At 47.8% G+C, this 54,291-nt stretch overlaps 3 protein-coding genes and 1 long non-coding RNA gene across 6 annotated transcripts; 1 reads left to right on the top strand and 3 right to left on the bottom strand.

Moving 5' to 3' along the window:
* Positions 1-1,214: 1,214 nt before the first annotated feature.
* Positions 1,215-15,193, bottom strand: PMF1 (polyamine modulated factor 1). Of its 3 annotated transcripts, none has more exons than XM_016221512.2 (5): positions 15,006-15,193; positions 4,684-4,789; positions 3,729-3,829; positions 2,063-2,258; positions 1,215-1,718 (listed from the first exon to the last, which is right to left on the bottom strand). In XM_016221512.2, exons 1-5 carry the CDS (start codon positions 15,164-15,166, stop codon positions 1,665-1,667), a joined length of 618 nt encoding a protein of 205 aa, XP_016076998.1. In that variant the 5' UTR covers positions 15,167-15,193; the 3' UTR covers positions 1,215-1,664. The 3 variants fall into 3 exon arrangements, with proteins under 3 accessions (XP_016076998.1, XP_087684360.1, XP_016076997.1); XM_087828234.1 differs by having other exon boundaries at positions 2,063-2,197; XM_016221511.2 differs by having other exon boundaries at positions 1,215-2,258.
* Positions 15,194-15,401: 208 nt separating this feature from the next.
* On the bottom strand, positions 15,402-32,475 carry SLC25A44 (solute carrier family 25 member 44). Its single transcript, XM_016221509.2, has 4 exons — positions 32,345-32,475; positions 25,836-26,473; positions 21,166-21,293; positions 15,402-18,256 (listed from the first exon to the last, which is right to left on the bottom strand). Exons 2-4 carry the CDS (start codon positions 26,458-26,460, stop codon positions 18,065-18,067), a joined length of 945 nt encoding a protein of 314 aa, XP_016076995.2. The 5' UTR covers positions 26,461-26,473; positions 32,345-32,475; the 3' UTR covers positions 15,402-18,064.
* Positions 32,476-33,266: 791 nt separating this feature from the next.
* On the top strand, positions 33,267-51,662 carry LOC148090895 (uncharacterized). The gene is made up of 3 exons (XR_015716134.1): positions 33,267-33,662; positions 33,940-34,044; positions 51,604-51,662. It is a non-coding gene; the product is annotated as an uncharacterized LOC148090895 (long non-coding RNA).
* SEMA4A (semaphorin 4A) lies at positions 34,910-54,015 on the bottom strand. Its single transcript, XM_087828233.1, has 15 exons — positions 53,754-54,015; positions 52,831-52,998; positions 50,936-51,096; positions 49,064-49,126; positions 48,710-48,808; positions 48,378-48,483; positions 47,477-47,593; positions 46,979-47,103; positions 46,647-46,819; positions 45,607-45,760; positions 39,257-39,437; positions 37,481-37,599; positions 37,230-37,387; positions 36,839-36,939; positions 34,910-36,207 (listed from the first exon to the last, which is right to left on the bottom strand). Exons 1-15 carry the CDS (start codon positions 53,809-53,811, stop codon positions 35,615-35,617), a joined length of 2,376 nt encoding a protein of 791 aa, XP_087684359.1. The 5' UTR covers positions 53,812-54,015; the 3' UTR covers positions 34,910-35,614.
* Positions 54,016-54,291: the final 276 nt, after the last annotated feature.

The following is a 54,291-nucleotide window of genomic DNA, read 5'->3' as shown; positions in this document are numbered from 1 at the left end:
AGAGGTGTGGGGGGACACAGAGAGGAAGGGGCCCAGAGGTCCAAAATAGAAGGGCGCAGAGCTGGGCTATAGCTCTCTCACAGATTGTGATTTCCACTGTCAGCCATGGGCAGGAGCCAAACCCCAGGGAGGGAGTGCCCGGCGATGGCCTCATTCACCCTTTGAGACACCAAAGGCAGGGCTGGTGTGGGGGCGGCTTGACTGGTCAGGCCCTGTGCGGCAGGACAGGAGAAATGGTCAGGTGGCACAGGGCCACAAGCCAAGAGCCAACACAACCAGGGCTGGGCATGAGATTAAGTATAGCTCTCTGTCTGGGGCAGGCCAGGTGGTCAGTGTGGCAGGGACCACCTTCCCTGTGCCCCTCACAGGGCCTTTGAGGAACAGGGAGATGGAGAACACATCTGGGCTCCTGACCCTCTGATTCTCTTCCTGTCCTTGCAGCTCCCCAGTATGAAAAACCTTGAGGACATACCCTCCAGGGGACAGAACATCCAGCCTGAAAAACCTCATCCCACACCTGAGCTCTGCTTCTGCCTCAGCTCAACCTGGAGAGGAGGAGCATGTGCCCCCCCCCCCCGGGCCTGTGGCTGGGCAGATGGGGACAAGGGGACATCTGGATGGCTGAATGCTGCAGCTCCAGGGGGAGAGAAGAGCCATGGGCTCAAATTAGGGGGTCGGAGTGGGGGTGGCAAGCAGGAGCCACCTGATATCTTCCTGAGTGTCCCAGTGCTCCTACACAGATCCAACCAAGCCTCTCTCCAGTGTTAGGCTGAGACCCTCACCAGGGAAAACAGTTTGCCCCACCCACCCTCTCCCCTCCACCCTCTGGTCTCTCCTGCCTTTGCTGCGCCCCTCCTGATGCCCTGTGAGGCGTGAGAAACTAGGACAAAGCGTGCAGCCGTGTGCGCTCATCAGACCGGACACTGAGGCCCACCGTGCAGCCTTTCTCAGAATTAACCCAAGCCGGCAAAGAGAAGAGTGGGCTGGGCTGGTTAGAGTGACACTCCCCTGAAAGCTTGTCCTGGCCTCAAGGAACCCAGGGTCCTGGTTTCTGTGACAAGAGGCTTCACTGCCGGTCTGCACACCCCTGCCAACCCACTTGAGACCGGAGGCTCTCAGTGAACTGCAACTAAGGCTTTGAGGAGCCAAAACTCAGGAGCCAAGGAGGGGGTCTTGGCCCACAAGTGCCCCAGACAGAGGAAGCATCCTCAAGATTACAGTGTAGTAGAGGAAGTTTATTTAAGGATGTGGAGAGAACATGGCATAGGCCCTCGGCTGGCCAGCAAAGGGGCAATCAGTGGAGATTGAAAACAGATCCCCCAGCCAGGACCTAGGGAGGGATAAGGAACTGGAAGGCGAGTGTGGAGTGGGGTGGAGGTGTTGGTCAGAACCCAGAGGAGAGAAGGCACGGTGCCTGATTCCCAGGTGGGACCTGGGCTAAGAATCCTCAAGTTAGAAGGAAACAGGGAGGAATCAGGGTAGTGTGTGTGTGACCTCAAGGAAGCCCCAAGGCACAGTGGCAGTGGGGACTGCTCAGGCCTCACCCCCAGCAAATTCCATCACTGCTTAGGGACTGGGCAACATTTTAGCTGTTCTCAAAAGGCAGCTTGCCACAGGCCCTTGACCTTGACCACCTTCTGCTCCTGGGCCTGGCCATCTTCCCTTTACTCAGGCTCCCTCAGCATGGCCACCAGCTCCTTCTGTCCTCTGTGTAGAGCCTGCCATCAATGGGAGAGAAGAGACAAACTGGGAGAGGAGAAAATCCAAACCCTTTCCGTCTACTGTCCTTGCCCCCAGGCCTAGATTCCCCAGAATGGTATGAGTCTGTGGCTCATTTCACAGGCACAGCGGGGCATGTAAGGAGGTCCCTTCCCCCTACACTCAGCAGGTATTTATGGCAGGCTGGGTGCCTTGGCCACTTAGGCTGGGCCTCCCCAGAGCAGAGTCCATCTTCGAAAAGGGCCCCCAAAGTGACCCCCTCATCGTCTGACCTCTCTTGGTCTGTTTTCTCCTCTGCTGCAGCAGGGGACCAGGTGCCTGAGGGCAGGGCCAAGGCACTCACCTGCCAGGCCTGCCACTGGGCCTGGCCCTGCAGCTGCAGCTCCTCCACCTGCCTGCGCCCAGCCAGGACGGCATCTGCCAGCTGCCTGTTCTCAGCCTCCTGTTTCTGCACACGGCGCTGCAGGGCATCCCGCTGCTGCAGGAAGTAGGGCACCATGGTGCTGCGCAGGTCCTTCTCTGGGATCCCACTAGGGCGCCTGGAGAGTGGCAAGCAGCACAGGATGGGGAGGGGGAAGACGTGTGTGGGATGAGGGTTCTAATTCCAGTTCTAATCAGTGATATTCCCACTTCCAATCTCAAATTGGACTAGCTTTCAAGGTTTCTCCTGGGGTCCCTCTCACCTCCTGAGACCCAACCACATGGCTCCTGCTCCTGATGGAAACGCTAACCTGTCCCTCTGTTTCAGTGCCCAGGAATCCACCTCTCCCCCTTCTCACATAGCCCGTATCTTAGCCTTCCCAGCCATACCCCAGTCTCCTCCTCTTATCTACACACACTCCCCCATCTCTAACACTCCAGGGCTAGAGGTGACTTTCTAGCCTTTGCCTCTGTCCTTCTGAACATGTGCCCTGATGGTGCACTCACTCTAGACTGAGCTGGAGAGGTGTGCAGATGGTGGTGGCAGGGCGAGCCCTCCCAGATGGAGTGGCTGCCTGAGAGGGGGCCCAGACCTGGAGAGGTCCTGGTATTAGCTAACAAGGGAAGATAAGGAAAGACAGGTCCGGGCAGGCAAGATTATAGGGAGTTCTGGATGCCCAGAGTGAGGAGATGCATCAATTCTAATAGACACTGAGGTGGAAGCCACTACAGATTCTTTTAAATTTTCTTTTTCAGTTATAAAACTTAATTATTTTAAGTGGTCTTGGTGACCTCAATTCTCCACTCCTCATCACAGGCCCCCTTCTCCATCCTGCACAGGATGTACCAGGCAGCAGGGTTGCCCACTGACATGTGAGCTCCAGGGGAAGCAGGTCTTTTGTGTCTTAGTCACTGCTGAATATCTGGCATCTAAAACACTACTGAGTGTACAGTCCATGATCCCTAAATGTTTGCTGAATGAACAAATGAATAAAAACCAGATGCAAACCTACGATTCTGCCTTCTCCCACTCCCCCATCCCTTCTCCCATAGGCTAGATTCTGAAATGAGCTCCCAGGAAGGTTTCCCTCTGTCAGCCTCAAACCTCTGGACAGCATGCACTTGCCCGGGGCTCTCTTCCCCCAGAGGGAGCCATACATTTCACTGTTTTGGGTTACTGTTTGGTGTCTGTCCTCTCCACCTGTCCCTGTCACAGGGTCCTCTCCCTGAGAGCCCACAGTCTCATGCATATGGGTCCATCATAAGAGCTCCTTCAAGCCCTGTCTGGTGTGACTAAGTGGTTAGAGCATCGGCAGCACCAAAGGGTTGTGGGTTCGATTCTGGTCAAGGGCACATACCTGGGTTGCAGGTTCGATCCCTGATGCGTGTGGGAGGCAACCAATTGATGTGTCTCTCGCACATCAATGTTGCTCTATTTCTCTCCTCCTCTCTCCCTTCCACTCTGTCTAAAAAATATCAATGGAAAAAATATCCTTGGGTGAAGATTAACAAAACAAACAAATAAAAGCTCCTTCAAGATTCTGAAATGCTGCCTCTTTCTCCACGAGCCCTCCCATGGTCCTTCTCACCAGGCGGGCTCCTTTCGGTCTTTGCCTTCTTCCACAATTTTATCCAAGGCATTCAAGACAGCTTCCAGGTTTCCCTCTGCTTTGATTTCAGAGATTTCCTCCTGAAGAGAAAGGAAGAAAGAGCTATAATGATACTAGACAAGCCTATAGTACAAACATGCTAAACTAACAGCATTTAGTAAGATTTGGGCTAAATTCTGTTGTGTCTTTATATGAACATTCCAGTTTTCCTAGATGTGACTTTTACATTAAGAAAACGAGGGCTAGGCCCCGACAGGTAGATCAGTCGGTCAGGGTGTTGTCCCCACACACCAAGGTTGTGGGCGGTGAGTAAGTGGAACAACAAATCAATGTTTCTCTCAAATCAATAAATAAAAAAGAATAGGATGAAGTAGAAAACATTTAAAAAGAGCCCGCAGCAAGCCTCTCCTTCTGCCCATCATTTGAGCGCTGCAGGCCTCGCTGTTATCCCCACGCTCTTGCTGATGCCACACGCACGTGGATGCTGAAGGGGCTCATCCTGAAGTGTAACCACATGACAACTGAATTCTCTAGAGAGATCATGAGTGGAACCCTGTCCTTTTCTCTGTTCCCTCTTGTATGCAGTTCCACTGATTCAATAATTTGGTAAGTGCCGCCTCTGTGCCAGGCATTGCACCGGGTGCTGGAGATACAAAGAAGAGTAAGACCCGGGCACGCCCTCGCTGAACTCCCAGGTCTAGTGGGCAGACAACATATAAACACACAATTACAATACCGGACAATGCCAGAAGGGGCATTTAAGATACCCATGTCATTTGAAGGGAGGGACAACTGCCACTGCAGCCTGATGGGCACAAAGGATATTACAGGGAATGAGGAGAGAAGGTGGAGGTTTGCGTCCTGCCTCCAGGCAGGTGACAGTCTGGAGGCAGGACCCAAGCCAACAGTAGCTGCTGGGCTTCTTGCCACTCACCCAGATAGACGTCTGCAACTGAGTTATAAACTTGTCATAGATTCGCTGTGTCATCTCAGGTTGCAACTGGTAGAAGCGTTTGTAACAGTCAGTGAATCTCTGGTAGCTGGTGGGAAAGAGAGAAGGCAAAGGTGGGGCGGGTCAAACACACAGGCAGTCATCGGTCATCGGCTTTTGCCTGGGCACCCCCGCCTGTTACCACAGGGCTCTAGGCCTTGTCTTCATTGCCCTGGTTAGAAGCAGTGGATGCAAAACGTTTCATCTGCAACCCCGGACAAGGATTGATGGCTCAGCCTCACCAGTCCCCACCAGTCTCCCCTTTTCCAAGTCTCAGCTGAGTTCAGGTGTTTTCCCCCTTAAGGATGAGTCACAATTGGGTCCTGGAGGCAGGACCCAAGCCAATAGTAGCTGCTGGGCTTCTTGCCACTCACCCAGATAGATGTCTGCAACAGGTTAGTGTTTTCAGCAGCTTCAGTGTCTTCGGAGACCCCAGAACGTTTTTTGGTTCTTAAACTTTACTAAACATCAAATCACTAGGAGGGCTTTTTAAAACTCAGATTGCAGGCCCTGAGTGCCTGCTATGTGCTGGTCACCCCCCGGGCACTGGGTGGTGTGGCCCCTGGAGCTTCCAGTGGAGATGGCAGCAAACACAGAAACCCACGTGAATGTGATGACCACTTGTAGAGAGTGCTTCTGGGATTCCAGGGCTGAGAGAGTATATCATGGGGATCATCTTTAAGTTGCGGGGCACAGCGAAGGCCTCTCGAATGAAGAAATGTTCAAGTGACCTGCAGAAAGCAGCAGTCTTTGAAGGCACGAAAGCTCATGTTTATGCTTTACTGTGGGTCCAGATGCTCCTCAGCAGTGTGGGTCAGGTAGGTGGACCAGTGGACAAACAGGGATAGGTACCTGGAACCCAATGCATAGCCCCCACCTCCTTCCCCACCCAAGAGATTACTGCTGGGTCTTCCCTTTCCCATGGCTCTCTAGGCCTCTCCATCCTACACAAAAATTCCTTCCCATACACACCCCAACTGGGGATAGAACCTGCAACCTGAGTTTGTGCCCTGACTGGGAATCGAACCCGCGACCTTTCAGTGTACAAGATGACGCTCTAACCAGCTGAGCCACACCAGCCAGGGCAACATCTTGGTGTTTTGCTGCTGGCCCCACTAGCCACGCAGTCTGTGGCTACATGGAGGAATGTGAAAGGACATATGATGCCCAGCCAAGTGGGGCTGGACTTGAAACCAGGTAATTGTGGCTTGAACCGGGTTTGGCTTAGACATGGGAGATCCTGTTCCTCCTCCCAGTCCACTCGACAGACAGGGTCTGAGCTGGACGCCTCTCTCCTCAGTTCAGGGAGCTGGCGGAGGAAGAGAGGGCCCAGAGAAGGGGTGAGGCAAATTCTGCCCACCATTGCTGCTCATGAACTCTTCTAGTGTCCTCCTTGGGGTCCGAGAATTCAGTGATAGTGAAGGACCGCAGAAAGATGCGCATTCATCTAAGATGGGGAATATACGCTGCCAACACAAGGAGGCAAGGCAGCCAAATTGGAGGCTAGTGTCAGTAAGTACAGGAGGAAAGTGGTTCCTTTCTGTTTTCCAGCTTTACTGAGCTATAACTGACACACAGCACTGTGTAAGTTTAAGGTGTACAGCACAATGATGACTTAAATGTAGCATGAAACGATTACCACAATAAGTTTCGTTAACACACACTGTCTTTTGTTGATACAAAAAAAGATTTTGACCACCATTCAATTTCCCTCCTCCTATCCCACCAGTGATTCCTTTTTTAAGAGCCAATTCAGACTTGGGAATGGGGTGAATGCCCTTGTGAAGTTCCTGAAAAAATATACGTAGAGAGGAGCAAGAAAAGTGACATTCATGACCATCCACCCACCCTGGTATCTCAAGGGTGCCCAGAACAGTGTTGGATACATAGCAGCAAACAAGACCCTGCAGACCAGGTGACAGGAACTGAGGTGAGGCCTGGGCTGCCTGGCCCCAGGCTGGTCCCACTCCTGGCAATCTCCCCCACCCTGAATCCCAGGGTACCAAGGCCTGGGTTAATATGGGTAGAGGAATTCTCCCATAAGAGCATCCGCAGAGGACTGTTAGCTACAATTACTATTATTAGTCTCAAAAGAACAGTCCTCACCAAGCTCTCCTTGGAAGTGCAGAAGACAGTAACTTGGCTTCCCAGAGTTGAGAAGCCTCGTCCCCTGCAGAAGGCAAGTGCTTAGTAAAATGCAACTTGATTACAATTGCATGTACAGAAACAAACCCAGCTGCAGGAAGAACAGATTTGCTCCCACTAGAGAGAAGAGGTTAAATTGTGGCCCCGTAAAAGTGCTACATTTATTGTCAATGAAAGTAACTTTAAAAAAAAAATTCTTTATTGTTGAAAATATTACAGATCCCCTGCCCCCCATCGATCCCTTCTGCCCTGCATGAAAGTGACTTTTTAAAACAGTATTTACTGCCCTGGCCAGGGTTTCTCAGTGATTAGAGCTCTGCCTGCACACTGGAGGGTCTTGAGTTCCATTCCCAGTCAAGGGCACCTACGTGGGTTGCAGGGTGCGTGTCGGAGGCAACCGATCAATGTGTCTCTCTCACATCAGCGCTTCTCTCTCTCCCTTCCTCTCTCTGTAAAAATCAATGGAAAAAATATCCTCTCCTTGGGTGAAGATTTAAAAAACAAAACACAAAAACAGTATTAGCCAAGTTTTAAAACAGAAATGACTATATTAACTGATTTTAACCTTTTTTATTTTTTCTCTCAAATACTTATTGTGTAATATTTTAGACACCTTCATTGTTTTTTAACTCACTTTGTCAGCATTTTATTTACTGCACTTTTTAAAAACTTACTATAAATTGAGTTTTCACATAAGTTTAACTTAAAAAAAAATTTTGACTTCAAAATATTTAAGCCCAGAATCAAACCCTAGTAATTTGTCTATCTGTCAGTTTATCTATGCAGATAGATGGTGCAGGAATAGAAGGATGAGAGGCACAGGCACAGACGCATAAACCGCTCCTGTCCAGCTCAGGGAGCCCTGGCCTGCCTGCCTTCGCCATAGTCACTTGCTTGTTGCCCAACTGAAGGCCTATTTCACAGACTGTCCACCAGAGGGCAGGCAGGGATCGGAGCATCAGTGAGATCAAGACAGAAGCTGGGGATGGATAGAAGCCAGGGATCGTTATGACAGAAATTCATGCTCTCCACCCCCTACCCACCACCTACACAGCTGCCCTTTTCTTTTTCTTTTTTAAAAATATCTTTATTGATTTCACAAAGAGGAAGGGAGAGACAGAGATAGAAACATCAATGATGAGAGAGTATTATGCTGAGTGAAATAAGCCAGTCAGAGAAGGACAAGTACCAAATGATCTCACTTATATGTGGAATATAATAAACAAAATAAACTGATGAACAAAGTGGACCTAGTAACATAGAAGCTTGGAACAAACTGAGGGATCTCAGAGGGAAGGCGGGGAGGGGGGTGTGGGTGGGGGGAGATTAATCAGGGAACTTGTATGTTTATGGGCATGGCCCATGGCCAGGGACAATGGTGTGGGGAGGGCCTGGGGGTGGGATGGATGCGGGGTGGAGGGGATCAGTGGGGTTATAAAGGGGACATCTGTCATGGTCTCAACAATAGATAGGCTGCCTCTGGCACGCCCCCGACTAGGGATCAAGCCCGCAACCCAGGCATGTGCCCTGACTGGGAATCGAACCTCGATCTCCTGGATCCTAGGTTAATGCTCAACTGCTGAGCCACGCCCAGCCAGGCACAGCTGCCCTTTTCATTAAGAAATGTTTCTCTGGTCTTCTTCCCTTCTCTCCTTTCCCATTCTGTGTACACTAGGCAGTCCCAGAACTGAGGAAGGGGGGGAGGGAACAACAACAAATGTCTCCTGATGAAAATAAGAGGTCAGTGATTTATGATGAAGACTGTATTTAAAAATGCCTTTTAAAAATTAATCTCAATTATATCATTAGGTTATTAGGTCTCTTGGGCTAATTTAACCTTTTATTGCTTGGATTCTTTGGAAACTGCTAGAAACTTACTGAGAGTTTGAAATTAGGATACTTTTTCTGAAAAAGAAGAAAAAAACTTCTGATTTGATAAATATGAGCATGAAGATAAAAATACCATCATGATAATTGTATTCATTTATTCATTTGACAAACACTAAGCACTGACCTAGCTCAGTGGTATAAACTCAAAGATGAGAAAGTCAAATCCCTGCCCTCAAAGGGGGTACAGTTTACAAGGAAAGACATCAATCGCCAGGAAAGTTAGGATGGAATAGCACAGGGGACAGGGCCCTAGCTGGGGGCTCAGGAAGAAGTAGGAGTCAACCAGAGGACAGGAGAGGCCCAGGCTGTGTAACTGAAGAGTAGTGGACATATGCACCGTGTGAAGAAGTACAAACAGGAAATAGTTATTGAGCACCGACTAGAGCCAGGCACTATTCTAAGGACTCTACATGGAATAACTTTTTAAAAAAATAATATTTCCCTTCTTTTAAAAATTTTTATTTATTTATTTATTTATTTATTTATTTATTTATTTATTTATTTATTTATATTGATCTTAGAGAGAGGGGAAGGGAGAGGGAGGGAGGGAGGGAGGGGCATCAATGTGAGAGAGAAACATCGCATCGATTGGGTGCCTCCCACATGCACCCCAACCAGAATCAAGCCTGCAACCTGGGCATGCCCTGGCCAGGAATTAAACCGGCGACCTTTCAGGGCACAGGACAACACTAAACAGAGCCACACCGGCCAGGGCTGGAGTAACTCATTTAATCCTCACAACAACTCTATGACGTAGTTTCTATTACCATTATCCCCATTTTCAGAAGAGAAAGCTGAGCAGAGAGAAGCTTGCCCAAGGTCACACAGCTGGGACACGGTAGAGCCATCTGGCTCTGGATCAGGGGCCCTTGGCCTCCATGGCACATAGCCTACAGGCTGGCGAGGCAAGCAGGGAAGGGCCAGACACATAGAGTCTGGACTGTATCATGCCAGAAGAAGCTAGAAAAGGGTTCTAAGTAGGGATGGAACTTCAGATGCGTACTTGAGAAAGCTCCCTCAGGCTGCTGTGTGAGGATGGACTCGAGAGGCACAGCTGGGATGATGGCAGACTCAAGCAAAGCAGACACAGTGGGGACAGACAGAGGGGATGGACTGGAAATATAAGAACAGAATAAACATGATGGGGCTGAAGCCGCAAATCACAGTCTGATGAATCATGCCCACACTTCAGAAACAAATCACTGACAGTACGTGCACCACCTGCACATTCAAAGAGGGTGAGATATTTCTGAGGCATTTACGGAGAATAACCTATATATTAAACCACTCTTTTTCCTGTGAAAAACCGTTTCCTGTGAACACCAATAGTCTTTGCCACCAGTTTAAAACTCTACCAGTTCACGTACAAGTGCAGTTAGCTCTCTTTCCTTGGTTGCTGTCAGACATAGACTTTAATCAATTTATTATACAAATCATACCCTGCACAGCACATCCCAGGCTGGAATTCAGGACCAGGACAGGCACTGGACACAGCCTGGCATCGAAGAACGTAAGAACTGTCAATCACCTCTCGCTCCCTCAGCCCCACGGACTGACACCGCTTATGGCACAGCTGCTGAGGTGCCATGGGTACCTGTAGCAGACCCAGCTTTCCTCTGAACAGTGCTCACGGGTTTTCAACCAGGGCCCCACCAATACCACCTCTAACCAACGGCCTCTCTTGGAGGGTCCTGATTTGTAACAAAACATAGCTTTAGCTAAACAGAAGAATGGCTGTTTCTCAGAAGGTCCAGGAGGCTGCGAGGACAGAAAAGAACCCTTCATTTTTGCAGAACAAGGCAGAGGTCACAAATGGTAAGCTCCAATAGGGGAGTCTTTGCTTAGCTGGTCCAATGAAAGGAAGATGCCCTAACTGAAGTCAGTAAGGTATGAGGTCTGTGGGATCTGAGAGCCTAGCGAGGTCAACCATCTTCCAGTCACTCTTAGGTGCATCATATACTTTGCCTTCCTAGTCAAGCTAATATTTACATGAAAAATATGCTAAGTTATGGACAAAGTCAATCTAGGGTTTAAACTATCCCCTTGGATCACTGACATGTGAATAAATTAGCTTTTATTACATATAGACTTCTGTCCAAGTACTTTATTACATATAAGTACTTGGTCTTTGAGAACTTTTAACTTAATGACTTGGGAGAGGGTCAAGTATTTGCATATATCTTAGAAGTCTGTAGTCATACATGTCATGTATTGAGCCCTTTCTACATGGAAACCAGTTCTAGCAAGGAAACGCAGGTAAGTGGAAGAAGCAGGTGGCAAGGACAGGGGGATAGTGGCAGCATTCAATGCAGAGGAGCTTATGTGCATGTGTGTGCTTGCAGTGCATGCAAGTGTGCATGTGTTGTATGCCCATGGCCCTGACCACAGCTGGAGAGATACGGAGGAGCCAAGGAACGAATGGCCTTGTATTCTGAGCTAAGGAGCTTACATTTGATTTTTAGAAGCAACTCTGAACCAATTAAACATTTTAAGCAGAAGGGCCTGCTCAAATTTGAGCTTAGATTAGAGGGAGGGGGCAAGACTGAGGCTGGGCGGTCTGTCTAGAGGCTGGTGCAACAATCCAGTGAGAGATGGTGAGTCTATGAACTAAAGCACTGGCAGAAGGGTGGAAAGGAGGAGATTGAGGGGAACGGCTGGAACCAACAGGCTTGGTGGTTGACTGGAAGTGAGAGGGAAGGAGGGGTCAATGAGGATTCCCAAATCTCTGGCCTAGAGAATGGGTAGATAGTGGTCTTTTCAACTAAGTTACGGATCACAGAGGGAGGAGAAATCCTGCTTCCGCCACACTGAGCTTGATGGTTCTGTAGGATACCACATGGAGGTTTCTAGTTTCTGTTTACAATCCCAACCACAACTGCAGCTGAATGTTTTGAGGAACCAGAAAAATTCACTTTAAAGTTTACAAGGGAAAATCAAGGTCCCCAAATAGCTGGCCAATTTTAAAGAGAAGAGAAGTGAGGGGGATTCATTTGCACCAGACTTAAGGTTTCTACAAAGGCCTGGTGTTAAGAACCCATATGCACTGGCACTAAGATAAGCAAATAAATCAGTGGTGCAGAAGAGAGACCCAGGAGCACAGTAGGCAGAGGGACTTGCAACATGATAAAGGGAGCTCCATAAAACAATGGGGACAGCTAAACTGTTTTGTTGACAATGACTGGGAAAACTAGAAAAATGAGACTGGCTAAGACCACCACCTTATACCTTAATCCAGACAGATTAAAGATTTTAAGTAGAGAGTAAAATGATAAAATAGCTAACAGAAAAAAACATTGGAGATTATCTTTGTGACCTAGGTATGAGTATAGCCTCTACAAACAAGACTCCAAAAGCAAAAAACCATAGGGGGGAAATGTAATCACATGAAAATAAGGGTTTAAAAAATAGATTAAACAATACTTAATTTATTATGACTGTTTAGGGATGCTGAGTTAGTCTGGGGCTGAGAAAGGCGAGTCATGAGGATCCATACAGCTTGTGAGGGGGTCATCTGGGATTACTGCATTTCTCTTTCTGCGTCATCCTCCTGAGTAAAGTCTAAACTATGATCTGTGGGGGTTTTTATTTGATTAAAGATTCCTGTCCCTCAAAGGACATTATAGACAAAGTTAGCATCTAACAGAGAAAAACATTTCCGTCTTCAGTCTAAAATTGACAAGAGTGATTTCAATGCTATACCAGGAAATCAAGATAAAAACCCCAATTTAAAATTAAAAGAAGGTTCTGAAAAAAAAAGCTGGAGGAAATGAGTAGGCAGTTTGCAGAAGAGGAAGCCAAATGACTAACAAGTATATGAGGAAATGCCCAAACCGATGAGGAAATCAATGATATGCAAATTCAAATAATAGTAAGATATCACTTGCACAGTTTTGGAATAGCAAATGTTAGAATGGTGGACACCCAACGATGGTAAGGATGTAGGAAATAGGAACAATATTTCGGGAAAGCAATTTGACAAAACACAGGTAGGTGTAAACCCTTACACCCAGTGATCCCTCTGGAATTCTGGCACTACTCCATGAGGGACATTCACCCTGGCATAATTTGTGGAGGCAGGAGTTCGAGGCAAGGTGGTGTCCATGAGAGGCAACGGGTAAGAGCTGGATGCTTATCATGGAATGACAAACAGCACTGAAAAGCTCTGAACCATATGCACCTAAAGGACATGGTTAGGTCATTTAAAAAATGGTGTTGACACTACAGTGTCTTTCAAACTAGATGTGTGTTCACTGTGTGTTATATAACTTGTGGTTCCTTTACCCAGCATGCCTAGTCCAACTTTTTTCTCCAATCAATCACATCCTGGGATCCAATGTATAAATCCAATATTGCATGTCTTGTGCATAATTATTCTAAAGGATCTTATTTTGTGTACTATATGCATCAGAATAGTGTACATTGTCATATAACGTAAAAAGAAAAGTCCACATATGAATAATGCAGCCAATTATCCAAATGCCATACCAACTAAAACACCAAATAAATCTTGAACAGTGAAAAAAAATGGTGTTTAGTGAAAAAGATATGTAGCACAATTATCATTTAACTTAAAACAACTTATTTTAAGAGAAAACAAACATATTCAAGTGTTACTTCCTTGTACTCACACTAACCCAGACCCCTTTCCCCACTGCTCTCTATTCTTTTGCATGGATTCATTTTTCTTTATGGCACTAGAATGTCTACTCCATGAGAGCAGCAACCTTTCTGTTTGATCACTGTTATCTCTCCAGCTTCTAGAAGAGCCTGGGACATTGCAGGTGGTTGATAAATATTTGTACCTGAATAAATGAATAAATGGAGGACCAACAGAAAGCAGGGCCTATGGAGAGGGGAGAAGAGGGCAAAAATGAGTAGGTGAAAAAAAACAATCAAAGGAAGGACCTTGCCTGGACATATAACGGTATGTCATGAATGGTCCATAAAAGTAACTACAATTATTTTATCAAATTCATTACTGTATGATAAGGCTATCACCTGCCTGTCCAGCCTCCTCTGATTTTACTCTCCCTCTGATCACTATGCTATAGCCAAGCAGGCCTCTCCCAGTTCCTAGTATGCCCTGGCCATCTCAGGGCCTTTGCATAGCTGTCCCCTTTGCCTAAATGCCTTTTCTCTAGTTCTTCCTCTCATTCTTCCAGTTTCAGTTTAAGGTCACTTCCTCAGAGTGGGCTCCCCTAACCATCCTAGCTAGTCTTTTTCTTTCCCCTAAGTTGCTCTTATCACATCACCTGTTCATTATCTTACCAAGCTCTGTGATTACTTTGTTTACTGAAAGTCTCTACCCACTGAATGTAAGCTCCAAGACGGGGGCCTTGTCTGCTTTACCAGCACTGACACAATGCCTGGCAGAACAGGCACTCAAATATTTGCTGAATCAATGTGTGAAGAGGTGGATCATAAGGCCTGCGTAGGAGAGGAGGGAGGGAAAAACGAGAGGGAAAGAGGTTGGGAGAAGATGGGAGTATTTTCGATGTGGTCAAAGAGCAGGTTTGGAGACAGACATGGCTGGATGGAGAACAGGCTTTGGTCAAACCCCTTTAAATTCTCATAACAGTGTTTCAGCATTAATATGCTGGGTAGTGGGATCATGAGCAAAACTCTTCCTTTAGAGTGGCCGATATTGTTACACTGTTCATATAAAATATAAATCAAGACAGGAAAAGTGTTTCTATGGCAATACATTTAGTCCTCACAACCACGCAGTGGAGGTAATATTATTCCCGTAACAACTAAAATTCTAATGCTTTCTATGTGGCAGGCACTGTCTAAGCGCCTTTCGTGTATCTACTCATTTAAATAATTCTCAAGGTCCTATTGTTGCCATTTTACTGATGAGAAACCGAGGCACCGAGTGGTTTAAGTCTTGCTCACTGTACGTTGGGCCATGATTTGAACCCTGACCTAATTCCAAAGCCTGTATCTTTCCCCTCAGCCACCAGAAGTTTTGGTAAAACTAAACTGGCTGGAGGACACGACCGGGTCAGCCAGGTAACCGGGGTTAGCACGCACCACGTGAGCCGCTGTGCCCCTTTAGACTGGCTCAATAAACCCGGACCCACGTGACTGACCGTCCAAGCCCGGGACCACGTGATACCCCCCACCCCCGCCTCGCGGGATTTACATTCTGGCGGGCGAAACTCTCTTCTCAGCCTCTCACGCCTCAACCTACTGCGAGATTTGTCCTCAGCGCACTTCCTCCACCTTACCTCCCAGCGGCGACCAGCTTCTGTAGAAAAGTGTCCACTGTGGTGTCGAGGAGCTTGATCCTCGAAATGGTAGTGCCATGGGGCGCGGATTCGGGGGACGGCCCCTCAGGCCCTTTTTCCTCACAGCCGCTGCCATCATTGGCGTTGCTTGCTTCGGCCATGTTGAAGTGGAACCGCCAAATCTAACTGCCCCGGGTGCCCCGCCCACCGAAGTCCCCGATTGGCCGCTCCCGGCGTTGGGCGCCTCCGATTGGAAGCAGCGGAATGTCTATCACCGAGCTGCCGACTGGGGAGGGGAAACTGCTGGAGGCTGAGCGCGGCACACAGGTAAGAGTAGTGGTGTAATGCACTTCCGTCCTTTCTCCGCTAGCCTGCAGAAGAAGCGCCAGCCAAAGCTCAGGGGCTCAATACAAACTTTTAATTACAGTTCAGAGACTTTGTATAGTTCAACAGTGAATGAATGTTCGCAGTTAGTATTCACAAGAGTCCGCTTAACCAAATGTTAACCGCATCATTTTCATCCCATCCCTCAATAATCCCCGCCCATCAGGTTTCCCGTCTTGCCCGGTCTCCCAAGTTTCTTCCAGTTTTGGCTATGGGCCAGTACATCAGACTTCAGCTGGTCCAGTCTATGGTCCTGGGAAAACGGAAGCCCACTGTCCCATTCCCACCAAGACATATTTTAATCGAACCCAATTAGATGGGAAAGTAGGGGCTGGGGGTTTTCATTATTAAAAAAAAAAAAAGCTCATCATCCTTTGAAACTCGTGTATGCAGGGGGCAGCACACAAAATGGGTGAATGGCTATGAAATACTGTACAAGAAAATAAGAGGGAAAGGAGTCTGGGAAGGAGAAACATCCTAAGGCATGAGAGGCAGGAGACTATACCTCCTGTCTATGACACTTAACCCACTTTGCCATTGTGGGGACAAGTTTCGAGGGAGGGGAAGGTGTGGGGCTGGAAAACAATCTCCAAAGGTGTCACTAGAATGAGTTTAAAGAGAGAAGGCTGGCTTCCATTATGTTGGTAGTTCTTTGTTTTTTTAATCCTCACCAGATGATGTGTATTTTTTCCATTGCTTTTCAGAGTGGGAGAGAAACATGGATGTGAGAGACACCTTGATTGGTTGCCTCCCACATGCACCCTAACTGGTGCCGGGAATAGAGCCTGCGACGTAGGTACCTGTCCTTGGCTGAAATTGAGCCGGGGACTCTTCGGTCCTTAGGCTGATGCTCTAACCACTGAGAAAACTGGCTAGGCCATATTATGTTGGTGGTTCTTAGGGTAAAGGGGTAACTGAGGGGCAGGAAGACTCAGAATGATCTGTGGGCCCAACCCTTTGGATGACCATTTGTGGGTAGAAATTGAAGGACTCTAGACAAAGTGCAAGAAAAGGCAAACCAAAATAAAGATTAAAAGTTAAAGGGAAAACAACTCTCAAAGATAAAAAACCAAGATGGGCAGTGGCAGTGGTGAAGGTAGAAAAATGTTTTCAGATTCTGATTTGGCCTCGGTGATAGAATGTGGGGCAGCCATAAGAAACAGCAAGGCTTCAGAAGGTAGCTAGCACCTTTCAAACTGGCACCATGGCCCTTCCCAGGGGGTGGGACCAATAAGAAGGTCTGAAGGATCATCCTGGCTGTGTCTCAAGTTGAAGTGTGGGGTTTGATATGCCTTCTTTTCATCCTGTTCGCTGCACCTCTCTTCACCTGCAACACAGGCTTGGTAGACAAAGTAGGGAGGATGAAGCAGGGAAGGAACACTCATCATCTAGCTCCTGAGAGCATCGACATAATCTCGGCAGTATCAGGCTGGTATGCAGTGGTCCTGGTATTGGGTGACTTCCTGACCCACTCTTTACTCTCTTCCAGACATCCCTCTAGAGAGGGTACTGTGACTGGTATGACTTCACATTGGGGAGAAGAAAACAACAAACAGTTCCACATAATCAGAGATTTCCATTGTGAGACAACATCCGTTTCCATGAGTATAAGTGACTGGGATGTGTATGTGTTATAACTGCCTGGGGCTGAGAACCTACATTGCCCTCTCCTAGGCTTGGCTCAGCTGGACTGGGGAGATGGGCTAGGGCACACATATCCTCTTGTTACTTTCCAAACCCACTACTCTCTAAATCTGACTTTTCAGGGTAGTGCTCCAAGTCCTATGTGCCTCAGACAGCCTGATCTACTTAAAACTGTGCCTACCACTGTAGTCATCTGGGCCAGGGGAAGCCAACAGCTTATATATCCTGAGGTGGCAGGGACTAAAGGGACATGGAAGGGATAGGGAACTGAGATTGAGGGAAAAGCTACATTACATTTTTCTGAGGAAGGGGTGGGCTCTGACTGCAGGACTGGATTGGTGCTTTAGCAGGACAAAGACAGTAACCTGGTTCACAGACGTTAAAAAAATATAAACACACAAAATAAAGTATTAACATTTCTCCCCAACCTAATAACTCCAAAGAGAGGATGAGTGCTCTGAAGTTTCTGCTGTACCTACTCCCTGTGCAAAAGTGCCTGGCACCTTGCCCCTAGAGGCAGAAAAAAGCATAGTAGTCTAGTGGGCAAATTAGTCCCAGAATAAAAATAAACCTAAGAGCTGAAGCAGGAAAGGACTGATGGCAGCTGCTTGGAATCTGGGCTGAAGGCCCAAGTGGAAGAACCAGTGGTAGTAAGCAAGCTCTTTGTACAGCTCTTATCAGGATCTTAAGAGACGTAGATGAAAAAGGAAACCAGAAGAAGGGTTAGCAGGGGAGGGGTAGAGTGGCATTAGTGGGGAGGATGGGTTTCTTTAGGGCAGGACTGAGTACAGGAACTGAGTGAGGAAGCCCAGTTTGGCAAGAAAACTAAAAAATAATGGGGGCAGGGGATGCAGGTGTGGAGCCTCTTCAGCAAGAGCAGTTCAAAGTCTCTGTTCCTGTCCCAGACCGGGCACCTGGCCCAGGGCAGGGCTAGGTATGTGGTAGGGGCACTTGGAGAGGGTGCTATCCTCCCTACTCTGCCCCTAACCCAGAGTAGTGTGGGAAACAGCAGTCTTCTCTTCCACCACTGGTTACCAGTGTCTCGAGTCCACCAGCTCAGGTCGGAGGCTGAGTTTCTTGAGGCTCTCATAGCCCACCACAATGACAATGGTAGAGGGCGTGGCTGAGATGATTCTGGCTGAGAGGCCCTTCATGAGGCCCCAAGGCCCCTCCTCTGCCATCAGCTGTCTGAAGGTCAGGATAATGGAGTTCTTGCCCTCAACCTGTCAAAGTCAACACAGTGAAGGGTCATGGTCTGCAGTCAAAACTTCTCTGCTCATTCTCTGCCTTAGGCAAAAGTGAATTTGAATTCTGCCCTGCAATGTACTAATAGCATAACCTCAGTAATTTACTTAACTCTTTGCATTTCAGTTACCTTGAATATAAAACAGTGAGAGGAGTTCCTATGCCATGTGGTTGTTCTGAGTGGTAAACAAAAGAATACTTGTAAATGTTGAGAACATGGCCTAGTAGACAGTAAGTAAGCATTAGTCATTCATATCATTAGATAAGCTACACAGCTATGAGTCTTTGGATTGGGTGCTTCTCTCCAGTCTCAGGGAGTCCAGATTAAATCACCTCTAAGGTCCTCTGCAGCTCCGCCAGTCTGATTTTGACTGTGGTCATCTCAGTCCCTCCCCTCTGACTCTGTTATCTCCCAGGCCTATCTTCCCTATCACATTGGAAGCCTGGCTAAGGCAGGAATCTCTTTCTTTCTCAACAGTTCTGCCCCCTCCCCCCACACTCATACCCTGGCACCAAACTACACCTTTAGAGACCTCCCACTCATACCCTCAGTCACGGCAGGACAGATGCACTCCCTGTTATATCTCCTCCTGTCCTGTATGACTTCACAAGGTGATCCCATCTATGGCTAAAAACATCTCCCCACTCGACCTGCCTCCTTTAGCACCCTCCTCCGCACTCCCTTCGTCCTTAGTCCTCTCATCTGACCACCTCTGCTCCCCTAACCCTCGCACTTGCCACAGCCATGTCAAGGGCTTTTTAGCTATACCTCTGGGCCTCATATGCACTTTATCTCCTCTGGCTTGGAAGCACCTCAAAGTAGAGACCTATCCTTTCCCTGGATCTCCTTGTGGAACAAGGCTCAGGAGAGAATGAAGGTGAATCCTATGTAATTTATTATTTACAAACCTATTAGATGCCAATTAACTCATTTTCATATGTGTGTGGTAAGCAGAGGACATTCTTTCTTGAGACAAAAATACCTAGATGTTCCCAGACAAGAAAAAGTTAAAGGAGTTCATCACAAAGGCTGTAACAAGAGACAAAGAAGGGCCCAGCAATGCCACTTCTGGGTATTTATTGGAAGAAACCCAAACACTAATTTGAAAAGACATATGCATCCCTACGTTAACTGCAGCATTATTTACAATAGCCAAGATATGGAAGCAACCTAAGTGTCCACCGACAGAGGAATGGATAAAGATTTGGTACATACATACAATGGAATGTTACTCAACTATAAAAAAGATTGGAATCTTGCCACTTGCAACAACATGGATGGACCAAGAGGGAATTAAGCTAAATGAAATAAGTCAGACAGAGAAAGACAAATGCCATATGATTTCACTTATATGTGGAATCTAAAACACAAAATAAATGAACAAAACAGAAACAGACTCATAGATACAGAGAACATTTTGATGGTTGCCAGATGAGAGGGGATTTGGGGGGGGCAGGTGGTAAAAAGGGGGAAAGGATTAAGATGTGCAAATTGCCAGTTAGAAAAACAGTGCCAGGATGTAAAGTACAGCAAGGGAATATAGTTATAACTATGAATGGTGTCAAATGGGTACTAGACTTATTGGGGTAATCATTTTGTAATTTATATAAATGTCTAATCATTATGCTATACACCTGAAACTAATACAATATTGTATGTCAAGTGTAATTGAATAAAAAATTATTTAAAAAAAAAATCTAGATTTACCAGCCACCTCCATCCTAACATCCTGGTATCAGGGAAGCTGACTGCACCCCCAACCTAGTAAGGTTATTTTTCTTTCCTCCCCTCCTCAGCTTTCCTCTTAAGCTAACCAAATCAGACATTAACCGCCCCCCCCCCCCAATCTCTTGACTTAAAGTTTTATAAAGCAAAATCAGCCATATATATATTATATCTCATCATCCAAATTCTATTTCCTTGGACTAGGTAGTATGAAATTGTTTTTGAGCTGACTGAAGACAGGAACTATAACTTCTGGACAGTACCACCTAGGGCTTTGTCAGTGTTTTTGCTGAGTCCACACAGTACAATCTGTAAAACCTATTCAAGAACAGTCACTCTCTTGCCCTGGCCGGTGTGGCTCAGTTAGTTGGGCGTCATCCTGTGCACTGAAAGGCTGCCCATTCTCAGTCAGGGCACATGCCCATACTGCAGGCTTGATTCTTGGTAGGGGGCATGCAAGAGGCAGCCAATTGATGTTTCGCTCTCACATCGATGTTTCTCTAAAAATCAATTAAAAAAATCTTAAAACAAAAAAAGAACAGTCACTCTCACTGTGGCTGGTGTGGATCAGCTGATTGGAGTGTCGTCCTGTACACAAAAAAGTTGTGGGTTCGATTCCTAGTCAGGGCACACGCCCAAGTTGTAGGTTTGATCCGTGGTCAGGGCATATATGGGAGGCAACTGCTAGATGTTTCTCTCTTACATCGATGTTTCTCTCTCTCAAATCAATAAAAACATACCCTCAAGTGAGGGTAAAAGGAAAAAAACAATCTCACTGCCTGTAGAGAGCTCACAGAAACCAGACAGACTTATGAAATTAACTGAAATCGATATTTCTAATGCTAGTAAGGAAAATGTGGTTGATAGTCTGTGCTAATAGGATAAAAGGCTGTAAGAAACGAGTAAGAAGGACTAGAGGCATGGGCAAGTAAAGGAATAGAGGCAGACAGGATGAGAAAAACATTCTAGGTGTTTCAAAGTGCTCAGCTGGTTTCTGTACATGGCAAGTCATAACCACAAGGAAGAGGCTTGGATGAGCAGGAGAAGGCTGGCTGGACTAGAGAGCCATGACAAAAAGAGGTCAGGGGAATGCTGGAGGGCCTAAAGATCATTCTTCTAATGGCTTGTGTAAGAGGAGGGTGGGCGTGAGGCTGGTCTTACCTGCACTCGGGTTCGGATGACATCCATGGGATTGGTGAGGATGGAAGCAGTAGCAGCAGCCAGGGGCCCTGAGATGGCTTGAAAGACAATGTGAGGGCACTCCTTAGGACAGAGGTGTGAGAGCTGCTCTGGAAGGGAGGGAAAGACAATGCTTTAAGATATGAGGTACCACCGTCTGCCCTCACACTGCTGCTACCAGTTGGCCCAATGATGACAAACCCTCCATTCTTAGCCACCTTAAGCCCCCCATCCCCATAACTCCCATCTTTTTTCTCTTTGCTTCCTTTTGAAACGCCCTGACCGGGAATCAAACTCATGACTTTCTGGTGCATGGGCTGATGCTTCAACCAACTGAGCCACACCAGCCAGGGCCCTACCTTTTGAATTTTGAACCATGTGAATGTTTTTACAAATAACAAATTACAATTAAAAGAGAAAGTCATATCCTACATTGAGAACTTTTTTCCAGCCTCTATTAAGAAACAAAAATTCATTTTTCAAAATGCTGATGAAGAACACTGAAAATAGCCCGGGTTGGTGTGGCTCAGTAGAGTGTCAGTCTGTGCACTGAAAGGTTGCAGGTTCGATTCCCAGTCAAGGGCATGTTCCTGGGTTGCAGGTTAGATCCCCGGCTCCGGTTGGGCGCGTTAGTGAGGCAACCAATCAATGTGTCTCTCTCACATCGATGTTTCTGTCTCTCTCCCTCTCTGTCTCCCCCCCCCCCCATTCCTCCCTTCCACTCTCTAAAAATCAATGGGAAACTATCCTTGGGTGAGGATTAACAACAACAACAAAAGACAAAGAAGATTGATAATACCCAGATTCACCCATTCCAGTATCACTGGAAAGTTCACCTGCAACTGAATTTTCTGCTTTACCCTCCGTTTTTATTCAACAAAGATGTATTGAGTGGCTACCATGAGCCAGTCACTGTGGGTTCTGAGGATGTAACAGTGAATAAAAGAGCCTCAAAAGCCCTGCTCCTGTGAAATTTACATTCTAATGGGGTAGACAATAAACAAATAAAAAGCAATATATAGCTATGTCAGAAGATGTGTGCTAGTTGCAGATAAAACAGGAAAGGGAGACAGGAAATGCCAAGAGTGGGGGTGAGTGCATTGCCATTTTAAACAAGGTAGTCATGAAAGCCCTCTCTAAGGTGAAGTTTGAGCGAAGTCCTAAAGAAGAGTGCAAGCCATGTGGCTCCGTGGAAAGAACTTTCCAAGCAAGTAACATCCTATGTAAAGGCCCTGAGGCAGGAGCACACCTTAAGTCTTCAAAGGGGAGCAAGGCCAGTAGGCCTGGAGTAGAATGAGGGAAAGAACAGTAGAAGGTCCAAGGGGTAAGTTGTTTAGGCCCTTGAAGCTATTGCAAGAACTCTGGCTTTTACTCTAAGCGAGACTGGACGTAAAATAGATTCATCATCTCAAAGATTCCCTCTCAATTTTCTCTCTACAATTTAGTCACCATAATACCTTTAAGATTTTTTTTTCATGCTCTTAGTATGGGTAATTTATGGCCAGGCAACTAAATATTAGGGGACAAGTAGGATAGTAGGGGTTGGCAGGGCAGAAGTGAGAGCTTCTAAGTCCCGGTAGCATGGCAGAATTCCTTAAGCCCTACCAGAACCACCTCTCCCTGGTTTCTAATCGCTTTCTTCCCCAGGGTCAGCATACAAACAGAAACTAAGTGAACTGGTGGCTCCACCTCATGACTGTCCTGTTTCTCTTGACAAGAAAGCATTTCATAACCATTTGAAGGTAATATCTGGGCTGGCACTGCCAACTTCCTTGGGCCTGTCTGCACTAGTCCCTAGGCCTGTAAGCTGCAGTGGGATCCAGATGCGATTCTAGTCTTGCATATATGCCATTTTCCTGAGGCTTAGGGAGAAGATGGAAAAACAAAGGCAAGAAGGTGGGGGAAAGAGCCTCATGTCTTTCCGTCTCCATTCATTCAACAAGTGTTTATTGGGCATCTATTATCTGACTTGGTTTAAGTCTCCCCTGGCTAAATGACTTTGGACAAGTAATATAAATCATTATTTGTTTAATGCTTACTAGATGCCAGGCACTGAGATAAGCACTAGACATAAAACAGAGAAATGGACAGGGAAATGCCTTCATGGAACTTACAGTCTAATTAAGTAGCTGGGAGTTAGAGATAAAATAACTGCAAATTATAACAAGTGCTCTGAAGGAAACATGGTGCTGAAAAAGAAAACAAAGAGCCCTCTTTCCAACTGGGTAGTTAAAGAAGTCCACTTGCAAAAGTGGCATGGAAGTTAAGGCTTGAAGCATGAGAAGGACCCAGCCATACAGAGAACGGGGGAAAGGGTATTCCAGGCAGAAAGAACATTATTTGCAAGAGCTCTGAGGTGAGAACAGAGCTTGGTGTCTCAGGAACTGAGAGGCAATGAGGATGGACCAGAGTGTGGAAAGGAGATTAGCACAAGATGGGGCTGAAGAAGCAGACAGAAGCCAGATCATGTAGACCAGTGGGAAGCATTAGATTTTATTCTAAATGCCCACAAGTCAGCACTGTTAGATTTTAAGCAAAAGTGAATAACAAGAACCAATCTACTCATTCAACAAATACTTACTGAGCACTTTGATATACCAGATCCTGAGAGAGTGGGTCACAGAGCCTGGCACATAGTGGATATTCAACAAATGTTAGTTTCCTCCCCCTTCCAAGAAACTTTCCAGTCAATTATATCTCAATATAGCTGGAAAATATGCATCAGAAAATTAAAGAACCTTTCCACATTGTAGAAGAGATAAGGCACACACAAATAACATCAAGGCAAATGTTATAACTGCCTTAAGAAAGATTCAAGCAATATAATGGAGGTTGAAAGGAGGGAAAGATCACTTCTGGGTTAAGGGCTACATGGAGAGAATGGATTAGGAAGCATAAGGAGCACTTAAGTCATGATTTCATCAGGGTAAGTGTCCCTGGAATGCATTTAGGCAGAAGAATGATACAAACAAAGCAAAGGCAGGAGAGATGACACATGGTTGATGAACTGTACATTAGCTGGCCTGGTTGCAGCATAGACTATACACAGGGGAGCAGCAAGAAGTTTCATTATAAAGGGAGGTTAAAGCCATGTTGAAGAGTTTGGATTTTACTCAGCAAGCAGTGGATCCACTGAACATCACAGACTGGGTTTAAAAAATTAATCCATTAGGGAGGTGAGTGATGCGTAGGAAAGAAGAGGCTTGGATAGAACAGGCTGAAGCTGCTGTCCTGGAGGGTGGTAACAGTGGCATGGTTTCCAGGAAAGGCAGTAGGAGTGGAGAAAAAGTTGGGAAAGACTTTCTGGGGTCATAAGGACTACATGTGGGGACAAGGAAGAGGGCATGGCCAAGCACAATCCCCAAGGCTTCAGTCTCAGTGATTTGGAGAATAACCTGACCACTGACACATAAAAATAAGTCAGGAGGGAAAGCCAGCTTGGGATGAAGAATAGTTCACAGAATAAAATTTCAGATGTAAATACATGCATCCAAGTTGAGAGGTCAGACAGGACTTTTGTCCAGAGCTCTGGACAAGTTAGTCTGGGAATGGAAAGAGATTTTTGGACATATTAGAAAAGTACAACTCAATTGTAAATGAAATCAAATGAAGATAGAAGGGCAAAGATAGACTCTAGAGAAAATGCTCATGTTTCCTAGGAAGGTTTTTTAACATTAAGATTGCCAGGATCCATTCCCAAAGAATCTGATACAAAGGATCAGGGGTAGAGTCCAGGTATGTGAATTTTACCAAATATTTTAGATGAAATACTGTGTTAAACAGAAGAAAGAAAGAAAAAGAGGTATAGAAGAAGGGGGGAGGGGGAGGAGGAGGAGGGAGAGGTACAATCAGAAAAACAGAACTAGGAAAGTACAGTGCCATAGAAACAAAATATTATAGGTTAGGATGTCCTTATAAAATCTGGTTAGAAAAGTTCCAAATGGGAAGAGAAAGAATGCCTACTGCCAAGGGTTAGGAGCCAGGATTAGGGAGGCTGCAAGCATAGACTGCCTTAACTGGATTTTGGTAATTACCCAAAACTGGATGTCGCGGGGAAGGGGGCACACTCAGGCCCTGTTCTTGGCAATGTGTTCTGCCCTTTCAGAAGGAAAAATCTGGCAATATGTTTATTGAGGCCCTTGAAAATCTTACCTTTTGACACAGCAATCCCATTTCTGGGAAATACTTAAAAAGTAAAATGTGTTATGAACAAAAAATACATTATAGGAGTAGAGAGGTTCACGATTATATCACATCTTGAATTTAACAATGCTGAGGAAAGGCATCCAACTCAAAACCTCACTATTATTTATTAATTTTATCTCCAAATCCCAAATACCCCTAAACTCTGTCCCTTTCCATCTTCTAATTCTCTGCCAATATTCTACTAACCCTAGCCGATGCCCATGCACCCAGAGCACACGCTATGTTCTAAAATCATCTACTGTACTTGTCTGATTCCCCTCACTCTGATACAAGCTCCTTGAAGGCAAGAACTACATATTCATTTTTGAGTCCTCCTGAATCAAATGTTTGCTGACTGAATGGCCCATTCTCCCATTAAATCTCTCACTGTCACATGTACAAAACAATGGAAGCTTAGCCGCATTAGTAAACCCACCTCCACCCCACTCTCCTGGGTCCCTGCTTACCTGCATAGAAGTGATAGAAGGGCCACCAGACAGCACTGTTTGGGATGTAGGTAAGCAGTGAAGCCACATAGCCTCGGTAGAAGCCTCGAACCCCATCAACCCGCAGGATCTGCCTGATGATGTCCTTGGTTTGGCCAAAGGCAATTACCCCTTGTCCCTCTGGGTTCCCTCGCACTTGGAAGCGGCCCGTTTTCTCACCCTTACGCTGCATCATCAGGTGCTGGGAGACCACATCAATGGGCACTGTGATGCTCTGGGCCACGAGAGAGGCCGAGCCACCAGCCACCAGCGATTTGACTGTGTTGCTCTGGCTGTAGTCAGATACGAACTTCCGGGTGAGCTCGTACGTGGTGACATAGCACTGGCCTGAGATGAGGGTGAAGGTGTTGACCAGGAACCCCCGGTATAGGCCAGTCACACCATCTGCTCGCAGGATCTTGATGAAGGCATCAAAGGTCCCATGGTAGAGGCTCTTGCCCTTCTGAACCTGCAGCCGAGTGCGGATGAGGGTGAATGGGTAGACGCTGACACGGATCATCATTGTCATTGCCACACCAAGCACATAGAACTTCTTCTTGTCCAGGTGTTCCCACTCGATGATCTGGATGTTGCGTTTGTCTTCCATTGTGCCCAAAGTCCTGGGGATTTTGAGCAGGGTGGAGCGATGTAAGGAAGGAGCTCAGAACTTTGCACTTTCCCCTCCTGGCTAGGCTCTGAAATCCCCCTCAGGCTCTATCTCCCAGGTACTTCACGCAGTCTGGCTCTGGGCATTCCTTCACAGATTAGGAGACTTCCCCTTCTCTCTCCTTTATCAGTCCTTCCCAATTCCAGAAACCATTCCTTACTTCAGTGACCTGCCCTGGCTTCAGTCCCACCTCAGCTCCCTACCCCAAGCCTATCATCTGTTCTGGTCTCTCTGCCTCTGCCTGGGCCCTGGCATTATGGCCCATTCTCCTCATTCTCTGGCTCACCCACACAGAGCTCAGGATGCTAAGAACAAACCAACCACCTAGCAGGATGCAAGGCCTTTCAGTGGGCTAATGGGACATCACTAAGTGACATTTAGGAGGTTCCTAAAGGCTGGAGGGAAGTGCTTCATTTTTGATGCTCTAGGTCCACTGAAGAGGCACAGCCTTTGATCTGCATCCTCAGCAGGGTGCCTCTTTTATAACCATTTACCAGCTGACTCACCTGACTTTATTTCTGGCTTCTGTGCGGGGCCCCTCTGAGCTCCCCTGACCCACACTCTCTACACTTATATTATTTGCTCCAGTCTGCATTAGAAGAAAGCATGGGGAAGAAGCTAAATGGGGCTTTCACAGCACAGGCACCCTCACACACACACCTCGCCTCCCTCCAATGAGAGTAGAACATTAGGAACAGGGCAAAGGTCAGAGTCCTCTCTGGTTATTAGATAACTCACTCTGGAGAAAGAAAAGAACCACTCGAAGAGTCTTCAAGGGGTCATGTTTGGCCCCTTGTATCCCTAAGCATATAAATCATAACTTTAGTCCCAGATAATGAAGGGAGATTCAAGTAACAAAGAAACAGACTCTGCCTTCCAGAAACTCACAGTCTGTTCAGAGACACAGTATCTCTCTGGGGAATGGATGTCAGATAAAGAGATAAAGAATACAGGGCAGCCCTGGCTGAGGAGCTCAGTTGGTTAGCATTGTCCCAATATGCCAAGGTTGTGGGTTCAATCCCCAGTCAGGGCACATACGAGAATCAACTAATGCATAGATAAGTGGAACAGCAAAGTAATGTTTCTCTCTCTCTCAAAATCAATAAGTAGTTATATAGGACAAATTAATGTACACATGACCCTCATGTTAAGTGTATCCACTACCTAAAGTTTCAAACATAACTAAAAATGTAATAATTGCATAAAATCAGGAACTTCCAACTGAAGAACTGTCAAATGAGAGGATGTCATGTAATAGACATATTCTTAGTAAAGTGTAATGTGCTCCTGTGTAGGACACTGGACATTTTCAGCCACAAGGGGAGAGTGGGAAGTTCAATTCCAGAAGTGAGAGGTGAGGGGCTCCCCAGGCTCTGAGAGAAATCTCTAAGGGCTGGGAAAGGAGGTGGCCACATCAAAGGGACAAATCTAGAGGGTTGAAATGTTCTACAGAAGCAGTCCCAGTGCTAATGCCTTGGCAAGCCTCATGTCAAATGTTTAACCAGAGTCCACCTTCAACCACTTTCCTCAACCAAAGGTCCTAACTAGCCTACGTAGTTTCTTGGTGTACCATGGAATTCAGTGGGGAAGCAAGGCTAGCTTTTCAGTATTCCCTGAGCTGGACTGTATCACTTTCATTAAAGCACAGGGTTCCTGCAGTGCACACTGAGTGCATGAGAGCTGAGGGACAACCTCCCTTCAAGGTGAGGCATAGGTGAGGTACATGTAACCAAGACGGGCTTCCTGGAGGAGGACAAGGCAGTTTGAATGAAGAAGGAATACAGGTAGACAGTGAAAGGGAAAGAACAATAGCTTGGAACAACTAGGTTGGCCAGAGAATCTAGGCTGTGGAAAGTAAGGTAGAGGCGGGTTCTAGGAGAAGAACCCCTGAAAAACTGATGTGCCATTTGCTGTGGGCAAAAGTGGCCCTCCTTCCCCACCAAGTCCAGAAGGGTAATCTTCTCTTTTGAGGCCATTCAAGAGGAAAAGGTGGTCACTGTCTCCCTGACCCAGGTGTTTGTCATTCAGGGTACCAAGGTCATGTTTCCATTACCACCAAGAGTTGAAGAGAGACACTAGGATTTACTGAATACCTATTACCCCATGCAACCCTTACAACCTAACCTGTGCACGATGGATACTTCTGCTAAATAAGGGAACAGAGGGTCAGATATATTAAAAGGAACAGGCCCAAGGTCACATAGCGGGTGAGTGGTGGAGGCATAATATGAGCCAAGATTTCTTCTTATTCCACCACGCCTTCTACCCCTGGGAGTTGAAGAGTTCCAACACAAATCACTGTTTCGTCTAAAGCCAAGTCAGTCCCACTGTGGGAAGCAGAATGAATGCCCTCATGACTGCCGATCACCCAAGGGTTAAGCACAAGCTCCTGGCCCTGCAGATGCCCAAGGATTTCTCTCAGCTTTGTTCTAGAGAAACCAAGAGCTGCCTCTGCTTTCTCAGTGTGCTTGTGGAGTGACTGGCCTGAGTGGCTGGGCAGTCCCATTGTTGTCACAGGAAAAATACAGCAGGGCTCAAGCAGGAGGGACTCCTACAGGGATCATGCAAATAATGTGCTAAGCAGGGCAGAGAGGCAGAGCAACACAGGATTCTGTTCCAGGACCCGGTTTTGTGGGCACCATCTCAATTTGTCAAGCTGAATCACAAACTACCAACATCTCCAGATGAGAAATCCTAAGGCAGGACCCAGTGCCTCCTTTCCTCCATCTCTGACATGTGCCAGTCTATTTTAAATTCCCAGAAGGAAAGAGGGACTCCCCAAGGCTGAAGCAGGTAACTTCTACTATTGCCATGGTGACTGAAGAAGCCACTAAGAGTCATGCCTCAGAGAGATAGGCCTCTACAGTTGAGAGAGTCATTACATCTACCCTGTTCCCTTCAAAAAGTGGGACTGCTCCTAAAAGGTGGGATCTCAACCTGCTCTTTATTATGTAACTTCCAAATTTCCTGCTGAAATAACAAAACCAGTACCTCTTGTTTTACCCTCTGGAAAATCCTCCTTGCAGATACCTGTATGCAGACTTCCTTTTTAGTCTTCCCTTCTCCCAATTCAATCAGCCCAACTTCATTATGGCTCTTCCTAGACCCTTCTTTGTGTACATGACTCCAATTCTGAATTTCCCCCATCTTTTCACACTGCTTGGAAACAAAGGTTGAAGTGCTTCCTATGGAGACTAAACAAATGACCCAAGATGTTCTGAAATAAATCATCAAATGAGATGTCAGAGGCAGAACCCTCACTACCAAGCCTACCAGTGGAACGGAACAAACTGGTGGGCTCAGTACACGTCCTCTCCACTTCCACTTTCCTTTTTAGAAATATCACATTAGACTATTCACTAGATTCTGAGATGAGATTCTGCTTCAGGATAAGACAGTGTCACCTGGAAGGCAAGGTCATGCTGTAGAAAGAACACTAGTAGTCAGGAGGTCCAAGTTTGAGCTCCACTTCCATTACTTCCTAGTAGGACTGGAACCAAGTCACTTCACTAAAATTCAGTTTCCTCATCAGTGAAATGAGGATAATAAAGCCTGCTATACCTATGCAGTCATGCACCACTTAACGACAGGAATACATTCTGAGAAATGTGTTATTAGGCGATTTCGTTGTTCGAACACCATAAAGTTCACTTACACAAATCTAGATTGTATAGCCTACTATATACTCAGGCTGTATGGTATAGCCTATGGCTCCTAGGTTACAAACATTTACATTATTACTGTAATGAATACTGTAGGCAACTGTAACACAATGGTAAGTATTTGTGTATCTAGACATTGAAAATGTACAGTCTAAATATGGTATAAGAGATAAAAAATGGTTCGCCTGTATAGGGCACTTACCATGAATGGAGCTTGCAGGACTGGAAGTTGCTCTGGGTGAGTCAGTGAGTGGGGTGAATGTGAAGGCCTAGGACATTACTACTGTGGACTTTATAAACACTGTACACTTAGGCTACACTAAATTTATAAAACAACACTAGATTAAATCAAGCACAAGAGAAAATGATGCAGTCAAGAGATTTGGTAAACATAAGATGGGAAAGGCTGTTAGTGTGACACGGCACACTGCTTACAGCAAACTTTATTAATCTTCACCCGAGGATATGATTTTTTATTGATTTTTAGAGAAAGGGAGAGAAAGAAAACAATGTGAGAGAAACATGAATCCGCTGCCTCTCATATGCGCCCTGATCAGGAATTGAACCCACCACCTCTTGGTGTACAGGACAACACTCCATCCAACTGAGTCACCTGGCCAGGATGCAAACTTTTTTATAAGTAGAAAGAGTATACTGTGAAATAATGATTAAAAGTATAGTATAACAAGCCCTGAACCTTGTGGCTCAGTGGTTAGAGCGTGGGCCCAAGCATGGAAGGGTCGCAGGTTTGATCCCAGCTGGGTTGGGGCGTGTGGGGGAGGCAACCAATCAATGTGTCTCTCTCACATGAATGTTTTTTTCTCTCTCTCTCTCCCCCCCGCTCTTGCACTCGCTCTAAAAATCAATGGAAAAAATATCCTCTGGTGAGGATTAACAATAAAGTGTAACATAGCAAATACATAAACCAGTAACAATTGTTCATTAGCAACGATTATGGATTGTATGTATGTGCTATATTTTTATACAACTGGCAGTGCAGGTTTGTTTACACCAGCATCACCTCAAACGTGAGTAATGTGCTACATTACGACTACAGCTTCGCTAGGCAATAAAAAATTTCAGCTCCATTATAATCTTATGGGACCACTGTCCCACTGTCACATATGTGGTCTGTTAATATGTGAGAAAGCATTGTGTTAACAGCAAAGCATTTCTACCATTGCAGAAAGCTCTATTGGACAGTGTTGCTCTAAATCCTTGCTGTTCAAAGTGGTACACAGATCAGCAGCAGGGACATCACCTGGGAGCTTGTGAGAAATACAGAATTTCAGAATGCACCCTAGATCTGCTGAATAACAGCCAACATTTTAAGAAGATCTGGAGTGATTAACATATGTTAGAATTTGAGAGACATTACTTTAAATATTAAGGATTACCAGCATTATAAAATGATAACAATGCTCTAAAAGTCCAGGACCACTATGACTAGGTTAGAAGCCCTGACTACATCCTGACTTGTCACCAGAACTTGGCCCAATAATGTCTCCTAGACTTATTCAGATCCTTTCAGTCAACCACCCCCATCAAATTAAATCACCTCCTATAACTCCTGATAAGACACCCATGGGGTTGGATCCTCACTTCTCAACTGGAAACAAGATTTTTGCTTCCTCCTTCTGTTCCTGTTCTCCCTACTGCGTCTACATCGGCGCTCTGCATGTGGGAGCTACCCACATGAACGTGAATGTATTTACATGCTTGACCACCTGTCTTCTTAATGAATATGCATTTCCTTAGAGGACATCCCTGGTGATACCTCGACGCCTCCCTTCAGAAAATCTCCCTTGGATTAGGTGCGATTCCCACCAAGCCTTCTTTTGGTCTTCAAGAGGTGGTCTCGTGATCCCTTACCACAGACACCACATGACAACCCTCCACCTGCTCTACAGGACACCCGCTTTATACGCTTTCGTCCTGGCGGCCGCACAGCCGCCTCTGGGTGCTCCGCCATGCCGCTCGCCGTGCCTCTCGTCCCGCCTCCATGGCTGTCAGCGAGCCTCCTGCTCCTCGGACGGGAGAAAATGCCTCGTCCTTCATCCCCCAAACCGCGTGGCGGGCTCCCACGGAACTGCAGCGGGCACTGCAGACACGCTTTGCCTCCTTGACAGGTCTTTGGACCCTCCAAACCCGTGCTTTCTTACCTGCTCAGATCAGAGCGGCCCCGCCGCGTCTGAGGCGACCTCCAAGCCCGGCCCGCTAGGCCGCAGCGGCCACTGTGCCCGCGGTTCTCGGCGACGGCCAGCTTCGGCGAACATCTTCCTCCATCTCGACCCGGCTCCGGGTACTACCGGAACCGGAACACGGGACGCTGTCATTCCCGCCCCCTGGGGGCGGGGGTGAGCGGTGGGCAAGTCCACCAATGGTGTTCTGAGTCCGGGGCGAGGGGGGTCGGTCCTGGCGACCTTCTTGAATTCGGGCAGAAGCCACGCCTCTCCGGCTTCTCGCGCCCTCAGCTCCACGGCGCCTGCGTGCCCTTTCCAGCTCGCGAAGATCGAGTCACCCGGCGCTCCCTGCAGATCCAGGGCTAAATGTGTCACCTAGTGTTGGGGATCTATTAGAATCCTTAAATTAAAATCTAATCTGTAATTTTTGTGTAGCTTTTCTCATCTATGGAGCCAAAACAGTAGAGACCAAACTGTCTCTCTCCAGCTCTTCCACTCTCTGAAAAGCAATGGAAAAAATATCCTTGGGTGAAGATTAAAAAAAAAAAAAGAAAAAGAGCCCCCTGAGCATCAGCCTATGATCCAGGAGATCGAGGTTCAATTCCCCGTCAGGGCACATGCGGGGGTTGCAGGCTCATCCCCAGTAGGAGGTGTGCTGCAGGCAGCCAATCAATGACTCATCATTGATGTTTCTCTCTCTTTCTCCCCCTCCCCCTTTCTCTCTCGGAAATCAATAAAGACACATTTTTTTAAAAAAGAAAAGAAAAAGAAAGCTTCCTGCATTCCTTCCTTCCAAGAAGTGAAGAAATTGAGGTACAGACTGGAAAGGCTGGCTGAGTCTATTAAGAGCAGATGGAGGCCCCAGGAGCCCAATACCATCCCAGTGACCTTTTCATCACCCCACACTGTCCCACTGCCCTTGGCCTCCCTCCAGGTCATCAGGGAGCCACGGGAGAAGTCTGGAAAGGGTGCTTAGAAAGTGAAAGGCCTCAGAGTAAAAGTGTGTTGGGTAATGGAAGGGTGCAAAGGTGCTCGCGGGGAAGAAGAAAGAACTAGAGAAGCCGAATAACTCCAATAAGGGAGCCACAGCAAACGGTCTGGAAGAGAGATTGGCACACCCATCTTCACTAAGGCATATTCACAACAGCAAAGACATGAAACAGCCCACATGTCCGTCAGCAGGCGAATGGATTAAAAAAGACGCAGTATATACATACAATGGACTATTATTCAGTCTCCAAAAGAGAATGAAATCCTGTCACATGCTACAATGTGCATAAAACTTGAGGATATTATGGTGAGTGAAATAAGCCAGACCCAAGACAAATACTGTATGATCCCACTTATGTGAAGTGCCTAAAGTGGTCAGATTCATAGAGTAGAATGTTAGTTGTCAGAGGCCTGGAGGAAGGGTAATGGGGAGTTGTTCAATGGATATAGACTTTCAGTTCTATAAGATGAAAAGTTCTAGAGACCGATTATGCAACAATGTGAATATAGTTAACACTACTGAACTGTACATTTAAAAATTGTTGAGAATACATTTTATAGTATGTGCTTTTTATCACAATTAGAAAATTAAAACAAACAACAAAGAACACACCAAAAAAGAAGAAACCATAGAAGAAAGTTGTGAGAACATTAGGGTGGCCAAGGTGTGAAGACTACATAAAGTCAAGGTCAGTTGCTAATGGGTAATTGTGGCGAGTCATTGGGGGGGGGGGGACAGACCAAAAGGGATTAAAGAGAGGGTGACATTGGGGGTGGAGTCGTGGAGGCAGCCAGCATGGACCCTCTTTGGTGTTTGGTGGTAACAGGAAAGAGAGAGCCAGTAGCGGTGGAGGGCATAGATTCAAAGGTTGGAGTTGGGGATGGTTATTGTTTCGTTTTTTCCTATGGTGTGTGGGAGAGGGGAGATTAAGCTGAAGGAGAGGTAAAGTGAGGAGGCCATGCTGCAGGTCTCTTCAGAGAGAAGGGGGCACAGGCCTTGGTTAGCCTTAGTTGGAAGAGGGACATGTGCCTTTGTGAAAGGAGGGTGAGGGGGAAGGTGGTGTGGGGTGTGGAGATAGCAGTTTGTCAGATATTGAGAAGGATGTAGCCAAGATGGGGGAGGCTGTGTGGTGTTTCTATAAGTTTAATCCACTAAGAACTGAAACCAACTGCTGCAGTGGGAAAGAGGGGCTGAGTTGGAGTCACAAGAAATGTGGGAGAGTGAGGGGCAGCAACGGCAGGGCTGCAGCAGTGACACTTGCCAAATCATCACCCAGTGATGGAGCAGGTGTTGCCCAGCCAGCAGACACAAGCTGAAGCTGGTCAACAGAGTGTTGGCCTGAAAGGCAAAGTTTGAGATACTCTAGCAATGGCAGGAGTGAAGGAAAGGGCTGTGGGGCTGGTTCTGGGGGGAGCTAGCAGGGCAGAAGAGTTCTAGGGAGCCATCACCCCACAAACCTGGCCCTCTCCCACTGGTGCCCTCAGTTCCTGCTCCCTTTACATCTTGCAGTCCTCTGTTGGAGAGCTCTGCTCTGACAAAAACACCACGAGCCATAAGCTTTGTCTTTTTAATAAAAAATAAACTGTGACAAGCAGTTTTTTTGGATCCCAAAGCAAAGGAAAGGGAAAGGACAGAGGTCAAAGGATCAGCCAGGGTAAAGGCATGAACCAGGCTCAGATTACCCCTGCCATTCTAGCCAGGCTAGAAGAGATCACAAACTCTCCCAACTGAAGCAAGAAGGTAGTTGCCTTCAAGACTTCCTGGGAGTCAGTGCACAGTTGATAAAGGGGAGTAGGAGGGGGTAGCTCCGTGCAGAACCCTAAAGATCCCTGGGAGAGGGGAGTACTGGTGTCCAAGGTGACAGCTGCTATTAGAGTGGAGTCCCCAGGAGTGACGTGCCATCTTGTGGTTGTTTAGATGTTTGGTGTTATTACCAAAGGGTCCTGAAACAGTCAGGATGTTTTAGAGTCTCCTGGAGCAGTATGCTTCTGGAGGGTCCTTTCTGGGTCTTCCATCACAGCCTCGGACCGGGTCTGGGGTAGCCCATGTGCTTAGTAGAAGGGAATCCCACAGGGGAGCCAGCCACTGTGCCCAGGCCCTCTGAGTGCTGCTGGTGCCACAGAGTGGCAGAGAAGCTACTCTTGTGGGAGGAAGGTGATCTTTTGTGCTACTCCCACCCTAGTCTGCACTGCTCCAGGCTCCCAGGTCAGCATAGCCCAGTGCCATGCTCTGCCACAGCCTCAGTCTGTGCCCAGAGTTTAAGCCACCTCGGTGCCCAGGTGGTTGCTGTCAGCGTCCACATCACTGGCAGAGGTCCTGCATTCCTTGGGAAGTTGGAGGTGCTGCTCCCTGCTCAATGGGGCCTTCTCCCCGGGGGGCAGGGCCCCACAACCCTGGACCTTGCCCCGGGCTCGGAGTGCCCCCAGCCGGGAGAGGAGGAGGAGAATGAGGGCTCCGGAAAGCACTAGGGCGAGCAGTACAGTGATGGTGAGGAAGTGGGGCCAGTAGGACCGCTGCGCAGCCAGGGCGGCCCCGCCACCAAACATGGTCAGCGAGTCCTCCACGCGCTCCCGGGGGATGCCTGCCAGTTCCGGGTCCAGGGCTCGGGGCTGGCCCTGGCTGTCCACCCAGTAGGAGACCACAGGGTATGAGAAGCCATTCTCAGTGGCCCAGCACTGATAGAGGCCCCCCACTCCATCCTGCAGCAGCAGCAAGAGGGAGCCATTGAAGACCATGGAAGAGGCTCCCAGGACTGTTGCTGTCCCATGACTCCAGTGGTAGGAGGCCAGGGCTGAGAGGCGGGGGCAGGGGAGCTCCAGGATGGAGTTGGGAATGGCCAGGACTTCTTTAACTGTAGGTGAAGAAAAAGGGGCAAAATCGTTAAGGGATGTGGAGGAGAAGAAAGACAGGAGAGCCCAGCTGGTGTGGCTCAGCAGCTGAGCATCGACCTAGGATCCAGGAGATCTCGGTTCGACTCCCGGTCAGGACATGCCTTGGTTGCAGGCTTGATCCTCAGCTAGGGGCGTGCAGGAGGCAGCTGATCAATGAGGACTCTTTCATCATTGATGTTTCAGCTCTCTTTCTCCCTCTCCCTTCCTCTCTCTGAATCAATAAAGATATTTTTTTAAAAAAGAAAGGAGAGTGTCTCTACCCTACATTTGGACTACCAAGGAACACCTCCAATTTCCATTTCAACTCCCTAATGCAACTCTGACCCCTTCCCTATCTCCAGTCTGGACCCCAAACTAACTTCCAGTCCATCTCACTTCAACCCTGACACCAAAACCAACATTAACCTCAATCCTGAATCCCACCTTAGAACTCCTATCCCCTCTTCCTATAGCCAGGATCCAAATCCATCCCAAGTCTGGGTGTTCAGGTCTCAAGCCAGGTAGATGCTGGAGGAAGAAACTGAGGCAAGAATGCCCACCCCTGCCGAGAAATCCTCCCGAGCCTTTGCCCCTTTCTGGTCCCACACTCACTGATTTGGGGGCGGCTCTTTGGCTGGAAGCTCCTGCCCCTGGGACCATTGACACACGCCCACTCTGGGTTCCCTTTCTCCATGTCCTGCCTCCAGGATTTCCTGAGAAGGGAAGGAAATAAAAAATCATCCCTTCATACAAAAGTGAAAAGAGCAGGGAGGAAGCAGTGGGAAAGAAGGTTGTGGTGGGGGGACACAAGATAGAACAGAATGGAAGAGAGACCCAGGATGCTGGAGCAGCTTCTAAACTGCTGGGTGCAACCCCATCCTGGAGGAGCCCACCACGGGAGGGGGCTCTTGGAAGGAATGTGTCCGCAGCCCCTAAAGAGAGGAAGAACAGGGGCACAAGCTGGGTAGAAAGGGTCCTGGCACCATCCAGGACTGGCACTCACGGGATGGAGGCGGGCAGGAGGCGGCAGATTCCGGACTCAGGGTCCCAGGCACAGTGTGGGTCCCGGGCAAGGACACAGTCCACACAGCTCTCATAGACACTACAGTTGGCTCGGGGAACCCTAACGACACCTCCTGAGAAGCCTGCAAACAATGCACCCTGGAAGAGAGATGGACAGTGTCAGGGCGCTCCTGCCACGCCTAGCAAGGACCCAGCACCCTAGGCCTGCCCCATGGGAAGGTCCCTTCTCACCTGGGTCGGGGCCAGCAGCAGGTTTCGAACAGGTTCAAGATCAGGAAACAGCTGGATCTCCTCTACCAGATAAGCTCTGCTGTCCCTACTCACCACAGCCTTATGCAGGGACCCTGTGGCTGTGGAGAGACAGAGAGAGTTGAAATTGCCTGGCCTCCTCCACAGACCCCTCTCTTCTCCCTCCCCGACTCCAGATGGCCTCCCAGCTGTAAGAAAGTTCTCTCTGAAGTATCACATGCACTGGACACAAATCTGTCAGAGCGTTTCCCTCTGTGCCGTGCAGATGGAGTGCTCTTGTAAACAGCTTGAAATCCCTGAGCCTGTCCTTCCTTTGCAACCACCTGATTAAACTCCATCCTTGAAGGAACACAATTGCCCACATTCTCCATGGACGTGGGGCAGTGGACAGCTGAGTGCTTCTGTGGAAAATCACATCACCAGCCTCCCTCACCTCCATTAAGTGTTTCTACTCAAAGGCACTTCAGTGAGTTCTATCCTGACCACCCTTTTAAAAATTGCAACCACTCTGACTGGCATTACTGATCCCCCTCGTATTAGACTAATTTTCTAATGTCATAACATCCGACGTCATTGACTTGGTATGTTTATGGTCTGTCTCCCTGCACTCCACAAGGACGAGCTGTTTGTTTTGTTCTCTGTGTACCCCATAAATGCACGGCTGATAGGGTGCCTAGTAACAGGTCCTGAAAGAATGAATGAATCTGGTAGGTTTCTTCCACTAAAACTCAAGGTCATCCACCTCACCAGGCCTCAATATATATGCCTGGCAACCTTCCACATTCCCGTGACTCTCTCTCCTTCTTTCCACAATGACTATCTGCATCCACCCCTCTCTCCTCAAGCCTCCCACCTTTTCCACCCCTCATTCCCAGCTCAGGACCTGTGTCCTCCTACTTATAGAGAATGCAAAAGCCTTCATGAAAGAGCTCTCTCTGCTGTCCTGGCCGCTGTGGCTCAGTTGGTTGGCGCATTGTCCCATACACCAGAAGGTCGTGGGTTTGATTCCTGGTCAGGGCACATGCCCAGGTTGCGAGTTTAATCCCCAGCTGGGGTGCATACGGGAGGCAACTGACTGATGTTTCTCTCTCTCCTCCTTTCCAGAAACTTCCTCTCTCTAAAATAAATAAAAACATATCCTTGGGTGAGAATTAAAAAAAGAAAAAAAGCTTCTGCCCCCCCCCCCAGGCTATATATGCCCCCCTGACTCCCACCCCGGCAGAGCGGCTGGCCCTCCTCTGTTTACAGCCAGTTTCTCCACCCATGTCCTGGACTCTGGCTTCCTGCTCCCTCTGCAACTTCATCTGCCAATTGTCTCCTTGCCTGCCCATCTCTCACCATCTCTCTCTCTATTGGATCTTGACAATCTTTCCACATTTAAAAAGACCCCACACCCTCCTCCAGTCACCCCCTTCCTCTCTTCCCCTTCACAGCCAAGCCTCCTGAAGAATGAACTCTGCATTTGCTGTGTCCAGCTCCCCTCTACCCACTCACTCTCACCTCTTGAACATGGCCTCCCCCAGAAGATAAACAGCTCTTGCTACGCCTGTGTGTGTCTCCCCAACCAGGCTGAAAGCTCAGAAAAGGTAGGGACTGGGCTGTTTTGTTTCCCAGCTGTATTTTCAGAGCCTAACAGGGTGCCAGGCACATAGCAGGTGCTCAGAAAACATTTGTTGAATAAACGCATGAGTGAATGACTCAGAGATTTCCCTCTTCTGCTCTAGTCCCCTGAGGGATGCCCTGAAGCCTTTTACTCACTGGTTCCCAGGTACATGACCAGATAGCTGTGCCCATCAAGGCCCTGGGCTGTCTCCACTGCAAGTTGTGTGTACTCCACACCAGACTTCACCAGCAGGGGCGTTCCCACCACCTGTTCATCCATCAGGAAATGGTCCTTCATGAAGGTCAAGGCCTTATCAGAGGAGGGGCTCACCGAGCACTGCAGAGGGAAGAAGGCAGATCAGGTTAGCTTTCTCCTTCCTGTAAGCTCACTCACTGCCTCTTCCCTCCTTTCTTCCCCCTCTGCTAATCTTTGCCTCCTTCCTTCGTGGCTGCCCTTATCTCTGAAAGTTCGAGTCCCGAGCTGCCTGGCTCTGAGTTCTAGCCTCTGCACGCCTGAGGCTCCTTAATGGTAAAATGGGTGCATTACCAAAATAGGCTTGCTGTGAGGATGAACAGTAAAATACATTAAAAGTAATTAGAACAGTGATTGGCATGAATTAAGGACTCAATAAATGTTAGCCATTATGACTCTCCTCCCCTTCCTCGCCTTCATCAGGGATGTCTGGCAGCTGGCAGGAAGCAGGGCGAGAGCCCTTAGCAGGCAAGGACTCTGTTTTACTCACGTCTATAGCCCAAGGCTTAGCACAGGACATGGCACACAGTTGTTGCCCAATAAATGTTTGCTGAGTCAGTGATTAAATGAAAGATGTCACATAAAAAAGTGGTGTGGCAGGGAGTGTTTCTCGTCGAGGTTTTGCATGAACCTGCTATATGACTCTAGGAGAGTCTCTTCTCCTTTCTGGGCTGCCTTTTCTCACCCATAAAATGAGGGGTTGAACTGGTTGTTCTCTAAAGGCTCTGCCAACACCAGTATGCTAGGGCTTTGGGGACACCTGTGTTACGTACGATCTTTAGTCAGGACCCTTGTCCTTCATACCCAAGAGCACTGTCTTAGGGCCAAACCCAGTTCTGTCACCTACAAGCTGTGTCCTCAGACAAGTTACTCCACCTCTATGAGCTTCAATCTCCTTATCTGTAAAGTGAGGTAATAGCATCTATATCACATTTTGATGCCAGAATGAGCATATACACCTACTCTTGCTTCCTCCCAAAGGAATTTTTTTAAAAGGAGAACCTACAGGGATGGGGAGAACAGGAGAGGAAACAAAAGCCTCACATTTTGGAAGCTGGAAAACAAGTGAGCAAATAGTAAAAGACTTAGCAGGGGGAAAAAAGTCTTCTTAAGATGGCCTTGGGATAGACCAAAACTATTTGATTTATAAGACAATTTCTAAAGTTCATGAATTAGTGGCCTTCATCACCTCTGGAAGTGGGGAAAAAGGGGGCTGAATAAAGAGAATTGTTTGAAAAATCTGTTTAAAAAGCAGGCAGGTCTCCTCCCAGCTCCATGCTCCTGAGTGACTGTCCCTTCCATGCCCTGGTCCAAGACTGGAGGTTTGTTCTCTGGAGAGGGTAAGGCAGAGGGTCTCTGGATGGAGGACAGCAGGCACAGTTGAAGAGGGACACCACCATGAAAGCAGGGGAGTAAATAGGCACAATACAGGCTGATACCCTTCCCCACACCAACCATCTTCCCCAAGGCTCCCTGACACCAGGAACCAGACCATCTTCCTCAAAGCAGAAGACCAGAAGAGCCTGCTCAGGGAACACTGACTAGAGGTCCCAGAGGAAAGACTTAAAGATACTAGCATTGAAGGTCCCCAACAAAATAGCCCAGCTAGACCATCCTCAGAGGAGCTACGATGGCGCTCAAGTTGCCAAGTCATACCCATGGGCACAGAGTTTCCAAACAGCTTCATGGTCCCCCGCTCTTAAATATAAGTAGATAGCCAAGGATTACCAGACATGTGAGTGAAACCATGATCATGAAAGAGACCAAAGCAAACAAATGGAAAAAATGAACAAACAAAAACCTAAGAGGAAACAGAAATGATTCAGAGAAAAGAAAACTTCACACCAAAGTATCATTACTATCTTGAGAAATAAGTGAAGATAGTATACTCATGAAACAAGAACATAATGCTACAAAAAAGGAGATCTTACTTCAAGAGGACAGCCAAACATTGCATACGTCTTGAAGGAAGGACACACTACCATGACGAAGTAGTCTTGCCACCCACCCCCCCAATCAAACTTTAATCTGATCAAGTCTCTAGATCCAACCACCAATTTATAGGAAATACTGAAATTCGGACACCAAGAAGCAAAATCATCAAAATCCAGACTATGGAAGATTCTACATGACAAATAAATTACAAGAGAAAAAAAGAAGATAGAAAGGGAACATCTAGATTAAAAGAGACTTAAAAGAACCACCAACCCAAATTTATAGATCTTATTTAGATTTTCACTTAAATAAACAAATTCTGTTTTACAATACTTTTCTGCCCTAGCCAGTTTGGCTCAGTGGTTAGAGTTTCAGCCCACAGACTGAAGGGTCCAGGGTCTGATTCTGGCCAAGGGCACGTACCTCGGTTGCCGGCTCGATCCCTGGCCCTGGACAGTGTGCGAATGGGAGGCAACCAATCGATGTGTCCCTCTCCCATCAATATTTCTCTCTCTTTCCCTTCCACTCTCTATGAAAAGCAATGGAAAAAATATCCTCAAGTGAGGACTTAAAAAAAATAATAAAATAAAATATTTTTCTGACATCTATGAGACTATCAGAAATTTGAACAAGAAGTGCATATTAAGAAGTTACTAATTTTTCTGGTGTAATAATGGTACTATGGGTACTTTTTAAAGCCCTATCTTTTGGAGGTACATACTAAAATATTTATAGATGATGTAGTAGGTTGAATGATGCCCCTCCCCTAAATATACCCCTAAAATATGGCCATCTAAAACCTGGGAATGTGATTGTCCAAGTCCAGCTCTCAGGTCAGTTGGAAGTCACATCTTCTCGGGGTCCTCCTCTGACACTCTGATCGCTGCTTATGCTCAGAGATGACCTATCTGTGGAATTCCTGGATACCGTTCATACATTGTGGGAGGCCATGCTGGCCAAAGGCGAGTTCAGAGTGAAGGAAATGCCTACAGTCTTATTGTGTTCCATTCTTTATCATCACACAATCTCTACTTCTGCTTCTATCACATCATCAAAATTTAGGTAAGAAGAAGAGACACCATCGGCTCCTGTAACTACCAGTGGCCTGAGTTCCCACTACCTGAGTTATCAAGTTGAAGGGAAGTCTTCAGTGTGGCAAAAGGCCCCAGGGGGCCTGGCCCCTGCTCCTCCCTCCAGCTTCATTCACAGTTATATGGCAGCTGGAAGAGTGGAAGCAGCCATCTGTGTACCCACAGTACTCCAAGAAGTCCACTGAGATTCCCAGTTTGTCCACTCCTTCTCCAATCTTCCATCTCTCCCTCAAGAGTGCCGTGAAACCCCCTGAGGAGCCCTAACCTGCAGCTCCCCTGTCATCTTGCTCTAGTAAAGTGGTGCCATGTAGGTGATCTCTTGCATGTCAGTCATTTTTACAAAATCTGATAAAATGTCTGCTTCTTATCCAAGAGAACAAATGTTGTCTCCTACACAGACCAAATAAATATATGAAACTAAAACAGGTGTCAAAATTACATCTTTAAGTGTTCATACAGTTGCTAAAAATGACCTCTCCCTAAAATCTCTGTGTATGAATAACAACTAAAGCCATAGGTAACCTAAATAAATATCTAAGCTTTTTGTTAAATAAATAAGTAAAACCTGTGAGTCTGACTTTACTTGCAAAAAAAGGTCCTTGTAGATATCATTTAAAATCTCAAGATGAGCTCAGTCTGGATTATGATGGGTTCTAAGTCAAATGACAAGTGTCCTTATAAGAGAAATGGAGGAGACACAAAGAGGAGAAGGCGAAGCGATGACAGAGGCAGAGACCGGAGTGATGTGCCTGCAAGCCAGGAACACCAAGGATTGCCGGCAGCCAAGCGGAAGCGGGGAGAGAGGCATGAAGAGACTCTCCCTCAGATCCTCCAGAAGGAACAAACCCAGCTCACACCTTGATTTTGAACTCCTGGCCTCCAGAACTGTGAGAGAATAAATTTCTGTTGTGTTCAGCCACCAAAATTGTGGTAATTCATTATGGCAACCATAAGAAATTACAGATGAAATGACATGATGTCCAGAATTTGCTTCAAAATAATAAGGGAGGAAGTGGGTGAAGTAGAGATGAAACAAGTTTGATTCGCTATGAGCTGAAGCTGACTGATGGGCATAGGGAAGTCCAGCACACTATTCTGTCTGCTTTGGGTATGTTTAAAATTCTCCATAATAGAATATTTTTTATTAAAAAAAAAAAATCCTTAAGGCTCAAAAAATCTAGGAAATTATATATTTTAGCAGAAATTAAAAATCTGGTAGAAGGATCAGAAGATAAAATTGAGTCACTCTCCCAAAAAGTAGAATAAAACTAAAGCCTTGGAAAATAGGAAAGGGTTTTAAAGGCTAGGAGACCAGTCCAGGAGATCCAGAAAGAAGAGAAAAAACATGCTACCATTAGAATATCAGCTCCATGAGGGAAGGGACTGGTTTTTATTCCCTGCTGTATCCCCAGTGCCTAGAACAGTGGCATGCGGCTTCAAAAATATTTGTTGAATGAAATAGGAGGAAAGAGCTCAAGAAAACTTCTTAGAACTGAAGGAACTAAATTTCCAGGCTGAAGGGGCAAAATGAATGTCCAGCACAATAAATGAAAAAAAGAAAAGAAAAAAAAAAAAGAGTAAATAAATAGAGTCTCACCAAAGCACAATATTGTGAAGTTTCAGAACAGCCAGGGACAAAGAACAGACCCTGCAAGATTCCAGTGAAGAAAAACTAGATGACTTTCAAAGAGTTAGGGATCAGAATAGCTTTGGACTTCTCCACAGCAGCCCTGGAAGCTAGAAGAACATAGAGCAAGCCTTCAAAGTTGTTAAGGGAGATTCTAGTCTCGACTTACATGTACCTACCCATACTGTCAAATGTGGAAGTAGAATAAAGACATTTTCAGACATTCAAGACCTCAAAAGATTTTACAGCCATGCATCCCTATCCAGGAATCTACAGAGACTATCCCCCACTAAAATAAGAGAAAAAAGAAGCCATGAGATGCAAGAAATATGAGATCATCACAAGAAAGAGGCAAAGGGAATGCCTGGAATGAGGAGGAAGGGAGATTCCAGGATGGCAGCGGTGCCCGAATGTAGGGGCCCTCCAGTCCAGACTGCAGCAGACAGGACGGAGCTCCAGGAAGATGAAACTGTCAGAACTCCTAACTGCCTGTCTTCAGAAGAGATTCAGATAATTGAGTAAGAGTTTGAGGCTGGCTGCTCTGTCTGTGGAGGAGCCACTCTGTCTCACTGCTTCACTAATAAACTCTCTTTTCCTTAAAAAAAAAAAAGAAAAAAATTTGAGGTTAAATTAAAGACAAGAGCTTAGAAAATAAAGCAAGCAAAGAAACATCAAAATAATAACTAACCCCAGGGAAAATAAAAAATTATGCAAAGGGGAAAGTAATCAGGGCTCACTACTTGGCTGATCTGTGAATAATAAGACTCTTAATATAAATATTGATCTAACCAAAATTGCTATAAAACTGTGTGGGAAGATGAGAGTTAGGTGCGCTGGTGTGTTGGTAAGGCAGCTCTGGAGCAAGGGGTGGGGGAGCCCTGATTTGTAGTGCTCATTGATTCCCGTGGTTTATACTCCCACATGGTTGATTTCAAGTTACCAATGTAATATCATTGGACACAAATTTGGAAAGAGATGTGCAAAGAGAGTCCTTGCTGGTTGCTCTAAGCCAGCTTCAGCACACCACTGGGTATGGGAACACAGTTAAATCCTCACTTCCTAGAATGGGAATGCAACAGATACTGCCTGAAACTGAAACATCGAGACGTAACAATAAAAGTATATTATTTAGAGATTTGGAGATAAATACCAAAAGAATCAATTGAAAGAATTGAAGCTGGTTTGCTCTAGGAAGGGAAATAGAGCTGTTTTTGTAACTAATCATGTAAACCTATATGATTCTTTAAATGGTGTGCATATACAACTCTGATTAAAAAACAAAGTTAAATAAGAAATGCAGGTGAAGATGCCCAACACAGTCCTTGTCACAGCCCATGCTCCCTTGTTTCCTCAGTGAGATACCAGGTATTTGGCGTGTACTTAGCTGGGGTAGAAGGGGCTGCTCTATGTGTAGGATGGGGCTGGACACCTGTGGAATGTGGGCAGCTGGACCAGGTGTATATCTGAGCAGAAAGGACTGGTGGTGGTCGAGAGGAGAATTGACATTTATTATGTCATGATAGGTACTTTGGTAAGTGCATTATGTGTGTGTCTCTGTGGCAGAGATGGGGCTTTGGTCAGTATGGGGGCTGTTACTCACGCTGCCTGGTCGAGGACTGATATCATCAGGGACCTCATGAGTAGTCCATCGTGAAGTCTCTTTGTTCAATGCCTTGTACTTGCCCTCAAAGACACGGTTGATGTCCTTGAGAGAGAAGGCACAGACGGCTGAGCTCCTGGTCCCGCTGATTTGCCTGGAGACAGCCAGAGGGGGCATTGTCTGTGATCTCAGCTATATGGGGAAGCTCTCCCTCAGCTGGTGAGAAACCCCAGGAGGGCAGGAATGTGGAGGGCTGGGCCAGCCTCTAGCCGCCTCTCCTTCCCCTAGTTGTGGTGATAAGGGCTAGGAGGGCCCCTAGCTCTGGCCCCAGCCTCTAGCCACTTCGAAGCCCTCCTCCTTAGGCCCCATGGTTTCCTGGTCCTCAGAGAATGAACCAGAGGCTGGATACAAGACTATTTTTATTCCTTCAGCCCTGGTCCGTGGAGACAGGTCTTTCTTTCTTGTTCTCTTTAACTTGACTGTGGCACACATCGTGTTCTAAGTTCTGGATGCCATAGATACCAGGCCCTGCTTACACCAGACATCTCTGGTCCCGGACACACTGTCAGCAGATATTTAAAACACTGTGGGACCAGCCCACAACACATCGCTTAACCTTTCTTAGCCTCCAAGCAATGGCTGGTGGTGCTTCCCTCCTTGCTCTGGCCATTAGGAAGCTTAGAGCTGTTATGTGACTGGCACCCGGGGACTGTATAAATGCCAAACATTTGTAATGTGTTGATACTATCCTTGGCTTCTCTTATTCTCCTTTTATTCCCATTTCCTTATTGGATAGTTTAGTTTAGTTTAGTTTAGTTTAGTTTAGTTTAGTTTAGTTTAGTTTAGTTTAGTTGATTTTTTGGAGCCAGCCAGGATATAAACTAATAAGAACCTCTCGGAGCTTTATTCTCCCCATCTACATGAAGGGCATAAATCAAATTTCTGGGAGGTGGGTGACGATCTGCACTCGGCTCACGTCAGTTCCTACCCCCCACCCCCACCCCCCGCCGGAGAGCCCCGACGTTGCGCCCCGGGCTCACCACTGAGAGGTGAAGACTGCGTAGACCTGGAGATCGGTGGGGAAATTGCCCGGCAGCAGGACGGCGTGGCGGATGACGTTGAAGGGCAGCTGCCCGGGCTGGGCACAGAGCAGCGGGGCCTTCAGGAACGTGGTCCACTTCTTCTGCAGCACCTTTTCACCGCCCACGTCGTTCTAGGGACACGGCCGGATAAGGGGCGCCCCTTGCCCCACGTGTCTCCGCCCCCTGGCCCGCCTTTCCCCTCTCCCATTGGGCTCTGGGCCCTCAGTCCCCGCCCCTGCCGCCTCCCCATTGGCTCGCCCACGGCAGCCCCGCCTCCCGCCCAGGCGGACCTTGCAGACTCTGGCCACTCGGGACGTGTTGAGCTTGTGAAAGAATTCAAACTCGCTGGCTGTCTCCTCGAAGAAGAAGTAGACAACCTGAGTAGAAGGGATGGCTGCCACAAAGGAGGCGTCCGCTGCGGCGGGGGCGGGGGGGGGAGAGGGAGGGGAGGCAGATAGGCTTAGGGATGAGCCCTGGAGGCCCTGGGATCCCCGTGGAGAAAACCCTGGGCTGGGCTCTGGGGGCCAGGAGACTGGATGCCTCGGGCCCCATGGCTGACCGAGGGTAGCCACAGGGGCGGAAGGGAGGCCTGCTGCTTCTTTCTTTATGTAGGATGAAAGCTTCATGAGGCCCGGAGCTTTGTCTCCTTCCTGCTGTACCCCCAGCACCTAACAGTACTGCCTTGAACGTCGTATGCCCTCAACAAATGGGAGCTGAGGGAATCGCCAGGTCTCCGGGACTCGGGGGAAGGGGACCAGGCCTGTGCTGAGTGGGGCTCAGGTTCTTACGTTGCAGCCAACGGAGGAAATTGTCCGTCTTGAGTACAGGCTGGGGTCCCAGCGTTCGGATCAGGATGGGCTCACTGCCTAGGAAGTTGTTCATGGTGCCCGAATAGAGCATCCCGTCTGGGGGGGGAGGGGGGAGGCATTATTAGTTTGAAGGTGTCCTGCCCCTTCAGACCTGCCTCTGTCTGGGGCCAGCGTTCACATCAGTGTCATTCGTTCAACACCTTGCTGTGGAGCCCCAGCTCCAGCTCACAGCCCCCCCCCCCTCCCCCATGAGCACCTTCTTAGATCCTTCTGACCACAGGAAATGGCCAACTCTGTTGGCCTTCTGTGTTTTGGCACTTTCCCAGGCTTTTTCCTGCTACTCCCCAACACACCCAGCTAAACCACCTGCCAAGTAGGATCACTCATTGTTCCCAGAAGGTGGCTGTGTTCTCTGCTTCCACACCTTGTGTCCTGCCCTTCTCTTCCTGGAACACCTTCCCCACCCATCTACCTATCATTCAAGGTCCCACTCAAAAGCCAAAGGCCACCTCCTCCAAGAAGCCAGGTTGGGAAGTCTGTAATGGTTTGTGTCTGGCAGGGCACAGAGCCATGATTTCTTCTCTGAAACGCCTATAGTTGTTAGCACAATGCCTGGCACACCAGAGGAGGTGTTCACACAGTGCCTATTTGTTGAACAATTGACTGAATCTCAGACCTTCCTTCCTCTACTTATCTCTCCTCAATCATCTTTCTTCACTTCCTTTGTAGCAGCTTCAGCAGGAGCTGGTGGTTGGGGTGCCCAATTCTCCCTCTGATCTTGTGCTTTCTCTCCCTCTGTCCCCTGCCTGTCAGATTCCATATGTCACAGAGTGGCCTGGGGAAGCAGATGTTGGGATGGACCAAAGAACCTGACACTCACCTACAAAGACAGCTGTGTGCTTATGGGCAGGGTCAAAGGGGCTTTGCCCTTTCCCCTCCATAACCTTGTCCTCCAAGATGGGCTTCAGGTAGGAATTTTGGTGTTCCTAGAGAGGGGGAGAGGATGGGAGACTGGAATGCCAGAGACTCACATCTGGAAAATGAGGGATGTGAAGGAGGAACGGAAAGGGACAGAGAGGGAAATTGGTGTGGGGCCAGGGAGCTCATGAGGGTTCTGATCTGGAAGACCAGAGGTTTCCAGAGGCACAGAGGATGGGAGTAGATGTGAGGAGATAGGCTTGGGGCCTGAGAGGTGGATGCCAGGTAACTCACAATGAAGGTACAGGCAGGACTGAAGGCGAAGGTGCCGCAGGCGTAGAGGTGAGTGGCATTGAAAGAGACCAGGACACGAATAAAGTTGAAACACTCTGTCTGGAGGAGATAGAGAATTCAGGCCTCCAGGACATTTGCCCCAAACTCCTGGGCCCCCGAACTCCAATGCTCCCTCACTTCCTAGTGGGGAGAAGGGCTGGGCAATGCCGAAGCAGTTTGTGTATGTCTTCATGGGCCATGATGCAGGCAATAATATGCAAACAAGCAGCCTCTGCTGCCTGCCCCACCCGAGATGATGATCTAGGGACACTAGGGTTCTCTACTCCGAGCCCCTATAATCCCATCTCTGCTTACCTCATTGCTCTTCCTCTTAAAGACACAATCACTCTTCTTTCTGTCACTGGCTGGCCAGGATATCTGAAGTGGGGAGTTGGGAGGGGGGAGATGAAGGGACATGAGATATTCATTTCTAGCTTTGACTTGTCACCCCCTCCTTGGCTCTGGTGTGACATCACCAGCAGGCATGGTGGTTAGTGACCTGCTGGCGGGCTATAATAACATCGGTTGGTGACCAGAACTATTACCCTGAAGATGCTGCTATGCATTAGGATACAGCTCCATGCTAGACCACGGCCTGCGGAATCAGACCTGAGTTTGAATCTAGGCCCAGCCATTTACTGGTCGAGTGATCTTGGTCAATTTCACAGGCTTCCGGAGGGCACAACTAGGTGGCATATGCAAAGCCCCTAAGACAATGTGTGATGTACAGAGCAGCAGTTGTGAAACCACACATTTCCTAGGGAAATTGTTTAAAGTGTCAGTTCCTAGGTCACACCTTAGAAAATCTGCATTTTTAAATCTGCATATGTGCAGTGACCTACAGACCACTCTAAGGAACACAAACCATGGAGATGCTCCATAATTGCTAGCTCCCTCCTCCCCTTCCTCCCTCCTTCTCCTTTTCTCCCTCACATTATTGCCATTAGTAGGGTGACTAAAATTTAACACAGAGGCACGCTCTCCCTCCCCCTGGGAGTACTCCCATGCCTTTCTTCCCTCTCAGGTGTGTATCTCCTAAACTCTAAGGTCCCCAGGAGACTTGCAACCAGGGGAGCAGTGGGCAGCAGCAGCTTGTCCCAGGCTAACCCCCTGAACCTGTCCCTAAGGCCTCCTTTTCTCTGACTTCCCAGAGATCCAAAGCAGCCCTGCCAGGCTCTCCTGTTGCTTCTTCTATCCTAAGCCCTTAATTGTCACTGTTCTCAGCTTCAATAAACATACTCTCAAAAAAAAATTTAACACAGAAGCTTCAGTGATTTCTAACAATGGGTGAATAACACGTTATTGATATAGTCTGAGTCAGTGTTTCTCTCGTGTGTCAATGATTTCCATCTCAGCCATTTTAGCAATTAATATTATTCAACCAGTAATTACGATACCAATAAGTAGTGAGGCCACTATAGTATTTCTTGTCTGTGGTACAGACCAGATATACGTAACAAGAGTTGCTGATTATTACTGAGTACAGTTGACCCTTGAACAACACGGGGTTAGGAGCACCAACCCCTTACACAGTAGAAAGTCTTCATGTAAGTTTTGACTCCCCAAAACTTAACTACAGTAGTCTCTTGGTATCCATGGGGGGTTGGTTCCAGGACCCTCATGGATGCTCAAGTTCCTTATATAAAATGGGGTAGAACAATGCATACAGTGCACTCTCCACATCCATGGATTCCCAACCACAGATCAAAAATGCTGGTTGAGCCTGGCTGGGCATGGCTCAGCTATTGAGCATCGACCTAGGATCCAGGAGATCGTGGTTTGATTCCCGGTCAGGGCACATGCCCGGGTTGTGGGCTCAATCCCCAGTCGGGGGCGTGCAGGAGACAGCTGATTAATGACTCTCTCATCATTGATGTTTCTGTCTCTCTCCCTCTCCCTTCCTCTCTCTGAAATCAATAAAGATATATTAAAAAACAAAAAACAAAAAAAAAAACGCTGGTTGAATTCACCGATGGGAAATCCGAGGATACAGAGGGCCAATTGTACATTTATTGAAAAATATCTGCATATAAGTGGGCCTGCATAGTTCAAACCCATCTTGTTCAAAGGTCAACTGTATAGATAGAAGAAATTGGGTGATTATCACCCATAGACCTGGCAGGCACAGGGCAGCTGCTGGCCCCCTCCTCACCCCTGGCCCACACCCTTTATCCCTGGCCTCCTCACCATGTTCTTTAGCTTTGGCACACCAGGATCTTGGATATTCAAGGCCAGAATGGCCTCCCGGGCTCCCACATAGAGAGTGTCTCCATCACCACTCAAGAGCAGAGTGTCAAAATCCCGGAGGTTCTTCTGGTGGAAGAGGCTAAGAACCCTGCGTCCGTCCCCTGTTAGGAGGTGGTGAGAAGGGTGATGAGTGATGAGGAGCTGGTGGACACGCAGCTGATCGCTGAGATAAAAGTGGGGGGGGGTTGGCAGAGCATGCTCCCCAGGCCTTGGCAGCTGGACCCATTCTTCATCAGCAGCTCCCCCCCTTCACCCCACCCTGCTGGCAGCCGTAGGAACTTTGTGTGTTGAGTCCACAACAGAGAGGAGAGGAAGCCAAAGGCTGGGTAATGACAGCCTTGGACTAGGAGAGAGTGGCCCACACCAAGAGACAGACAAAGGGACAGGAAATAAAGTGAGGCACAAGGATTGCTCTTCCAGGCCCTGGGGGCTGCGGTGGGAGAGGACACATTGCCCTCACTGGCAGGGAGAGCAGAAGGCAGATGAACAGACAGGAAGGTATTGGCAGCCACAGGCAGGAAGCTAGACACAGACAGGACTGTGTGTCAGAGTAGCTATGGGTTGTTGGGTCCCACTCACCAACCCCATTTCCTTCTCGTCTACTGCAGGAAATTTCCACCACTAGAATGACTGCCATAGGCTGAACAGAAAGAAAACATCTTTCTTCAAAGGTCCCATGGGCATGCCTGAATGTCACCTGGACAGGGGAGGTGAGCCGAGGTGGCTCATCTAGGTCTTCTCTATCACCTTGATGTAGTGATGGTGTATGTGTGTTCCTGTCCCACTGGCCATCAGCAAGGGGAAGGAGCTCCTCAAGTCCTCTCTCATGGGCACATTTGCACTTTTGCATTAGTTAGAGGACTGACTAGCTAATTGCTACCTTTAAAGGCTCAGAGTCTCAGACAGGACCAATAGGAGGAGTTGGGGAATAGTGCGTGGCAAGGTGCTGGAAGGGCTGGCCTCCATCAGAACCAGACAAACCCCTCCCCCTCCGTTACAGAACTGATCGCCCTGTAGCGTGGCTGGCTGCTCATTTGCTTCCCCTTGGGAATAGAGCACCTTGAGGGCAGGGGCTGAGTCTTGTTTATGCTGTTAATCCCAGCACCCAACACAGAGGAGGCCCTTCCATTAATGAGCAACATGCATTTTCTTTACTACCTCGCCCCACAAAGACGCTAAGTGCCCAGAATCCCCTACCCCTACTATTCCTACAGGACCCATGTCCTTCCCTGAATCTTCTCCCTGGAGGTGAGAGTGCCAGCAGCCCCACAGCCTCAGTAAGAAAGCAGCCAAGCTGTGCCTCCAGAGTTCCAGGGCCTGTACTCCAGCTGGGCCACCCTAAATGCTCGTATCCCTGGTGTCCATGGTACTAGACACGCCATAGTCCAGCCTGGTCTGTGTGGTTGGCATGGGCCTGAAGTATCCTGAGTCACCAGGATGGGCCTTGGCTTTGGGGGTAACTGGGGATGTGAAAGCAGTTTTGGGTTTGAGGTGCCCAGCTTGAGGATGGGGATATTTAAGGAGGGAAAGAAAAATAACCAGTTTTACAGAACCCGAAGGAGTGATTCCCCAGCCACCTGACCATTCTCTTTCCTCAGTCTTCACCCCACAGACAGAAGTGAGAGATGGTTTCATCTCACTTCTGTCTCAATCTGAATTTCTAGTTCGGCTCTCAATTTCTCTCTGAGGCCCTCTGTCTCTCCCTGGCATATCTCTCTCTGTCTCTCTGTGTCTGTTTTTCTCCCCCTCCCTCCACTCCCCTCTCCTTCCTCCAGGCCCCTCCAGTTCTCTGGGCTATCCCCACACTCCCTGGTCCCTGGCCGTCAAACACTTACCTGCATAGTATTTGACCCTGGGCACGGGATCCTGCCCACTGCTCCCCGTAGTCGTTGTGGGCAGCAGCAGCAGGAGCAGCTGGAAGAGGAAAAGGCCCAGGAGGCTCCATGGGTCCAGGCCCAGGGCTGGTAGGGCCATGCTCAGCCACAGGGCGTCACCAGATGGCTCTGGGGAAACAGGCACAGGGTACTCTCTGGGTTAGCAGTCCTCACCACATCCCCCCCAGGGGGCCAATCAGAGAGCCCCAGGCAGCAGAAGTGTGTGTGGGGGGGTTAGGGGAGGGGACAGTTCCAGAGGGCCCTCAGGGAGTCTCACTTCCATCACCCTCACAGGCCTCTGCCTGCTGCCTCACTCTGCCCTCTGGATAGGAGTCCAGTTGTTCCCCATCCTGCCCTTCTGATCTCTTTTCACCAATAGCCTCCCTCTGGGTTTTCTCACCTTACTCTCAGGGAAGTCCTTCTTGCTATCTACTCTTTGCCTTCCTCCCTCCCATAGCCCAGAGCCCAAGCCATTGCCTTGCTCCAGGCAGGGGACATTTGGGGAACAGATTCCTATGCTCAATAAAAATTCCTCAGACCTTCCTCCTTGGCTCTTTCAGGTCTGTTGATGCCCCGTCTCTGAGACTTACCCCTGCCCTCTGATGACCCAAGTGGAGAGACTAAGTCTGAATCAGCTGCTCTGACCTGCCCCAGCCCCAGCTCCCTGGGCCTCCCCTTGCAGGGTGGCAATGAGAGCACATACAGCCCAGCGGGCTGGCTCACAGCATTTCCAGGGTAGAGGCCCAAGGCAGGAAGTGGCTGCCTGTCTCCTGCCTCTGCAGCCGCCCACCCCCTCCGGAGACTGTGCCGCTGTCTCCCCGGGTCTCCGCGCAAACTCCTCCTCAGGACCGCCAACCCCTAGCCACCCACCTCATCGCACCTACCCTTGAGCCAGCCACAGTGTAGACCCCAGGTGTCTGGACTCTCGGGTGGAGGTGCCATCCAAAAGAAAGACGGCAAGCGGGGGTTCCAGGCCCGAGAGGCAGGGGGCAGAGGCTCAGCCCGGCTGGGCCGGGACTGAGACCCTCCAGGTATACATCACGCCAAAGCCAGCACTGGCTGCTCTGGGCAAGGGAAACCAGAATTTCTACCTCTCGAGTTGTGACAGATCCCAGGCTTGGGCGGAAGTTGGTGGATTGGGAGGGAAATAAAAGGAGACACACCTCTCTCTTTCCCCCTCCTCTCGCCTCCGTCTATCCAGAAAGTTTAAAAGACCAGAACGTTTCTAGATCATTTCAGCCATCCTCTTGTCCCTCTGTCACATCACATCTAGTCTAAACAATCTAGCAGTGGTTTCTCCTCTTGCTCAAGATTTCCGAGGTAGGAGACATGACTCGGTCTTTCATATTCCTTTTTTCACCTACCCACAAGACGGGGTCTCTCCCCGCCCACCTACTGGGAAGTCCCTGCGGTGGTCTGAAC

Source organism: Miniopterus natalensis, chromosome 19 (assembly GCF_054644295.1).
Source record: "Miniopterus natalensis isolate mMinNat1 chromosome 19, mMinNat1.hap1, whole genome shotgun sequence".
Lineage (NCBI taxonomy): Eukaryota > Metazoa > Chordata > Mammalia > Chiroptera > Miniopteridae > Miniopterus > Miniopterus natalensis.
Note: the sequence above shows the minus strand (reverse complement) of the source record. Positions and strands in the feature narration are given on the sequence as shown.

What these genes read in the sequence shown, in the direction of transcription:
- PMF1 (XM_016221511.2), bottom strand. Translation starts at nt 15,166, where the DNA reads ATGGCCGAAGCAAGCAACGCCAATGATGGCAGCGGCTGTGAGGAAAAA. An exon ending in AAGCTGGTCGCCGCTGGGAG is followed by an intron (nt 4,790 to 15,005) that starts GTAAGGTGGAGG and finishes CTTTCCCACCAG; the next exon opens with CTACCAGAGATTCACTGACT. An exon ending in AGTTGCAGACGTCTATCTGG is followed by an intron (nt 3,830 to 4,683) that starts GTGAGTGGCAAG and finishes CTTTCTCTTCAG; the next exon opens with GAGGAAATCTCTGAAATCAA.
- SLC25A44 (XM_016221509.2), bottom strand. Translation starts at nt 26,460, where the DNA reads ATGGAAGACAAACGCAACATCCAGATCATCGAGTGGGAACACCTGGAC. An exon ending in CTTCTATCACTTCTATGCAG is followed by an intron (nt 21,294 to 25,835) that starts GTAAGCAGGGAC and finishes CCTCCCTTCCAG; the next exon opens with AGCAGCTCTCACACCTCTGT. An exon ending in TCATCCGAACCCGAGTGCAG is followed by an intron (nt 18,257 to 21,165) that starts GTAAGACCAGCC and finishes TGACTTTGACAG; the next exon opens with GTTGAGGGCAAGAACTCCAT.
- SEMA4A (XM_087828233.1), bottom strand. Translation starts at nt 53,811, where the DNA reads ATGGCACCTCCACCCGAGAGTCCAGACACCTGGGGTCTACACTGTGGC. An exon ending in TCAGTCCTCGACCAGGCAGC is followed by an intron (nt 39,438 to 45,606) that starts GTGAGTAACAGC and finishes TTCCCTCTGCAG; the next exon opens with TGCTCGGTGAGCCCCTCCTC. An exon ending in TGCTGCTGGCCCCGACCCAG is followed by an intron (nt 37,388 to 37,480) that starts GTGAGAAGGGAC and finishes TCTCTCTTCCAG; the next exon opens with GGTGCATTGTTTGCAGGCTT.